Source organism: Haliotis rubra, unplaced genomic scaffold (genome assembly GCF_003918875.1).
Source record: "Haliotis rubra isolate DU_JTF1 unplaced genomic scaffold, ASM391887v1 Scf442, whole genome shotgun sequence".
NCBI classification, from domain to species: Eukaryota; Metazoa; Mollusca; class Gastropoda; order Lepetellida; family Haliotidae; genus Haliotis; species Haliotis rubra.
Window position 1 is genome coordinate 1 of NW_025767127.1, and position 66,407 is coordinate 66,407.

Below are 66,407 nucleotides of genomic sequence, written 5' to 3' on the forward strand. Positions count from 1 at the left end.
ACAAATATATGCTCCATGCTCCTTCATCGCCCTCTAGTTTAACCTACATCTTCTGTTTTCCTCCAAATTGTTCCTAGTCTTACATCGACTTTGAAATTGCAGCAACCTGCCCCATTTCTACACACAGAAATACGCTGACAACTCGACAACACAATCCACTCTTTCAAGATATACTGGCCTTTTAGTCTAAAATAGCAAAACTTTGAATTGACTCCTGACGTGATTTGAACATCGCAACCTTCTGATCTGGAGTCAGACAGCGCTTACTGTTGTAGCCACAGGGTCTGTCTGATAAGGCAGAGGACTATAATGTACTTGAAGCACAAATATATACTCCATGCCTTCATCGCCTCTAGTTTTTTAACACATCTTCTGTTTTCCTCTGAATTGTTCCTAGTCTTACATCGACTTTGAAATTGTAGTAATGTTCTATTTCTTACACACAGAAATACGCTGACAACTCGATAACCACAATCTAACTCTTTTCAAGATATATTTCATTTTTATTCAAAATAGCAAAACTTTGAATTGATCTCGACGTGATTTGAACACGCAACCTTCTGATCTGGAGTCAGACGCGCTACCGTTGCGCCACAGGGCCGTCTGATAAGGCAGAGGGACTATAATGTACTTGAAACACAAATATATACTCCATGCTCTAGATCGCCCTCATTTTTAACACATCTTCTGTTTTCCTCTGAATTGTTCCTAGTCTTACATCGACTTTGAAATTGTAGCAATGTCTCATTTCTTACACACAGAAATACGCTGACAACTCGACAACACAATCCACTCTTTCAAGATATATTTCATTTTTTATTCAAAATAGCAAAACTTTGAATTGACCCCGACGTGATTTGAACACGCAACCTTCTGATCTGGAGTCAGACGCGCTACCGTTGCGCCACAGGGCCGTCTGATAAGGTAGAGGACTATAATGTACTTGAAGCACAAATATATACTCCATGCTCTTCATCGCCCTCATTTTTAACACATCTTCTATTTTCCTCTGAATTGTTCCTAGTCTTACATCGACTTTGAAATTGTAGTAATGTCTCATTTCTTACACACAGAAATACGCTGACAACTCGACAACACAATCCACTCTTTCAAGATATATTTCATTTTGTATTCAAAATAGCAAAACTTTGAATTGACCCCGACGTGATTTGAACACGCAACCTTCTGATCTGGAGTCAGACGCGCTACCGTTGCGCCACAGGGCCGTCTGATAAGGCAGAGGACTCATAATGTACTTGAAGCACAAATATATACTCCATGCTCTTCATCGCCCCTCATTTTTAACACATCTTCTGTTTTCCTCTGAATTGTTCCTAGTCTTACATCGACTTTGAAATTGTAGTAATGTCTCATTTCTTACACACAGAAATACGCTGACAACTCGACAACACAATCCACTCTTTCAAGATATATTTCATTTTTTATTCAAAATAGCAAAACTTTGAATTGACCCTGACGTGATTTGAACACGCAACCTTCTGATCTGGGAGTCAGACGCGCTACCGTTGCGCCACAGGGCCGTCTGATAAGGCAGAGGACTATAATGTACTTGAAGCACAAATATATACTCCATGCTCTTCATCGCCCTCATTTTTAACACATCTTCTGTTTTCCTCTGAATTGTTCCTAGTCTTACATCGACTTTGAAATTGTAGTAATGTCTCATTTCTTACACACAGAAATACGCTGACAACTCGACAACACAATCCACTCTTTCAAGATATATTTTCATTTTTATTCAAAATAGCAAAACTTTGAATTGACCCCGACGTGATTTGAACACGCAACCTTCTGATCTGGAGTCAGACGCGCTACCGTTGCGCCACAGGGCCGTCTGATAAGGCAGAGGACTATAATGTACTTGAAGCACAAATATATAATCCATGCTCTTCATCGCCCTCATTTTTAACACATCTTCTGTTTTCCTCTGAATTGTTCCTAGTCTTACATCGACTTTGAAATTGTAGTAATGTCTCATTTCTTACACACAGAAATACGCTGACAACTCGACAACACAATCCACTCTTTCAAGATATATTTCATTTTTTATTCAAAATAGCAAAACTTTGAATTGACCCCGACGTGATTTGAACACGCAACCTTCTGATCTGGAGTCAGACGCGCTACCGTTGCGCCACAGGGCCGTCTGATAAGGCAGAGGACTATAATGTACTTGAAGCACAAATATATACTCCATGCTCTTCATCGCCCTCATTTTTAACACATCTTCTGTTTTCCTCTGAATTGTTCCTAGTCTTACATCGACTTTGAAATTGTAGTAATGTCTCATTTCTTACACACAGAAATACGCTGACAACTCGACAACACAATCCACTCTTTCAAGATATATTTCATTTTTTATTCAAAATAGCAAAACTTTGAATTGACCCCGACGTGATTTGAACACGCAACCTTCTGATCTGGAGTCAGACGCGCTACCGTTGCGCCACAGGGCCGTCTGATAAGGCAGAGGACTATAATGTACTTGAAGCACAAATATATACTCCATGCTCTTCATCGCCCTCATTTTTAACACATCTTCTGTTTTCCTCTGAATTGTTCCTAGTCTTACATCGACTTTGAAATTGTAGTAATGTCTCATTTCTTACACACAGAAATACGCTGACAACTCGACAACACAATCCACTCTTTCAAGATATATTTCATTTTTTATTCAAAATAGCAAAACTTTGAATTGACCCCGACGTGATTTGAACACGCAACCTTCTGATCTGGAGTCAGACGCTACCGTTGCGCCACAGGGCCGTCTGATAAGGCAGAGGACTATAATGTACTTGAAGCACAAATATATACTCCATGCTCTTCATCGCCCTCATTTTTAACACATCTTCTGTTTTCCTCTGAATTGTTCCTAGTCTTACATCGACTTGGAAATTGTAGTAATGTCTCATTTCTTACACACAGAAATACGCTGACAACTCGACAACACAATCCACTCTTTCAAGATATATTTCATTTTTTATTCAAAATAGCAAAACTTTGAATTGACCCCGACGTGATTTGAACACGCAACCTTCTGATCTGGAGTCAGACGCGCTACCGTTGCGCCACAGGGCCGTCTGATAAGACAGAGGACTGTAATGTACTTGAAGCACAAATATATACTCCATGCTCTTCATCGCCCTCATTTTTAACACATCTTCTGTTTTCCTCTGAATTGTTCCTAGTCTTACATCGACTTGGAAATTGTAGTAATGTCTCATTTCTTACACACAGAAATACGCTGACAACTCGACAACACAATCCACTCTTTCAAGATATATTTCATTTTTATTCAAAATAGCAAAACTTTGAATTGACCCCGACGTGATTTGAACACGCAACCTTCTGATCTGGAGTCAGACGCGCTACCGTTGCGCCACAGGGCCGTCTGATAAGGCAGAGGACTATAATGTACTTGAAGCACAAATATATGCTCCATGCTCTTCATCGCCCTCATTTTTAACACATCTTCTGTTTTCCTCTGAATTGTTCCTAGTCTTACATCGACTTTGAAATTGTAGTAATGTCTCATTTCTTACACACAGAAATACGCTGACAACTCGACAACACAATCCACTCTTTCAAGATATATTTCATTTTTTATTCAAAATAGCAAAACTTTGAATTGACCCCGACGTGATTTGAACACGCAACCTTCTGATCTGGAGTCAGACGCGCTACCGTTGCGCCACAGGGCCGTCTGATAAGGCAGAGGACTATAATGTACTTGAAGCACAAATATATACTCCATGCTCTTCATCGCCCTCATTTTTAACACATCTTCTGTTTTCCTCTGAATTGTTCCTAGTCTTACATCGACTTTGAAATTGTAGTAATGTCTCATTTCTTACACACAGAAATACGCTGACAACTCGACAACACAATCCACTCTTTCAAGATATATTTCATTTTTATTCAAAATAGCAAAACTTTGAATTGACCCCGACGTGATTTGAACACGCAACCTTCTGATCTGGAGTCAGACGCGCTACCGTTGCGCCACAGGGCCGTCTGATAAGGCAGAGAGGACTATAATGTACTTGAAGCACAAATATATACTCCATGCTCTTCATCGCCCTCATTTTTAACACATCTTCTGTTTTCCTCTGAATTGTTCCTAGTCTTACATCGACTTTGAAATTGTAGTAATGTCTCATTTCTTACACACAGAAATACGCTGACAACTCGACAACACAATCCACTCTTTCAAGATATATTTCATTTTTTATTCAAAATAGCAAAACTTTGAATTGACCCCGACGTGATTTGAACACGCAACCTTCTGATCTGGAGTCAGACGCGCTACCGTTGCGCCACAGGGCCGTCTGATAAGGCAGAGGACTATAATGTACTTGAAGCACAAATATATACTCCATGCTCTTCATCGCCCTCATTTTTTAACACATCTTCTGTTTTCCTCTGAATTGTTCCTAGTCTTACATCGACTTTGAAATTGTAGTAATGTCTCATTTCTTACACACAGAAATACGCTGACAACTCGACAACACAATCCACTCTTTCAAGATATATTTCATTTTTATTCAAAATAGCAAAACTTTGAATTGACCCCGACGTGATTTGAACACGCAACCTTCTGATCTGGAGTCAGACGCGCTACCGTTGCGCCACAGGGCCGTCTGATAAGGCAGAGGACTATAATGTACTTGAAGCACAAATATATACTCCATGCTCTTCATCGCCCTCATTTTAACACATCTTCTGTTTTCCTCTGAATTGTTCCTAGTCTTACATCGACTTTGAAATTGTAGTAATGTCTCATTTCTTACACACAGAAATACGCTGACAACTCGACAACACAATCCACTCTTTCAAGATATATTTCATTTTTATTCAAAATAGCAAAACTTTGAATTGACCCCGACGTGATTTGAACACGCAACCTTCTGATCTGGAGTCAGACGCGCTACCGTTGCGCCACAGGGCCGTCTGATAAGGCAGAGGACTATAATGTACTTGAAGCACAAATATATACTCCATGCTCTTCATCGCCCTCATTTTAACACATCTTCTGTTTTCCTCTGAATTGTTCCTAGTCTTACATCGACTTTGAAATTGTAGTAATGTCTCATTTCTTACACACAGATAAACGCTGACAAGTCGACAACACAATCCACTCTTTCAAGATATATTTCATTTTTTTATTCAAAATAGCAAAAACTTTGAATTGACCCCGACGTGATTTGAACACGCAACCTTCTGATCTGGAGTCAGACGCGCTACCGTTGCGCCACAGGGCCGTCTGATAAGGCAGAGGACTATAATGTACTTGAAGCACAAATATATACTCCATGCTCTTCATCGCCCTCATTTTTAACACATCTTCTGTTTTCCTCTGAATTGTTCCTAGTCTTACATCGACTTTGAAATTGTAGTAATGTCTCATTTCTTACACACAGAAATACGCTGACAACTCGACAACACAATCCACTCTTTCAAGATATATTTCATTTTTTATTCAAAATAGCAAAACTTTGAATTGACCCCGACGTGATTTGAACACGCAACCTTCTGATCTGGAGTCAGACGCGCTACCGTTGCGCCACAGGGCCGTCTGATAAGGCAGAGGACTATAATGTACTTGAAGCACAAATATATACTCCATGCTCTTCATCGCCCTCATTTTTAACACATCTTCTGTTTTCCTCTGAATTGTTCCTAGTCTTACATCGACTTTGAAATTGTAGTAATGTCTCATTTCTTACACACAGAAATACGCTGACAACTCGACAACACAATCCACTCTTTCAAGATATATTTCATTTTTATTCAAAATAGCAAAACTTTGAATTGACCCCGACGTGATTTGAACACGCAACCTTCTGATCTGGAGTCAGACGCGCTACCGTTGCGCCACAGGGCCGTCTGATAAGGCAGAGGACTATAATGTACTTGAAGCACAAATATATACTCCATGCTCTTCATCGCCCTCATTTTTAACACATCTTCTGTTTTCCTCTGAATTGTTCCTAGTCTTACATCGACTTTGAAATTGTAGTAATGTCTCATTTCTTACACACAGAAATACGCTGACAACTCGACAACACAATCCACTCTTTCAAGATATATTTCATTTTTATTCAAAATAGCAAAACTTTGAATTGACCCCGACGTGATTTGAACACGCAACCTTCTGATCTGGAGTCAGACGCGCTACCGTTGCGCCACAGGGCCGTCTGATAAGGCAGAGGACTATAATGTACTTGAAGCACAAATATATGCTCCATGCTCTTCATCGCCCTCATTTTTAACACATCTTCTGTTTTCCTCTGAATTGTTCCTAGTCTTACATCGACTTGGAAATTGTAGTAATGTCTCATTTCTTACACACAGAAATACGCTGACAACTCGACAACACAATCCACTCTTTCAAGATATATTTCATTTTTTATTCAAAATAGCAAAACTTTGAATTGACCCCGACGTGATTTGAACACGCAACCTTCTGATCTGGAGTCAGACGCGCTACCGTTGCGCCACAGGGCCGTCTGATAAGGCAGAGGACTATAATGTACTTGAAGCACAAATATATACTCCATGCTCTTCATCGCCCTCATTTTTAACACATCTTCTGTTTTCCTCTGAATTGTTCCTAGTCTTACATCGACTTTGAAATTGTAGTAATGTCTCATTTCTTACACACAGAAATACGCTGACAACTCGACAACACAATCCACTCTTTCAAGATATATTTCATTTTTTATTCAAAATAGCAAAACTTTGAATTGACCCCGACGTGATTTGAACACGCAACCTTCTGATCTGGAGTCAGACGCGCTACCGTTGCGCCACAGGGCCGTCTGATAAGGCAGAGGACTATAATGTACTTGAAGCACAAATATATACTCCATGCTCTTCATCGCCCTCATTTTAACACATCTTCTGTTTTCCTCTGAATTGTTCCTAGTCTTACATCGACTTTGAAATTGTAGTAATGTCTCATTTCTTACACACAGAAATACGCTGACAACTCGACAACACAATCCACTCTTTCAAGATATATTTCATTTTTATTCAAAATAGCAAAACTTTGAATTGACCCCGACGTGATTTGAACACGCAACCTTCTGATCTGGAGTCAGACGCGCTACCGTTGCGCCACAGGGCCGTCTGATAAGGCAGAGGACTATAATGTACTTGAAGCACAAATATATACTCCATGCTCTTCATCGCCCTCATTTTTAACACATCTTCTGTTTTCCTCTGAATTGTTCCTAGTCTTACATCGACTTTGAAATTGTAGTAATGTCTCATTTCTTACACACAGAAATACGCTGACAACTCGACAACACAATCCACTCTTTCAAGATATATTTCATTTTTATTCAAAATAGCAAAACTTTGAATTGACCCCGACGTGATTTGAACACGCAACCTTCTGATCTGGAGTCAGACGCGCTACCGTTGCGCCACAGGGCCGTCTGATAAGGCAGAGGACTATAATGTACTTGAAGCACAAATATATATGCTCCATGCTCTTCATCGCCCTCATTTTTAACACATCTTCTGTTTTCCTCTGAATTGTTCCTAGTCTTACATCGACTTGGAAATTGTAGTAATGTCTCATTTCTTACACACAGAAATACGCTGACAACTCGACAATACAATCCACTCTTTCAAGATATATTTCATTTTTGATTCAAAATAGCAAAACTTTGAATTGACCCGACGTGATTTGAACACGCAACCTTCTGATCTGGAGTCAGACGCGCTACCGTTGCGCCACAGGGCCGTCTGATAAGACAGAGGACTGTAATGTACTTGAAGCACAAATATATACTCCATGCTCTTCATCGCCCTCATTTTTAACACATCTTCTGTTTTCCTCTGAATTGTTCCTAGTCTTACATCGACTTTGAAATTGTAGTAATGTCTCATTTCTTACACACAGAAATACGCTGACAACTCGACAACACAATCCACTCTTTCAAGATATATTTCATTTTTTATTCAAAATAGCAAAACTTTGAATTGACCCCGACGTGATTTGAACACGCAACCTTCTGATCTGGAGTCAGACGCGCTACCGTTGCGCCACAGGGCCGTCTGATAAGGCAGAGGACTATAATGTACTTGAAGCACAAATATATACTCCATGCTCTTCATCGCCCTCATTTTTAACACATCTTCTGTTTTCCTCTGAATTGTTCCTAGTCTTACATCGACTTTGAAATTGTAGTAATGTCTCATTTCTTACACACAGAAATACGCTGACAACTCGACAACACAATCCACTCTTTCAAGATATATTTCATTTTTATTCAAAATAGCAAAACTTTGAATTGACCCCGACGTGATTTGAACACGCAACCTTCTGATCTGGAGTCAGACGCGCTACCGTTGCGCCACAGGGCCGTCTGATAAGGCAGAGGACTATAATGTACTTGAAGCACAAATATATACTCCATGCTCTTCATCGCCCTCATTTTTAACACATCTTCTGTTTTCCTCTGAATTGTTCCTAGTCTTACATCGACTTTGAAATTGTAGTAATGTCTCATTTCTTACACACAGAAATACGCTGACAACTCGACAACACAATCCACTCTTTCAAGATATATTTCATTTTTTATTCAAAATAGCAAAACTTTGAATTGACCCCGACGTGATTTGAACACGCAACCTTCTGATCTGGAGTCAGACGCTACCGTTGCGCCACAGGGCCGTCTGATAAGACAGAGAGGACTATAATGTACTTGAAGCACAAATATATACTCCATGCTCTTCATCGCCCTCATTTTTAACACATCTTCTGTTTTCCTCTGAATTGTTCCTAGTCTTACATCGACTTTGAAATTGTAGTAATGTCTCATTTCTTACACACAGAAATACGCTGACAACTCGACAACACAATCCACTCTTTCAAGATATATTTCATTTTTTATTCAAAATAGCAAAACTTTGAATTGACCCCGACGTGATTTGAACACGCAACCTTCTGATCTGGAGTCAGACGCGCTACCGTTGCGCCACAGGGCCGTCTGATAAGGCAGAGGACTATAATGTACTTGAAGCACAAATATATACTCCATGCTCTTCATCGCCCTCATTTTTAACACATCTTCTGTTTTCCTCTGAATTGTTCCTAGTCTTACATCGACTTTGAAATTGTAGTAATGTCTCATTTCTTACACACAGAAATACGCTGACAACTCGACAACACAATCCACTCTTTCAAGATATATTTCATTTTTATTCAAAATAGCAAAACTTTGAATTGACCCCGACGTGATTTGAACACGCAACCTTCTGATCTGGAGTCAGACGCGCTACCGTTGCGCCACAGGGCCGTCTGATAAGGCAGAGGACTATAATGTACTTGAAGCACAAATATATACTCCATGCTCTTCATCGCCCTCATTTTTAACACATCTTCTGTTTTCCTCTGAATTGTTCCTAGTCTTACATCGACTTTGAAATTGTAGTAATGTCTCATTTCTTACACACAGAAATACGCTGACAACTCGACAACACAATCCACTCTTTCAAGATATATTTCATTTTTATTCAAAATAGCAAAACTTTGAATTGACCCCGACGTGATTTGAACACGCAACCTTCTGATCTGGAGTCAGACGCGCTACCGTTGCGCCACAGGGCCGTCTGATAAGGCAGAGGACTATAATGTACTTGAAGCACAAATATATACTCCATGCTCTTCATCGCCCTCATTTTTAACACATCTTCTGTTTTCCTCTGAATTGTTCCTAGTCTTACATCGACTTTGAAATTGTAGTAATGTCTCATTTCTTACACACAGAAATACGCTGACAACTCGACAACACAATCCACTCTTTCAAGATATATTTCATTTTTATTCAAAATAGCAAAACTTTGAATTGACCCCGACGTGATTTGAACACGCAACCTTCTGATCTGGAGTCAGACGCGCTACCGTTGCGCCACAGGGCCGTCTGATAAGGCAGAGGACTATAATGTACTTGAAGCACAAATATATACTCCATGCTCTTCATCGCCCTCATTTTTTAACACATCTTCTGTTTTCCTCTGAATTGTTCCTAGTCTTACATCGACTTTGAAATTGTAGTAATGTCTCATTTCTTACACACAGAAATACGCTGACAACTCGACAACACAATCCACTCTTTCAAGATATATTTCATTTTTTATTCAAAATAGCAAAACTTTGAATTGACCCCGACGTGATTTGAACACGCAACCTTCTGATCTGGAGTCAGACGCGCTACCGTTGCGCCACAGGGCCGTCTGATAAGGCAGAGGACTATAATGTACTTGAAGCACAAATATATACTCCATGCTCTTCATCGCCCTCATTTTTAACACATCTTCTGTTTTCCTCTGAATTGTTCCTAGTCTTACATCGACTTTGAAATTGTAGTAATGTCTCATTTCTTACACACAGAAATACGCTGACAACTCGACAACACAATCCACTCTTTCAAGATATATTTCATTTTTATTCAAAATAGCAAAACTTTGAATTGACCCCGACGTGATTTGAACACGCAACCTTCTGATCTGGAGTCAGACGCGCTACCGTTGCGCCACAGGGCCGTCTGATAAGGCAGAGGACTATAATGTACTTGAAGCACAAATATATACTCCATGCTCTTCATCGCCCTCATTTTTAACACATCTTCTGTTTTCCTCTGAATTGTTCCTAGTCTTACATCGACTTTGAAATTGTAGTAATGTCTCATTTCTTACACACAGAAATACGCTGACAACTCGACAACACAATCCACTCTTTCAAGATATATTTCATTTTTTATTCAAAATAGCAAAACTTTGAATTGACCCCGACGTGATTTGAACACGCAACCTTCTGATCTGGAGTCAGACGCGCTACCGTTGCGCCACAGGGCCGTCTGATAAGGCAGAGGACTATAATGTACTTGAAGCACAAATATATACTCCATGCTCTTCATCGCCCTCGTTTTTAACACATCTTCTGTTTTCCTCTGAATTGTTCCTAGTCTTACATCGACTTTGAAATTGTAGTAATGTCTCATTTCTTACACACAGAAATACGCTGACAACTCGACAACACAATCCACTCTTTCAAGATATATTTCATTTTTTATTCAAAATAGCAAAACTTTGAATTGACCCCGACGTGATTTGAACACGCAACCTTCTGATCTGGAGTCAGACGCGCTACCGTTGCGCCACAGGGCCGTCTGATAAGGCAGAGGACTATAATGTACTTGAAGCACAAATATATACTCCATGCTCTTCATCGCCCTCGTTTTTTTAACACATCTTCTGTTTTCCTCTGAATTGTTCCTAGTCTTACATCGACTTTGAAATTGTAGTAATGTCTCATTTCTTACACACAGAAATACGCTGACAACTCGACAACACAATCCACTCTTTCAAGATATATTTCATTTTTATTCAAAATAGCAAAACTTTGAATTGACCCCGACGTGATTTGAACACGCAACCTTCTGATCTGGAGTCAGACGCGCTACCGTTGCGCCACAGGGCCGTCTGATAAGGCAGAGGACTATAATGTACTTGAAGCACAAATATATACTCCATGCTCTTCATCGCCCTCATTTTTAACACATCTTCTGTTTTCCTCTGAATTGTTCCTAGTCTTACATCGACTTTGAAATTGTAGTAATGTCTCATTTCTTACACACAGAAATACGCTGACAACTCGACAACACAATCCACTCTTTCAAGATATATTTCATTTTTTATTCAAAATAGCAAAACTTTGAATTGACCCCGACGTGATTTGAACACGCAACCTTCTGATCTGGAGTCAGACGCGCTACCGTTGCGCCACAGGGCCGTCTGATAAGGCAGAGGACTATAATGTACTTGAAGCACAAATATATACTCCATGCTCTTCATCGCCCTCATTTTTAACACATCTTCTGTTTTCCTCTGAATTGTTCCTAGTCTTACATCGACTTTGAAATTGTAGTAATGTCTCATTTCTTACACACAGAAATACGCTGACAACTCGACAACACAATCCACTCTTTCAAGATATATTTCATTTTTATTCAAAATAGCAAAACTTTGAATTGACCCCGACGTGATTTGAACACGCAACCTTCTGATCTGGAGTCAGACGCGCTACCGTTGCGCCACAGGGCCGTCTGATAAGGCAGAGGACTATAATGTACTTGAAGCACAAATATATACTCCATGCTCTTCATCGCCCTCATTTTTAACACATCTTCTGTTTTCCTCTGAATTGTTCCTAGTCTTACATCGACTTTGAAATTGTAGTAATGTCTCATTTCTTACACACAGAAATACGCTGACAACTCGACAACACAATCCACTCTTTCAAGATATATTTCATTTTTTATTCAAAATAGCAAAACTTTGAATTGACCCCGACGTGATTTGAACACGCAACCTTCTGATCTGGAGTCAGACGCGCTACCGTTGCGCCACAGGGCCGTCTGATAAGGGCAGAGGACTATAATGTACTTGAAGCACACAAATATATACTCCATGCTCTTCATCGCCCTCATTTTTTAACACATCTTCTGTTTTCCTCTGAATTGTTCCTAGTCTTACATCGACTTTGAAATTGTAGTAATGTCTCATTTCTTACACACAGAAATACGCTGACAACTCGACAACACAATCCACTCTTTCAAGATATATTTCATTTTTTATTCAAAATAGCAAAACTTTGAATTGACCCCGACGTGATTTGAACACGCAACCTTCTGATCTGGAGTCAGACGCGCTACCGTTGCGCCACAGGGCCGTCTGATAAGGCAGAGGACTATAATGTACTTGAAGCACAAATATATACTCCATGCTCTTCATCGCCCTCATTTTTAACACATCTTCTGTTTTCCTCTGAATTGTTCCTAGTCTTACATCGACTTTGAAATTGTAGTAATGTCTCATTTCTTACACACAGAAATACGCTGACAACTCGACAACACAATCCACTCTTTCAAGATATATTTCATTTTTATTCAAAATAGCAAAACTTTGAATTGACCCCGACGTGATTTGAACACGCAACCTTCTGATCTGGAGTCAGACGCGCTACCGTTGCGCCACAGGGCCGTCTGATAAGGCAGAGGACTATAATGTACTTGAAGCACAAATATATACTCCATGCTCTTCATCGCCCTCATTTTTAACACATCTTCTGTTTTCCTCTGAATTGTTCCTAGTCTTACATCGACTTTGAAATTGTAGTAATGTCTCATTTCTTACACACAGAAATACGCTGACAACTCGACAACACAATCCACTCTTTCAAGATATATTTCATTTTTTATTCAAAATAGCAAAACTTTGAATTGACCCCGACGTGATTTGAACACGCAACCTTCTGATCTGGAGTCAGACGCGCTACCGTTGCGCCACAGGGCCGTCTGATAAGGCAGAGGACTATAATGTACTTGAAGCACAAATATATACTCCATGCTCTTCATCGCCCTCATTTTTAACACATCTTCTGTTTTCCTCTGAATTGTTCCTAGTCTTACATCGACTTTGAAATTGTAGTAATGTCTCATTTCTTACACACAGAAATACGCTGACAACTCGACAACACAATCCACTCTTTCAAGATATATTTCATTTTTATTCAAAATAGCAAAACTTTGAATTGACCCCGACGTGATTTGAACACGCAACCTTCTGATCTGGAGTCAGACGCGCTACCGTTGCGCCACAGGGCCGTCTGATAAGGCAGAGGACTATAATGTACTTGAAGCACAAATATATACTCCATGCTCTTCATCGCCCTCATTTTTAACACATCTTCTGTTTTCCTCTGAATTGTTCCTAGTCTTACATCGACTTTGAAATTGTAGTAATGTCTCATTTCTTACACACAGAAATACGCTGACAACTCGACAACACAATCCACTCTTTCAAGATATATTTCATTTTTTATTCAAAATAGCAAAACTTTGAATTGACCCCGACGTGATTTGAACACGCAACCTTCTGATCTGGAGTCAGACGCGCTACCGTTGCGCCACAGGGCCGTCTGATAAGGCAGAGGACTATAATGTACTTGAAGCACAAATATATACTCCATGCTCTTCATCGCCCTCATTTTTAACACATCTTCTGTTTTCCTCTGAATTGTTCCTAGTCTTACATCGACTTTGAAATTGTAGTAATGTCTCATTTCTTACACACAGAAATACGCTGACAACTCGACAACACAATCCACTCTTTCAAGATATATTTCATTTTTATTCAAAATAGCAAAACTTTGAATTGACCCCGACGTGATTTGAACACGCAACCTTCTGATCTGGAGTCAGACGCGCTACCGTTGCGCCACAGGGCCGTCTGATAAGGCAGAGGACTATAATGTACTTGAAGCACAAATATATACTCCATGCTCTTCATCGCCCTCATTTTTAACACATCTTCTGTTTTCCTCTGAATTGTTCCTAGTCTTACATCGACTTTGAAATTGTAGTAATGTCTCATTTCTTACACACAGAAATACGCTGACAACTCGACAACACAATCCACTCTTTCAAGATATATTTCATTTTTTATTCAAAATAGCAAAACTTTGAATTGACCCCGACGTGATTTGAACACGCAACCTTCTGATCTGGAGTCAGACGCGCTACCGTTGCGCCACAGGGCCGTCTGATAAGGCAGAGGACTATAATGTACTTGAAGCACAAATATATACTCCATGCTCTTCATCGCCCTCATTTTTAACACATCTTCTGTTTTCCTCTGAATTGTTCCTAGTCTTACATCGACTTTGAAATTGTAGTAATGTCTCATTTCTTACACACAGAAATACGCTGACAACTCGACAACACAATCCACTCTTTCAAGATATATTTCATTTTTTATTCAAAATAGCAAAACTTTGAATTGACCCCGACGTGATTTGAACACGCAACCTTCTGATCTGGAGTCAGACGCGCTACCGTTGCGCCACAGGGCCGTCTGATAAGGCAGAGGACTATAATGTACTTGAAGCACAAATATATACTCCATGCTCTTCATCGCCCTCATTTTTTAACACATCTTCTGTTTTCCTCTGAATTGTTCCTAGTCTTACATCGACTTTGAAATTGTAGTAATGTCTCATTTCTTACACACAGAAATACGCTGACAACTCGACAACACAATCCACTCTTTCAAGATATATTTCATTTTTATTCAAAATAGCAAAACTTTGAATTGACCCCGACGTGATTTGAACACGCAACCTTCTGATCTGGAGTCAGACGCGCTACCGTTGCGCCACAGGGCCGTCTGATAAGGCAGAGGACTATAATGTACTTGAAGCACAAATATATACTCCATGCTCTTCATCGCCCTCATTTTTAACACATCTTCTGTTTTCCTCTGAATTGTTCCTAGTCTTACATCGACTTTGAAATTGTAGTAATGTCTCATTTCTTACACACAGAAATACGCTGACAACTCGACAACACAATCCACTCTTTCAAGATATATTTCATTTTTATTCAAAATAGCAAAACTTTGAATTGACCCCGACGTGATTTGAACACGCAACCTTCTGATCTGGAGTCAGACGCGCTACCGTTGCGCCACAGGGCCGTCTGATAAAGGCAGAGGACTATAATGTACTTGAAGCACAAATATATACTCCATGCTCTTCATCGCCCTCATTTTTAACACATCTTCTGTTTTCCTCTGAATTGTTCCTAGTCTTACATCGACTTTGAAATTGTAGTAATGTCTCATTTCTTACACACAGAAATACGCTGACAACTCGACAACACAATCCACTCTTTCAAGATATATTTCATTTTTATTCAAAATAGCAAAACTTTGAATTGACCCCGACGTGATTTGAACACGCAACCTTCTGATCTGGAGTCAGACGCGCTACCGTTGCGCCACAGGGCCGTCTGATAAGGCAGAGGACTATAATGTACTTGAAGCACAAATATATACTCCATGCTCTTCATCGCCCTCATTTTTAACACATCTTCTGTTTTCCTCTGAATTGTTCCTAGTCTTACATCGACTTTGAAATTGTAGTAATGTCTCATTTCTTACACACAGAAATACGCTGACAACTCGACAACACAATCCACTCTTTCAAGATATATTTCATTTTTATTCAAAATAGCAAAACTTTGAATTGACCCCGACGTGATTTGAACACGCAACCTTCTGATCTGGAGTCAGACGCGCTACCGTTGCGCCACAGGGCCGTCTGATAAGGCAGAGGACTATAATGTACTTGAAGCACAAATATATACTCCATGCTCTTCATCGCCCTCGTTTTTAACACATCTTCTGTTTTCCTCTGAATTGTTCCTAGTCTTACATCGACTTTGAAATTGTAGTAATGTCTCATTTCTTACACACAGAAATACGCTGACAACTCGACAACACAATCCACTCTTTCAAGATATATTTCATTTTTTATTCAAAATAGCAAAACTTTGAATTGACCCCGACGTGATTTGAACACGCAACCTTCTGATCTGGAGTCAGACGCGCTACCGTTGCGCCACAGGGCCGTCTGATAAGGCAGAGGACTATAATGTACTTGAAGCACAAATATATACTCCATGCTCTTCATCGCCCTCATTTTTAACACATCTTCTGTTTTCCTCTGAATTGTTCCTAGTCTTACATCGACTTTGAAATTGTAGTAATGTCTCATTTCTTACACACAGAAATACGCTGACAACTCGACAACACAATCCACTCTTTCAAGATATATTTCATTTTTTATTCAAAATAGCAAAACTTTGAATTGACCCCGACGTGATTTGAACACGCAACCTTCTGATCTGGAGTCAGACGCGCTACCGTTGCGCCACAGGGCCGTCTGATAAGGCAGAGGACTATAATGTACTTGAAGCACAAATATATACTCCATGCTCTTCATCGCCCTCATTTTTTAACACATCTTCTGTTTTCCTCTGAATTGTTCCTAGTCTTACATCGACTTTGAAATTGTAGTAATGTCTCATTTCTTACACACAGAAATACGCTGACAACTCGACAACACAATCCACTCTTTCAAGATATATTTCATTTTTTATTCAAAATAGCAAAACTTTGAATTGACCCCGACGTGATTTGAACACGCAACCTTCTGATCTGGAGTCAGACGCGCTACCGTTGCGCCACAGGGCCGTCTGATAAGGCAGAGGACTATAATGTACTTGAAGCACAAATATATACTCCATGCTCTTCATCGCCCTCATTTTTAACACATCTTCTGTTTTCCTCTGAATTGTTCCTAGTCTTACATCGACTTTGAAATTGTAGTAATGTCTCATTTCTTACACACAGAAATACGCTGACAACTCGACAACACAATCCACTCTTTCAAGATATATTTCATTTTTTATTCAAAATAGCAAAACTTTGAATTGACCCCGACGTGATTTGAACACGCAACCTTCTGATCTGGAGTCAGACGCGCTACCGTTGCGCCACAGGGCCGTCTGATAAGGCAGAGGACTATAATGTACTTGAAAGCACAATATATACTCCATGCTCTTCATCGCCCTCATTTTTTAACACATCTTCTGTTTTCCTCTGAATTGTTCCTAGTCTTACATCGACTTTGAAATTGTAGTAATGTCTCATTTCTTACACACAGAAATACGCTGACAACTCGACAACACAATCCACTCTTTCAAGATATATTTCATTTTTTTAATTCAAAATAGCAAAAACTTTGAATTGACCCCGACGTGATTTGAACACGCAACCTTCTGATCTGGAGTCAGACGCGCTACCGTTGCGCCACAGGGCCGTCTGATAAGGCAGAGGACTATAATGTACTTGAAGCACAAATATATACTCCATGCTCTTCATCGCCCTCATTTTTAACACATCTTCTGTTTTCCTCTGAATTGTTCCTAGTCTTACATCGACTTTGAAATTGTAGTAATGTCTCATTTCTTACACACAGAAATACGCTGACAACTCGACAACACAATCCACTCTTTCAAGATATATTTCATTTTTATTCAAAATAGCAAAACTTTGAATTGACCCCGACGTGATTTGAACACGCAACCTTCTGATCTGGAGTCAGACGCGCTACCGTTGCGCCACAGGGCCGTCTGATAAGGCAGAGGACTATAATGTACTTGAAGCACAAATATATACTCCATGCTCTTCATCGCCCTCATTTTTAACACATCTTCTGTTTTCCTCTGAATTGTTCCTAGTCTTACATCGACTTTGAAATTGTAGTAATGTCTCATTTCTTACACACAGAAATACGCTGACAACTCGACAACACAATCCACTCTTTCAAGATATATTTCATTTTTTATTCAAAATAGCAAAACTTTGAATTGACCCCGACGTGATTTGAACACGCAACCTTCTGATCTGGAGTCAGACGCGCTACCGTTGCGCCACAGGGCCGTCTGATAAGGCAGAGGACTATAATGTACTTGAAGCACAAATATATACTCCATGCTCTTCATCGCCCTCATTTTTAACACATCTTCTGTTTTCCTCTGAATTGTTCCTAGTCTTACATCGACTTTGAAATTGTAGTAATGTCTCATTTCTTACACACAGAAATACGCTGACAACTCGACAACACAATCCACTCTTTCAAGATATATTTCATTTTTTATTCAAAATAGCAAAACTTTGAATTGACCCCGACGTGATTTGAACACGCAACCTTCTGATCTGGAGTCAGACGCGCTACCGTTGCGCCACAGGGCCGTCTGATAAGGCAGAGGACTATAATGTACTTGAAGCACAAATATATACTCCATGCTCTTCATCGCCCTCATTTTTAACACATCTTCTGTTTTCCTCTGAATTGTTCCTAGTCTTACATCGACTTTGAAATTGTAGTAATGTCTCATTTCTTACACACAGAAATACGCTGACAACTCGACAACACAATCCACTCTTTCAAGATATATTTCATTTTTATTCAAAATAGCAAAACTTTGAATTGACCCCGACGTGATTTGAACACGCAACCTTCTGATCTGGAGTCAGACGCGCTACCGTTGCGCCACAGGGCCGTCTGATAAGGCAGAGGACTATAATGTACTTGAAGCACAAATATATACTCCATGCTCTCTTCATCGCCCTCATTTTTTAACACATCTTCTGTTTTCCTCTGAATTGTTCCTAGTCTTACATCGACTTTGAAATTGTAGTAATGTCTCATTTCTTACACACAGAAATACGCTGACAACTCGACAACACAATCCACTCTTTCAAGATATATTTCATTTTTTATTCAAAATAGCAAAACTTTGAATTGACCCCGACGTGATTTGAACACGCAACCTTCTGATCTGGAGTCAGACGCGCTACCGTTGCGCCACAGGGCCGTCTGATAAGGCAGAGGACTATAATGTACTTGAAGCACAAATATATACTCCATGCTCTTCATCGCCCTCATTTTTAACACATCTTCTGTTTTCCTCTGAATTGTTCCTAGTCTTACATCGACTTTGAAATTGTAGTAATGTCTCATTTCTTACACACAGAAATACGCTGACAACTCGACAACACAATCCACTCTTTCAAGATATATTTCATTTTTTATTCAAAATAGCAAAACTTTGAATTGACCCCGACGTGATTTGAACACGCAACCTTCTGATCTGGAGTCAGACGCGCTACCGTTGCGCCACAGGGCCGTCTGATAAGGCAGAGGACTATAATGTACTTGAAGCACAAATATATACTCCATGCTCTTCATCGCCCTCATTTTTAACACATCTTCTGTTTTCCTCTGAATTGTTCCTAGTCTTACATCGACTTTGAAATTGTAGTAATGTCTCATTTCTTACACACAGAAATACGCTGACAACTCGACAACACAATCCACTCTTTCAAGATATATTTCATTTTTTATTCAAAATAGCAAAACTTTGAATTGACCCCGACGTGATTTGAACACGCAACCTTCTGATCTGGAGTCAGACGCGCTACCGTTGCGCCACAGGGCCGTCTGATAAGGCAGAGGACTATAATGTACTTGAAGCACAAATATATACTCCATGCTCTTCATCGCCCTCATTTTTAACACATCTTCTGTTTTCCTCTGAATTGTTCCTAGTCTTACATCGACTTTGAAATTGTAGTAATGTCTCATTTCTTACACACAGAAATACGCTGACAACTCGACAACACAATCCACTCTTTCAAGATATATTTCATTTTTTATTCAAAATAGCAAAACTTTGAATTGACCCCGACGTGATTTGAACACGCAACCTTCTGATCTGGAGTCAGACGCGCTACCGTTGCGCCACAGGGCCGTCTGATAAGGCAGAGGACTATAATGTACTTGAAGCACAAATATATACTCCATGCTCTTCATCGCCCTCATTTTTAACACATCTTCTGTTTTCCTCTGAATTGTTCCTAGTCTTACATCGACTTTGAAATTGTAGTAATGTCTCATTTCTTACACACAGAAATACGCTGACAACTCGACAACACAATCCACTCTTTCAAGATATATTTCATTTTTATTCAAAATAGCAAAACTTTGAATTGACCCCGACGTGATTTGAACACGCAACCTTCTGATCTGGAGTCAGACGCGCTACCGTTGCGCCACAGGGCCGTCTGATAAGGCAGAGGACTATAATGTACTTGAAGCACAAATATATACTCCATGCTCTTCATCGCCCTCATTTTAACACATCTTCTGTTTTCCTCTGAATTGTTCCTAGTCTTACATCGACTTTGAAATTGTAGTAATGTCTCATTTCTTACACACAGAAATACGCTGACAACTCGACAACACAATCCACTCTTTCAAGATATATTTCATTTTTATTCAAAATAGCAAAACTTTGAATTGACCCCGACGTGATTTGAACACGCAACCTTCTGATCTGGAGTCAGACGCGCTACCGTTGCGCCACAGGGCCGTCTGATAAGGCAGAGGACTATAATGTACTTGAAGCACAAATATATACTCCATGCTCTTCATCGCCCTCATTTTTAACACATCTTCTGTTTTCCTCTGAATTGTTCCTAGTCTTACATCGACTTTGAAATTGTAGTAATGTCTCATTTCTTACACACAGAAATACGCTGACAACTCGACAACACAATCCACTCTTTCAAGATATATTTCATTTTTTATTCAAAATAGCAAAACTTTGAATTGACCCCGACGTGATTTGAACACGCAACCTTCTGATCTGGAGTCAGACGCGCTACCGTTGCGCCACAGGGCCGTCTGATAAGGCAGAGGACTATAATGTACTTGAAGCACAAATATATACTCCATGCTCTTCATCGCCCTCATTTTAACACATCTTCTGTTTTCCTCTGAATTGTTCCTAGTCTTACATCGACTTTGAAATTGTAGTAATGTCTCATTTCTTACACACAGAAATACGCTGACAACTCGACAACACAATCCACTCTTTCAAGATATATTTCATTTTTATTCAAAATAGCAAAACTTTGAATTGACCCCGACGTGATTTGAACACGCAACCTTCTGATCTGGAGTCAGACGCGCTACCGTTGCGCCACAGGGCCGTCTGATAAGGCAGAGGACTATAATGTACTTGAAGCACAAATATATACTCCATGCTCTTCATCGCCCTCATTTTTAACACATCTTCTGTTTTCCTCTGAATTGTTCCTAGTCTTACATCGACTTTGAAATTGTAGTAATGTCTCATTTCTTACACACAGAAATACGCTGACAACTCGACAACACAATCCACTCTTTCAAGATATATTTCATTTTTATTCAAAATAGCAAAACTTTGAATTGACCCCGACGTGATTTGAACACGCAACCTTCTGATCTGGAGTCAGACGCGCTACCGTTGCGCCACAGGGCCGTCTGATAAGGCAGAGGACTATAATGTACTTGAAGCACAAATATATACTCCATGCTCTTCATCGCCCTCATTTTTAACACATCTTCTGTTTTCCTCTGAATTGTTCCTAGTCTTACATCGACTTTGAAATTGTAGTAATGTCTCATTTCTTACACACAGAAATACGCTGACAACTCGACAACACAATCCACTCTTTCAAGATATATTTCATTTTTTATTCAAAATAGCAAAACTTTGAATTGACCCCGACGTGATTTGAACACGCAACCTTCTGATCTGGAGTCAGACGCGCTACCGTTGCGCCACAGGGCCGTCTGATAAGGCAGAGGACTATAATGTACTTGAAGCACAAATATATACTCCATGCTCTTCATCGCCCTCATTTTTAACACATCTTCTGTTTTCCTCTGAATTGTTCCTAGTCTTACATCGACTTTGAAATTGTAGTAATGTCTCATTTCTTACACACAGAAATACGCTGACAACTCGACAACACAATCCACTCTTTCAAGATATATTTCATTTTTTATTCAAAATAGCAAAACTTTGAATTGACCCCGACGTGATTTGAACACGCAACCTTCTGATCTGGAGTCAGACGCGCTACCGTTGCGCCACAGGGCCGTCTGATAAGGCAGAGGACTATAATGTACTTGAAGCACAAATATATACTCCATGCTCTTCATCGCCCTCATTTTTTAACACATCTTCTGTTTTCCTCTGAATTGTTCCTAGTCTTACATCGACTTTGAAATTGTAGTAATGTCTCATTTCTTACACACAGAAATACGCTGACAACTCGACAACACAATCCACTCTTTCAAGATATATTTCATTTTTTATTCAAAATAGCAAAACTTTGAATTGACCCCGACGTGATTTGAACACGCAACCTTCTGATCTGGAGTCAGACGCGCTACCGTTGCGCCACAGGGCCGTCTGATAAGGCAGAGGACTATAATGTACTTGAAGCACAAATATATACTCCATGCTCTTCATCGCCCTCATTTTTAACACATCTTCTGTTTTCCTCTGAATTGTTCCTAGTCTTACATCGACTTTGAAATTGTAGTAATGTCTCATTTCTTACACACAGAAATACGCTGACAACTCGACAACACAATCCACTCTTTCAAGATATATTTCATTTTTTATTCAAAATAGCAAAACTTTGAATTGACCCCGACGTGATTTGAACACGCAACCTTCTGATCTGGAGTCAGACGCGCTACCGTTGCGCCACAGGGCCGTCTGATAAGGCAGAGGACTATAATGTACTTGAAGCACAAATATATACTCCATGCTCTTCATCGCCCTCATTTTAACACATCTTCTGTTTTCCTCTGAATTGTTCCTAGTCTTACATCGACTTTGAAATTGTAGTAATGTCTCATTTCTTACACACAGAAATACGCTGACAACTCGACAACACAATCCACTCTTTCAAGATATATTTCATTTTTTATTCAAAATAGCAAAACTTTGAATTGACCCCGACGTGATTTGAACACGCAACCTTCTGATCTGGAGTCAGACGCGCTACCGTTGCGCCACAGGGCCGTCTGATAAGGCAGAGGACTATAATGTACTTGAAGCACAAATATATACTCCATGCTCTTCATCGCCCTCATTTTTAACACATCTTCTGTTTTCCTCTGAATTGTTCCTAGTCTTACATCGACTTTGAAATTGTAGTAATGTCTCATTTCTTACACACAGAAATACGCTGACAACTCGACAACACAATCCACTCTTTCAAGATATATTTCATTTTTTATTCAAAATAGCAAAACTTTGAATTGACCCCGACGTGATTTGAACACGCAACCTTCTGATCTGGAGTCAGACGCGCTACCGTTGCGCCACAGGGCCGTCTGATAAGGCAGAGGACTATAATGTACTTGAAGCACAAATATATACTCCATGCTCTTCATCGCCCTCATTTTTAACACATCTTCTGTTTTCCTCTGAATTGTTCCTAGTCTTACATCGACTTTGAAATTGTAGTAATGTCTCATTTCTTACACACAGAAATACGCTGACAACTCGACAACACAATCCACTCTTTCAAGATATATTTCATTTTTATTCAAAATAGCAAAACTTTGAATTGACCCCGACGTGATTTGAACACGCAACCTTCTGATCTGGAGTCAGACGCGCTACCGTTGCGCCACAGGGCCGTCTGATAAGGCAGAGGACTATAATGTACTTGAAGCACAAATATATACTCCATGCTCTTCATCGCCCTCATTTTTAACACATCTTCTGTTTTCCTCTGAATTGTTCCTAGTCTTACATCGACTTTGAAATTGTAGTAATGTCTCATTTCTTACACACAGAAATACGCTGACAACTCGACAACACAATCCACTCTTTCAAGATATATTTCATTTTTTATTCAAAATAGCAAAACTTTGAATTGACCCCGACGTGATTTGAACACGCAACCTTCTGATCTGGAGTCAGACGCGCTACCGTTGCGCCACAGGGCCGTCTGATAAGGCAGAGGACTATAATGTACTTGAAGCACAAATATATACTCCATGCTCTTCATCGCCCTCATTTTTAACACATCTTCTGTTTTCCTCTGAATTGTTCCTAGTCTTACATCGACTTTGAAATTGTAGTAATGTCTCATTTCTTACACACAGAAATACGCTGACAACTCGACAACACAATCCACTCTTTCAAGATATATTTCATTTTTTATTCAAAATAGCAAAACTTTGAATTGACCCCGACGTGATTTGAACACGCAACCTTCTGATCTGGAGTCAGACGCGCTACCGTTGCGCCACAGGGCCGTCTGATAAGGCAGAGGACTATAATGTACTTGAAGCACAAATATATACTCCATGCTCTTCATCGCCCTCATTTTTAACACATCTTCTGTTTTCCTCTGAATTGTTCCTAGTCTTACATCGACTTTGAAATTGTAGTAATGTCTCATTTCTTACACACAGAAATACGCTGACAACTCGACAACACAATCCACTCTTTCAAGATATATTTCATTTTTTATTCAAAATAGCAAAACTTTGAATTGACCCCGACGTGATTTGAACACGCAACCTTCTGATCTGGAGTCAGACGCGCTACCGTTGCGCCACAGGGCCGTCTGATAAGGCAGAGGACTATAATGTACTTGAAGCACAAATATATACTCCATGCTCTTCATCGCCCTCATTTTTAACACATCTTCTGTTTTCCTCTGAATTGTTCCTAGTCTTACATCGACTTTGAAATTGTAGTAATGTCTCATTTCTTACACACAGAAATACGCTGACAACTCGACAACACAATCCACTCTTTCAAGATATATTTCATTTTTATTCAAAATAGCAAAACTTTGAATTGACCCCGACGTGATTTGAACACGCAACCTTCTGATCTGGAGTCAGACGCGCTACCGTTGCGCCACAGGGCCGTCTGATAAGGCAGAGGACTATAATGTACTTGAAGCACAAATATATACTCCATGCTCTTCATCGCCCTCATTTTTAACACATCTTCTGTTTTCCTCTGAATTGTTCCTAGTCTTACATCGACTTTGAAATTGTAGTAATGTCTCATTTCTTACACACAGAAATACGCTGACAACTCGACAACACAATCCACTCTTTCAAGATATATTTCATTTTTTATTCAAAATAGCAAAACTTTGAATTGACCCCGACGTGATTTGAACACGCAACCTTCTGATCTGGAGTCAGACGCGCTACCGTTGCGCCACAGGGCCGTCTGATAAGGCAGAGGACTATAATGTACTTGAAGCACAAATATATACTCCATGCTCTTCATCGCCCTCTCATTTTTTTAACACATCTTCTGTTTTCCTCTGAATTGTTCCTAGTCTTACATCGACTTTGAAATTGTAGTAATGTCTCATTTCTTACACACAGAAATACGCTGACAACTCGACAACACAATCCACTCTTTCAAGATATATTTCATTTTTTATTCAAAATAGCAAAACTTTGAATTGACCCCGACGTGATTTGAACACGCAACCTTCTGATCTGGAGTCAGACGCGCTACCGTTGCGCCACAGGGCCGTCTGATAAGGCAGAGGACTATAATGTACTTGAAGCACAAATATATACTCCATGCTCTTCATCGCCCTCATTTTTAACACATCTTCTGTTTTCCTCTGAATTGTTCCTAGTCTTACATCGACTTTGAAATTGTAGTAATGTCTCATTTCTTACACACAGAAATACGCTGACAACTCGACAACACAATCCACTCTTTCAAGATATATTTCATTTTTATTCAAAATAGCAAAACTTTGAATTGACCCCGACGTGATTTGAACACGCAACCTTCTGATCTGGAGTCAGACGCGCTACCGTTGCGCCACAGGGCCGTCTGATAAGGCAGAGGACTATAATGTACTTGAAGCACAAATATATACTCCATGCTCTTCATCGCCCTCATTTTTAACACATCTTCTGTTTTCCTCTGAATTGTTCCTAGTCTTACATCGACTTTGAAATTGTAGTAATGTCTCATTTCTTACACACAGAAATACGCTGACAACTCGACAACACAATCCACTCTTTCAAGATATATTTCATTTTTTATTCAAAATAGCAAAACTTTGAATTGACCCCGACGTGATTTGAACACGCAACCTTCTGATCTGGAGTCAGACGCGCTACCGTTGCGCCACAGGGCCGTCTGATAAGGCAGAGGACTATAATGTACTTGAAGCACAAATATATACTCCATGCTCTTCATCGCCCTCAGTTTTTAACACATCTTCTGTTTTCCTCTGAATTGTTCCTAGTCTTACATCGACTTTGAAATTGTAGTAATGTCTCATTTCTTACACACAGAAATACGCTGACAACTCGACAACACAATCCACTCTTTCAAGATATATTTCATTTTTATTCAAAATAGCAAAACTTTGAATTGACCCCGACGTGATTTGAACACGCAACCTTCTGATCTGGAGTCAGACGCGCTACCGTTGCGCCACAGGGCCGTCTGATAAGGCAGAGGACTATAATGTACTTGAAGCACAAATATATACTCCATGCTCTTCATCGCCCTCATTTTTAACACATCTTCTGTTTTCCTCTGAATTGTTCCTAGTCTTACATCGACTTTGAAATTGTAGTAATGTCTCATTTCTTACACACAGAAATACGCTGACAACTCGACAACACAATCCACTCTTTCAAGATATATTTCATTTTTTATTCAAAATAGCAAAACTTTGAATTGACCCCGACGTGATTTGAACACGCAACCTTCTGATCTGGAGTCAGACGCGCTACCGTTGCGCCACAGGGCCGTCTGATAAGGCAGAGGACTATAATGTACTTGAAGCACAAATATATACTCCATGCTCTTCATCGCCCTCATTTTTAACACATCTTCTGTTTTCCTCTGAATTGTTCCTAGTCTTACATCGACTTTGAAATTGTAGTAATGTCTCATTTCTTACACACAGAAATACGCTGACAACTCGACAACACAATCCACTCTTTCAAGATATATTTCATTTTTTATTCAAAATAGCAAAACTTTGAATTGACCCCGACGTGATTTGAACACGCAACCTTCTGATCTGGAGTCAGACGCGCTACCGTTGCGCCACAGGGCCGTCTGATAAGGCAGAGGACTATAATGTACTTGAAGCACAAATATATACTCCATGCTCTTCATCGCCCTCATTTTTAACACATCTTCTGTTTTCCTCTGAATTGTTCCTAGTCTTACATCGACTTTGAAATTGTAGTAATGTCTCATTTCTTACACACAGAAATACGCTGACAACTCGACAACACAATCCACTCTTTCAAGATATATTTCATTTTTTATTCAAAATAGCAAAACTTTGAATTGACCCCGACGTGATTTGAACACGCAACCTTCTGATCTGGAGTCAGACGCGCTACCGTTGCGCCACAGGGCCGTCTGATAAGGCAGAGGACTATAATGTACTTGAAGCACAAATATATACTCCATGCTCTTCATCGCCCTCATTTTTAACACATCTTCTGTTTTCCTCTGAATTGTTCCTAGTCTTACATCGACTTTGAAATTGTAGTAATGTCTCATTTCTTACACACAGAAATACGCTGACAACTCGACAACACAATCCACTCTTTCAAGATATATTTCATTTTTATTCAAAATAGCAAAACTTTGAATTGACCCCGACGTGATTTGAACACGCAACCTTCTGATCTGGAGTCAGACGCGCTACCGTTGCGCCACAGGGCCGTCTGATAAGGCAGAGGACTATAATGTACTTGAAGCACAAATATATACTCCATGCTCTTCATCGCCCTCATTTTTAACACATCTTCTGTTTTCCTCTGAATTGTTCCTAGTCTTACATCGACTTTGAAATTGTAGTAATGTCTCATTTCTTACACACAGAAATACGCTGACAACTCGACAACACAATCCACTCTTTCAAGATATATTTCATTTTTTATTCAAAATAGCAAAACTTTGAATTGACCCCGACGTGATTTGAACACGCAACCTTCTGATCTGGAGTCAGACGCGCTACCGTTGCGCCACAGGGCCGTCTGATAAGGCAGAGGACTATAATGTACTTGAAGCACAAATATATACTCCATGCTCTTCATCGCCCTAGTTTTTAACACATCTTCTGTTTTCCTCTGAATTGTTCCTAGTCTTACATCGACTTTGAAATTGTAGTAATGTCTCATTTCTTACACACAGAAATACGCTGACAACTCGACAACACAATCCACTCTTTCAAGATATATTTCATTTTTATTCAAAATAGCAAAACTTTGAATTGACCCCGACGTGATTTGAACACGCAACCTTCTGATCTGGAGTCAGACGCGCTACCGTTGCGCCACAGGGCCGTCTGATAAGGCAGAGGACTATAATGTACTTGAAGCACAAATATATACTCCATGCTCTTCATCGCCCTCATTTTTAACACATCTTCTGTTTTCCTCTGAATTGTTCCTAGTCTTACATCGACTTTGAAATTGTAGTAATGTCTCATTTCTTACACACAGAAATACGCTGACAACTCGACAACACAATCCACTCTTTCAAGATATATTTCATTTTTTATTCAAAATAGCAAAACTTTGAATTGACCCCGACGTGATTTGAACACGCAACCTTCTGATCTGGAGTCAGACGCGCTACCGTTGCGCCACAGGGCCGTCTGATAAGGCAGAGGACTATAATGTACTTGAAGCACAAATATATACTCCATGCTCTTCATCGCCCTCATTTTTAACACATCTTCTGTTTTCCTCTGAATTGTTCCTAGTCTTACATCGACTTTGAAATTGTAGTAATGTCTCATTTCTTACACACAGAAATACGCTGACAACTCGACAACACAATCCACTCTTTCAAGATATATTTCATTTTTATTCAAAATAGCAAAACTTTGAATTGACCCCGACGTGATTTGAACACGCAACCTTCTGATCTGGAGTCAGACGCGCTACCGTTGCGCCACAGGGCCGTCTGATAAGGCAGAGGACTATAATGTACTTGAAGCACAAATATATACTCCATGCTCTTCATCGCCCTCATTTTTTAACACATCTTCTGTTTTCCTCTGAATTGTTCCTAGTCTTACATCGACTTTGAAATTGTAGTAATGTCTCATTTCTTACACACAGAAATACGCTGACAACTCGACAACACAATCCACTCTTTCAAGATATATTTCATTTTTATTCAAAATAGCAAAACTTTGAATTGACCCCGACGTGATTTGAACACGCAACCTTCTGATCTGGAGTCAGACGCGCTACCGTTGCGCCACAGGGCCGTCTGATAAGGCAGAGGACTATAATGTACTTGAAGCACAAATATATACTCCATGCTCTTCATCGCCCTCATTTTTAACACATCTTCTGTTTTCCTCTGAATTGTTCCTAGTCTTACATCGACTTTGAAATTGTAGTAATGTCTCATTTCTTACACACAGAAATACGCTGACAACTCGACAACACAATCCACTCTTTCAAGATATATTTCATTTTTATTCAAAATAGCAAAACTTTGAATTGACCCCGACGTGATTTGAACACGCAACCTTCTGATCTGGAGTCAGACGCGCTACCGTTGCGCCACAGGGCCGTCTGATAAGGCAGAGGACTATAATGTACTTGAAGCACAAATATATACTCCATGCTCTTCATCGCCCTCATTTTTAACACATCTTCTGTTTTCCTCTGAATTGTTCCTAGTCTTACATCGACTTTGAAATTGTAGTAATGTCTCATTTCTTACACACAGAAATACGCTGACAACTCGACAACACAATCCACTCTTTCAAGATATATTTCATTTTTTATTCAAAATAGCAAAACTTTGAATTGACCCCGACGTGATTTGAACACGCAACCTTCTGATCTGGAGTCAGACGCGCTACCGTTGCGCCACAGGGCCGTCTGATAAGGCAGAGGACTATAATGTACTTGAAGCACAAATATATACTCCATGCTCTTCATCGCCCTCATTTTTAACACATCTTCTGTTTTCCTCTGAATTGTTCCTAGTCTTACATCGACTTTGAAATTGTAGTAATGTCTCATTTCTTACACACAGAAATACGCTGACAACTCGACAACACAATCCACTCTTTCAAGATATATTTCATTTTTTATTCAAAATAGCAAAACTTTGAATTGACCCCGACGTGATTTGAACACGCAACCTTCTGATCTGGAGTCAGACGCGCTACCGTTGCGCCACAGGGCCGTCTGATAAGGCAGAGGACTATAATGTACTTGAAGCACAAATATATACTCCATGCTCTTCATCGCCCTCATTTTTAACACATCTTCTGTTTTCCTCTGAATTGTTCCTAGTCTTACATCGACTTTGAAATTGTAGTAATGTCTCATTTCTTACACACAGAAATACGCTGACAACTCGACAACACAATCCACTCTTTCAAGATATATTTCATTTTTTATTCAAAATAGCAAAACTTTGAATTGACCCCGACGTGATTTGAACACGCAACCTTCTGATCTGGAGTCAGACGCGCTACCGTTGCGCCACAGGGCCGTCTGATAAGGCAGAGGACTATAATGTACTTGAAGCACAAATATATACTCCATGCTCTTCATCGCCCTCATTTTTAACACATCTTCTGTTTTCCTCTGAATTGTTCCTAGTCTTACATCGACTTTGAAATTGTAGTAATGTCTCATTTCTTACACAGAAATACGCTGACAACTCGACAACACAATCCACTCTTTCAAGATATATTTCATTTTTATTCAAAATAGCAAAACTTTGAATTGACCCCGACGTGATTTGAACACGCAACCTTCTGATCTGGAGTCAGACGCGCTACCGTTGCGCCACAGGGCCGTCTGATAAGGCAGAGGACTATAATGTACTTGAAGCACAAATATATACTCCATGCTCTTCATCGCCCTCATTTTTAACACATCTTCTGTTTTCCTCTGAATTGTTCCTAGTCTTACATCGACTTTGAAATTGTAGTAATGTCTCATTTCTTACACACAGAAATACGCTGACAACTCGACAACACAATCCACTCTTTCAAGATATATTTCATTTTTTATTCAAAATAGCAAAACTTTGAATTGACCCCGACGTGATTTGAACACGCAACCTTCTGATCTGGAGTCAGACGCGCTACCGTTGCGCCACAGGGCCGTCTGATAAGGCAGAGGACTATAATGTACTTGAAGCACAAATATATACTCCATGCTCTTCATCGCCCTCATTTTTTAACACATCTTCTGTTTTCCTCTGAATTGTTCCTAGTCTTACATCGACTTTGAAATTGTAGTAATGTCTCATTTCTTACACACAGAAATACGCTGACAACTCGACAACACAATCCACTCTTTCAAGATATATTTCATTTTTTATTCAAAATAGCAAAACTTTGAATTGACCCCGACGTGATTTGAACACGCAACCTTCTGATCTGGAGTCAGACGCGCTACCGTTGCGCCACAGGGCCGTCTGATAAGGCAGAGGACTATAATGTACTTGAAGCACAAATATATACTCCATGCTCTTCATCGCCCTCATTTTTAACACATCTTCTGTTTTCCTCTGAATTGTTCCTAGTCTTACATCGACTTTGAAATTGTAGTAATGTCTCATTTCTTACACACAGAAATACGCTGACAACTCGACAACACAATCCACTCTTTCAAGATATATTTCATTTTTTATTCAAAATAGCAAAACTTTGAATTGACCCCGACGTGATTTGAACACGCAACCTTCTGATCTGGAGTCAGACGCGCTACCGTTGCGCCACAGGGCCGTCTGATAAGGCAGAGGACTATAATGTACTTGAAGCACAAATATATACTCCATGCTCTTCATCGCCCTCATTTTTAACACATCTTCTGTTTTCCTCTGAATTGTTCCTAGTCTTACATCGACTTTGAAATTGTAGTAATGTCTCATTTCTTACACACAGAAATACGCTGACAACTCGACAACACAATCCACTCTTTCAAGATATATTTCATTTTTATTCAAAATAGCAAAACTTTGAATTGACCCCGACGTGATTTGAACACGCAACCTTCTGATCTGGAGTCAGACGCGCTACCGTTGCGCCACAGGGCCGTCTGATAAGGCAGAGGACTATAATGTACTTGAAGCACAAATATATACTCCATGCTCTTCATCGCCCTCATTTTTAACACATCTTCTGTTTTCCTCTGAATTGTTCCTAGTCTTACATCGACTTTGAAATTGTAGTAATGTCTCATTTCTTACACACAGAAATACGCTGACAACTCGACAACACAATCCACTCTTTCAAGATATATTTCATTTTTTATTCAAAATAGCAAAACTTTGAATTGACCCCGACGTGATTTGAACACGCAACCTTCTGATCTGGAGTCAGACGCGCTACCGTTGCGCCACAGGGCCGTCTGATAAAGGCAGAGGACTATAATGTACTTGAAGCACAAATATATACTCCATGCTCTTCATCGCCCTCATTTTTAACACATCTTCTGTTTTCCTCTGAATTGTTCCTAGTCTTACATCGACTTTGAAATTGTAGTAATGTCTCATTTCTTACACACAGAAATACGCTGACAACTCGACAACACAATCCACTCTTTCAAGATATATTTCATTTTTTATTCAAAATAGCAAAACTTTGAATTGACCCCGACGTGATTTGAACACGCAACCTTCTGATCTGGAGTCAGACGCGCTACCGTTGCGCCACAGGGCCGTCTGATAAGGCAGAGGACTATAATGTACTTGAAGCACAAATATATACTCCATGCTCTTCATCGCCCTCATTTTTAACACATCTTCTGTTTTCCTCTGAATTGTTCCTAGTCTTACATCGACTTTGAAATTGTAGTAATGTCTCATTTCTTACACACAGAAATACGCTGACAACTCGACAACACAATCCACTCTTTCAAGATATATTTCATTTTTATTCAAAATAGCAAAACTTTGAATTGACCCCGACGTGATTTGAACACGCAACCTTCTGATCTGGAGTCAGACGCGCTACCGTTGCGCCACAGGGCCGTCTGATAAGGCAGAGGACTATAATGTACTTGAAGCACAAATATATACTCCATGCTCTTCATCGCCCTCATTTTTAACACATCTTCTGTTTTCCTCTGAATTGTTCCTAGTCTTACATCGACTTTGAAATTGTAGTAATGTCTCATTTCTTACACACAGAAATACGCTGACAACTCGACAACACAATCCACTCTTTCAAGATATATTTCATTTTTATTCAAAATAGCAAAACTTTGAATTGACCCCGACGTGATTTGAACACGCAACCTTCTGATCTGGAGTCAGACGCGCTACCGTTGCGCCACAGGGCCGTCTGATAAGGCAGAGGACTATAATGTACTTGAAGCACAAATATATACTCCATGCTCTTCATCGCCCTCATTTTTAACACATCTTCTGTTTTCCTCTGAATTGTTCCTAGTCTTACATCGACTTTGAAATTGTAGTAATGTCTCATTTCTTACACACAGAAATACGCTGACAACTCGACAACACAATCCACTCTTTCAAGATATATTTCATTTTTTATTCAAAATAGCAAAACTTTGAATTGACCCCGACGTGATTTGAACACGCAACCTTCTGATCTGGAGTCAGACGCGCTACCGTTGCGCCACAGGGCCGTCTGATAAGGCAGAGGACTATAATGTACTTGAAGCACAAATATATACTCCATGCTCTTCATCGCCCTCATTTTTAACACATCTTCTGTTTTCCTCTGAATTGTTCCTAGTCTTACATCGACTTTGAAATTGTAGTAATGTCTCATTTCTTACACACAGAAATACGCTGACAACTCGACAACACAATCCACTCTTTCAAGATATATTTCATTTTTATTCAAAATAGCAAAACTTTGAATTGACCCCGACGTGATTTGAACACGCAACCTTCTGATCTGGAGTCAGACGCGCTACCGTTGCGCCACAGGGCCGTCTGATAAGGCAGAGGACTATAATGTACTTGAAGCACAAATATATACTCCATGCTCTTCATCGCCCTCATTTTTAACACATCTTCTGTTTTCCTCTGAATTGTTCCTAGTCTTACATCGACTTTGAAATTGTAGTAATGTCTCATTTCTTACACACAGAAATACGCTGACAACTCGACAACACAATCCACTCTTTCAAGATATATTTCATTTTTTATTCAAAATAGCAAAACTTTGAATTGACCCCGACGTGATTTGAACACGCAACCTTCTGATCTGGAGTCAGACGCGCTACCGTTGCGCCACAGGGCCGTCTGATAAGGCAGAGGACTATAATGTACTTGAAGCACAAATATATACTCCATGCTCTTCATCGCCCTCATTTTTAACACATCTTCTGTTTTCCTCTGAATTGTTCCTAGTCTTACATCGACTTTGAAATTGTAGTAATGTCTCATTTCTTACACACAGAAATACGCTGACAACTCGACAACACAATCCACTCTTTCAAGATATATTTCATTTTTATTCAAAATAGCAAAACTTTGAATTGACCCCGACGTGATTTGAACACGCAACCTTCTGATCTGGAGTCAGACGCGCTACCGTTGCGCCACAGGGCCGTCTGATAAGGCAGAGGACTATAATGTACTTGAAGCACAAATATATACTCCATGCTCTTCATCGCCCTCATTTTTAACACATCTTCTGTTTTCCTCTGAATTGTTCCTAGTCTTACATCGACTTTGAAATTGTAGTAATGTCTCATTTTCTTACACAGAAATACGCTGACAACTCGACAACACAATCCACTCTTTCAAGATATATTTCATTTTTATTCAAAATAGCAAAACTTTGAATTGACCCCGACGTGATTTGAACACGCAACCTTCTGATCTGGAGTCAGACGCGCTACCGTTGCGCCACAGGGCCGTCTGATAAGGCAGAGGACTATAATGTACTTGAAGCACAAATATATACTCCATGCTCTTCATCGCCCTCATTTTTAACACATCTTCTGTTTTCCTCTGAATTGTTCCTAGTCTTACATCGACTTTGAAATTGTAGTAATGTCTCATTTCTTACACACAGAAATACGCTGACAACTCGACAACACAATCCACTCTTTCAAGATATATTTCATTTTTTATTCAAAATAGCAAAACTTTGAATTGACCCCGACGTGATTTGAACACGCAACCTTCTGATCTGGAGTCAGACGCGCTACCGTTGCGCCACAGGGCCGTCTGATAAGGCAGAGGACTATAATGTACTTGAAGCACAAATATATACTCCATGCTCTTCATCGCCCTCATTTTTAACACATCTTCTGTTTTCCTCTGAATTGTTCCTAGTCTTACATCGACTTTGAAATTGTAGTAATGTCTCATTTCTTACACACAGAAATACGCTGACAACTCGACAACACAATCCACTCTTTCAAGATATATTTCATTTTTTATTCAAAATAGCAAAACTTTGAATTGACCCCGACGTGATTTGAACACGCAACCTTCTGATCTGGAGTCAGACGCGCTACCGTTGCGCCACAGGGCCGTCTGATAAGGCAGAGGACTATAATGTACTTGAAGCACAAATATATACTCCATGCTCTTCATCGCCCTCATTTTTAACACATCTTCTGTTTTCCTCTGAATTGTTCCTAGTCTTACATCGACTTTGAAATTGTAGTAATGTCTCATTTCTTACACACAGAAATACGCTGACAACTCGACAACACAATCCACTCTTTCAAGATATATTTCATTTTTTATTCAAAATAGCAAAACTTTGAATTGACCCCGACGTGATTTGAACACGCAACCTTCTGATCTGGAGTCAGACGCGCTACCGTTGCGCCACAGGGCCGTCTGATAAGGCAGAGGACTATAATGTACTTGAAGCACAAATATATACTCCATGCTCTTCATCGCCCTCATTTTTAACACATCTTCTGTTTTCCTCTGAATTGTTCCTAGTCTTACATCGACTTTGAAATTGTAGTAATGTCTCATTTCTTACACACAGAAATACGCTGACAACTCGACAACACAATCCACTCTTTCAAGATATATTTCATTTTTATTCAAAATAGCAAAACTTTGAATTGACCCCGACGTGATTTGAACACGCAACCTTCTGATCTGGAGTCAGACGCGCTACCGTTGCGCCACAGGGCCGTCTGATAAGGCAGAGGACTATAATGTACTTGAAGCACAAATATATACTCCATGCTCTTCATCGCCCTCATTTTTAACACATCTTCTGTTTTCCTCTGAATTGTTCCTAGTCTTACATCGACTTTGAAATTGTAGTAATGTCTCATTTCTTACACACAGAAATACGCTGACAACTCGACAACACAATCCACTCTTTCAAGATATATTTCATTTTTTATTCAAAATAGCAAAACTTTGAATTGACCCCGACGTGATTTGAACACGCAACCTTCTGATCTGGAGTCAGACGCGCTACCGTTGCGCCACAGGGCCGTCTGATAAGGCAGAGGACTATAATGTACTTGAAGCACAAATATATACTCCATGCTCTTCATCGCCCTCATTTTTAACACATCTTCTGTTTTCCTCTGAATTGTTCCTAGTCTTACATCGACTTTGAAATTGTAGTAATGTCTCATTTCTTACACACAGAAATACGCTGACAACTCGACAACACAATCCACTCTTTCAAGATATATTTCATTTTTTATTCAAAATAGCAAAACTTTGAATTGACCCCGACGTGATTTGAACACGCAACCTTCTGATCTGGAGTCAGACGCGCTACCGTTGCGCCACAGGGCCGTCTGATAAGGCAGAGGACTATAATGTACTTGAAGCACAAATATATACTCCATGCTCTTCATCGCCCTCATTTTTTAACACATCTTCTGTTTTCCTCTGAATTGTTCCTAGTCTTACATCGACTTTGAAATTGTAGTAATGTCTCATTTCTTACACACAGAAATACGCTGACAACTCGACAACACAATCCACTCTTTCAAGATATATTTCATTTTTTATTCAAAATAGCAAAACTTTGAATTGACCCCGACGTGATTTGAACACGCAACCTTCTGATCTGGAGTCAGACGCGCTACCGTTGCGCCACAGGGCCGTCTGATAAGGCAGAGGACTATAATGTACTTGAAGCACAAATATATACTCCATGCTCTTCATCGCCCTCATTTTTAACACATCTTCTGTTTTTCCTCTGAATTGTTCCTAGTCTTACATCGACTTGGAAATTGTAGTAATGTCTCATTTCTTACACACAGAAATACGCTGACAACTCGACAATACAATCCACTCTTTCAAGATATATTTCATTTTTGATTCAAAATAGCAAAACTTTGAATTGACCCGACGTGATTTGAACACGCAACCTTCTGATCTGGAGTCAGACGCGCTACCGTTGCGCCACAGGGCCGTCTGATAAGGCAGAGGACTATAATGTACTTGAAGCACAAATATATACTCCATGCTCTTCATCGCCCTCATTTTTAACACATCTTCTGTTTTCCTCTGAATTGTTCCTAGTCTTACATCGACTTTGAAATTGTAGTAATGTCTCATTTCTTACACACAGAAATACGCTGACAACTCGACAACACAATCCACTCTTTCAAGATATATTTCATTTTTTATTCAAAATAGCAAAACTTTGAATTGACCCCGACGTGATTTGAACACGCAACCTTCTGATCTGGAGTCAGACGCGCTACCGTTGCGCCACAGGGCCGTCTGATAAGGCAGAGGACTATAATGTACTTGAAGCACAAATATATACTCCATGCTCTTCATCGCCCTCATTTTTAACACATCTTCTGTTTTCCTCTGAATTGTTCCTAGTCTTACATCGACTTTGAAATTGTAGTAATGTCTCATTTCTTACACACAGAAATACGCTGACAACTCGACAACACAATCCACTCTTTCAAGATATATTTCATTTTTTTATTCAAAATAGCAAAAACTTTGAATTGACCCCGACGTGATTTGAACACGCAACCTTCTGATCTGGAGTCAGACGCGCTACCGTTGCGCCACAGGGCCGTCTGATAAGGCAGAGGACTATAATGTACTTGAAGCACAAATATATACTCCATGCTCTTCATCGCCCTCATTTTTAACACATCTTCTGTTTTCCTCTGAATTGTTCCTAGTCTTACATCGACTTTGAAATTGTAGTAATGTCTCATTTCTTACACACAGAAATACGCTGACAACTCGACAACACAATCCACTCTTTCAAGATATATTTCATTTTTATTCAAAATAGCAAAACTTTGAATTGACCCCGACGTGATTTGAACACGCAACCTTCTGATCTGGAGTCAGACGCGCTACCGTTGCGCCACAGGGCCGTCTGATAAGGCAGAGGACTATAATGTACTTGAAGCACAAATATATACTCCATGCTCTTCATCGCCCTCATTTTTAACACATCTTCTGTTTTCCTCTGAATTGTTCCTAGTCTTACATCGACTTTGAAATTGTAGTAATGTCTCATTTCTTACACACAGAAATACGCTGACAACTCGACAACACAATCCACTCTTTCAAGATATATTTCATTTTTTATTCAAAATAGCAAAACTTTGAATTGACCCCGACGTGATTTGAACACGCAACCTTCTGATCTGGAGTCAGACGCGCTACCGTTGCGCCACAGGGCCGTCTGATAAGGCAGAGGACTATAATGTACTTGAAGCACAAATATATACTCCATGCTCTTCATCGCCCTCATTTTTAACACATCTTCTGTTTTCCTCTGAATTGTTCCTAGTCTTACATCGACTTTGAAATTGTAGTAATGTCTCATTTCTTACACACAGAAATACGCTGACAACTCGACAACACAATCCACTCTTTCAAGATATATTTCATTTTTTATTCAAAATAGCAAAACTTTGAATTGACCCCGACGTGATTTGAACACGCAACCTTCTGATCTGGAGTCAGACGCGCTACCGTTGCGCCACAGGGCCGTCTGATAAGGCAGAGGACTATAATGTACTTGAAGCACAAATATATACTCCATGCTCTTCATCGCCCTCATTTTTAACACATCTTCTGTTTTCCTCTGAATTGTTCCTAGTCTTACATCGACTTTGAAATTGTAGTAATGTCTCATTTCTTACACACAGAAATACGCTGACAACTCGACAACACAATCCACTCTTTCAAGATATATTTCATTTTTATTCAAAATAGCAAAACTTTGAATTGACCCCGACGTGATTTGAACACGCAACCTTCTGATCTGGAGTCAGACGCGCTACCGTTGCGCCACAGGGCCGTCTGATAAGGCAGAGGACTATAATGTACTTGAAGCACAAATATATACTCCATGCTCTTCATCGCCCCTCATTTTTAACACATCTTCTGTTTTCCTCTGAATTGTTCCTAGTCTTACATCGACTTTGAAATTGTAGTAATGTCTCATTTCTTACACACAGAAATACGCTGACAACTCGACAACACAATCCACTCTTTCAAGATATATTTCATTTTTATTCAAAATAGCAAAACTTTGAATTGACCCCGACGTGATTTGAACACGCAACCTTCTGATCTGGAGTCAGACGCGCTACCGTTGCGCCACAGGGCCGTCTGATAAGGCAGAGGACTATAATGTACTTGAAGCACAAATATATACTCCATGCTCTTCATCGCCCTCATTTTTAACACATCTTCTGTTTTCCTCTGAATTGTTCCTAGTCTTACATCGACTTTGAAATTGTAGTAATGTCTCATTTCTTACACACAGAAATACGCTGACAACTCGACAACACAATCCACTCTTTCAAGATATATTTCATTTTTTATTCAAAATAGCAAAACTTTGAATTGACCCCGACGTGATTTGAACACGCAACCTTCTGATCTGGAGTCAGACGCGCTACCGTTGCGCCACAGGGCCGTCTGATAAGGCAGAGGACTATAATGTACTTGAAGCACAAATATATACTCCATGCTCTTCATCGCCCTCATTTTTAACACATCTTCTGTTTTCCTCTGAATTGTTCCTAGTCTTACATCGACTTTGAAATTGTAGTAATGTCTCGTTTCTTACACACAGAAATACGCTGACAACTCGACAACACAATCCACTCTTTCAAGATATATTTCATTTTTTATTCAAAATAGCAAAACTTTGAATTGACCCCGACGTGATTTGAACACGCAACCTTCTGATCTGGAGTCAGACGCGCTACCGTTGCGCCACAGGGCCGTCTGATAAGGCAGAGGACTATAATGTACTTGAAGCACAAATATATACTCCATGCTCTTCATCGCCCTCATTTTTAACACATCTTCTGTTTTCCTCTGAATTGTTCCTAGTCTTACATCGACTTTGAAATTGTAGTAATGTCTCGTTTCTTACACACAGAAATACGCTGACAACTCGACAACACAATCCACTCTTTCAAGATATATTTCATTTTTTTATTCAAAATAGCAAAACTTTGAATTGACCCCGACGTGATTTGAACACGCAACCTTCTGATCTGGAGTCAGACGCGCTACCGTTGCGCCACAGGGCCGTCTGATAAGGCAGAGGACTATAATGTACTTGAAGCACAAATATATACTCCATGCTCTTCATCGCCCTCATTTTTAACACATCTTCTGTTTTCCTCTGAATTGTTCCTAGTCTTACATCGACTTTGAAATTGTAGTAATGTCTCATTTCTTACACACAGAAATACGCTGACAACTCGACAACACAATCCACTCTTTCAAGATATATTTCATTTTTATTCAAAATAGCAAAACTTTGAATTGACCCCGACGTGATTTGAACACGCAACCTTCTGATCTGGAGTCAGACGCGCTACCGTTGCGCCACAGGGCCGTCTGATAAGGCAGAGGACTATAATGTACTTGAAGCACAAATATATACTCCATGCTCTTCATCGCCCTCATTTTTAACACATCTTCTGTTTTCCTCCGAATTGTACCTAGTCTTACATCGACTTTGAAATTGTAGTAATGTCTCATTTCTTACACACAGAAATACGCTGACAACTCGACAACACAATCCACTCTTTCAAGAAATATTTCATTTTTATTCAAAATAGCAAAACTTTGAATTGACCCCGACGTGATTTGAACACGCAACCTTCTGATCTGGAGTCAGACGCGCTACCGTTGCGCCACAGGGCCGTCTGATAAGGCAGAGGACTATAATGTACTTGAAGCACAAATATATGCTCCATGCTCTTCATCGCCCTCATTTTTAACACATCTTCTGTTTTCCTCTGAATTGTTCCTAGTCTTACATCGACTTTGAAATTGTAGTAATATCTCATTTCTTACACACAGAAATACGCTGACCACTCATCAACACAATCCACTCTTTCAAGATATATTTCATTTTTTATTCAAAATAGCAAAACTTTGAATTGACCCCGACGTGATTTGAACACGCAACCTTCTGATCTGGAGTCAGACGCGCTACCGGTTTTTTTATTAGCATTTATTCACAATGTCTAATGATTACAGGTGCAGATAGTGCTGACACCACCACCCAAATAAAAAAGAGTTATCACAGAGTTTACGTGGCAGCGACTAACAGTTCAGTTCTAAAGGCAGGACAGATTTTCAATAGTATTTTTTACAGTTTTATGACAATATGCAAATATGACTATACAGCACATTTTAAGTGAAACCTGTTTGGCTCCTTAGAAATATATACTTACCGATGAAAAGCACCCTAATCTATCGGATCGTTGAGAACAACCTCATTTCCGTCCAACTCCATGTTTGTTTCGGTCATAATGTATTTTTTAATAAAGATGTGTGATTGATTTACTTTCGAATATTTAAACAGTAAAAATCTAAAATGGCGCTTTATTATAGACTTGTATAATGCCCTCACATCAAATGAGATGGTGTTGTGACTTTTCATTATAACTTTCCTTCTAAATACAGACAGACGATATATTGACAATACAATATCTATGAATGGTTTACATGATAATTTCTTTTCTGGTAGGAATCCGAACAATAACCAGAGTGACAGCTGTCCAAAGGTAAATTCTGAATCATGACACGTCTGTCAACATTTCAATTACTAGTGATTGCAAGGAAGATAACTCTTTGCAATAGATGAACAGATGTAAAATGTCTTCTGTTTCACTTAGACACTGGGCAAACATCTGTGTTTGACAGTCCAAGAGTTTTTCATATGTAAAGACAATATTATGAGCTACAGTTGCGCCACAGGGCCGTCTGATAAAGCAGAGGACAAATGTATGTTCCATGCTCTACATCACCTTTTCACACAACACCTTCTGTTTCCCATACCCACGTTCCGTCTGTAATCCGTGGCATGACGTACGCACAGTTTAGTTTGAATTCTTCCACAACATTCAGAGGCTAGAGAATGATCAACCGTTCTTCAGTTTTCAATATCAGGTGTGTTAGCTTCATGTGTTAAAATAAGTTCATTGTGCAAAAAGTACGCGATAAGTGACATCACATTTCATGCAAAGTGCTTTGCTACCATGTTCATTGAACATTATGCTTAGAGATCATAGTCGTATTTTATCCAAATTTAGATGCGGTATTTTACCCTTGTTCATTGAAACCGGCAGATATGACAAGCCACCTGTTCCTCTTTTACAAAGACATTGTAAATATGGTTATTATAAATGATAATGATTGCCATATGCATATAGTTGAAGGGGGAATTTCTTTTTTAATGAAATGTTATTTTTATGAGGATTTACGTTTTATCCTATTTGAAGCTGTAACCATCTATTTTATAACTTTATATGATACCAACAAGTTTAGTTCTTATGAAAGAAAAAGCCGCAAAACATTTTAGCCTCTTCACTTCTTAAATAAATATGTTAAGACGGGAAATGTCCTTGACATGATTTATGTACATCTTATATTTATATCTTTATTACCGCATGTATGTTGTTAGTGTCTCATAAGCCAGTTTGTGGCTCGACGCACGGTTTCTACTGTTGTATCATGTATTGTGTGTACAAATATACTACTTTCTTTATAAGGTAATTTCACAAATAACGTTTATTTTATGTGGTTTTATGTAATACACAATTGTTTCCGTTAGTAACTTAGTATGATATACATTTCATGCGAAATGCCTTGCTACACGGTTATTTAGGGTTGTTTTTAAAATAACGTTTATTTTATGCAATTCTATGTTATGCAGTTACTTTTTTCCGGTAGTATATGAGGGTGTGATATGATTGTCTTTGTTGGTACTAATGACCATTCGTGATGATGCAATTTCAAAAATTCTTGTATTTCTTAGATTTGACAAAGAACCTGTGTTCCATCATTCATTAATACCTTCCATTTATGTAATCAGTCTTAGTTGTTGGTGCTTCCTTCATTTTCATTACTGACAGCCTTGAAAGCAACACTCTTGCTTGACAACGGGAAAAGAAGCTATACCGAAACGTCGCATCATAATAAATAAAGAAGTTATTATCCATAAAGTATTATACTTTTCTATTATCCATCATTTCTATCAATGCCAATCAAACAGAGTAGCTTAAATTAAGTACAGCAATGTTTGTCATAAATCCAAGAATAAACCGGCACATCTAATTTATCAAAGTTGATTGTCGATCAGGCACACATCGCTAATAGCATATTCGTTATGGCCACATCGTGTAATAAACATGCCATAACCAAAGAAGTTTGAGACAGAAAAACAGACACAATTTCTCAGATTTGTATTTTATATTAAAAGTTGTAATTTCAACTTTTTTCATAAATATTTGACATGGTGACAAAAAATATATATATACAGAAGTCAGAGGGCACGTCTCGTTTCTTATTTACATACTTTGTGTACCCCGGACAAATACAACGCAAATCACAAAAGGCCACGTGTCCTTGAAATCACTTTAGCTGCATTCCTCGCTGACAGTCACATACAGACACTAGCACAACAGTCGTACTGCACAACACAGAGTGAATGTTCTTTTGCACATAACCTCCGTAAATAAAATCTCATATTGCAGACTACGGGTGTAAAACGGATGAGTCGCATTGTCTATAAATCTCCTTTGTTCTCGTTATAAAGTCAATTTCTTTCTCACAAACTAATAGTCATTTTCACATTTGGTCACAGGAAGTGGTGAATGCGCATGTGCCATAGAGACCGGAACTTGTACGTGACTAGAGAGAACGGATGAGGTTGGTGAATGGTGTTCTGGCTTCGTTTCATACATGGAATGTGATGGTACGAGAAGCTGATGCTGTGACGTCACAGGGGGGAGGTTGGGCATCGTGGGGGAGACCTGAGAGTACTGTTGGGGGATACCGGACATCTCGGAGGGGGAGTCAGGGGAGAGCTTGTCAGTGCTGTCCTTCTTCTTGTTCTGTTTCCTTTCCTTGGCCCGACGGTTCTGGAACCAGATCTTGACTTGTCTCTCGGACAGTTGGAGTTGGTTGGCGAGCTCGGCTTTACGGCGTATGGTGATGTAACGGCTGTAGTGGAACTCTTTCTCCAGTTCCAGACGCTGGTGATCGCTGTACACAACTCGGTACTTGTCTTTGGTGCGTGTCTTACCTACAATATAGAATATGAATATAAGAACAAACATAAAATCCAATAGACACGACAGCATAAAAACGAGGAATCAGGAAATTTGTGTAATAAATTTTGTGGCGTCTTGGAAAGTTCATTGGCAGGGCCCAGCTCAGCAAATGTTTGTTCTGAGCGTTGTCCCACTTAAGCGTTATATTGCCGCCACGCGAACACACCACAGATTTCTCTTTGACAGGGCAGAGTAGTTCTGACTTTTGTACACAGGGCTAGATTAGATTTGTAATTGTAGTTGTAGTCCAATATCGATTTCAGCGGGCTATCACCAACCATCCGGTGCAGCGTACACGGCATTCCACGGTAATCCACCCCTACACCATCACCCGGAGACCGGGGGTCATGCTTTCATTTGACACATCGCACACAGAAGCCTCTCGCTTGATCTCAGGATGAAAGAACAGGCAACTAACGATTAGGGTTAAATCTTCACAGAAAACGGCGCCGCGTTTACACCTCTAGTGTCCGATTGAGCACACATTTTTTACATAAAAATACGAAAAATAACTATCTGATGGAAAGCAAATCAGTTGACATCCTATGTCAAGCAACAGAACATGTTCAAACCACTGTTGGTCTTTCAAGCTTCTTCTATAACACTATGCTTCGTGCTTCTACCGCCATTCTTACCCTATAAATCTTTACGTAGAAATCTTGTTGGTAATCGTATCACCGGATGGTTTTTTAATAGATTCACGCTTGAAACATGTGTCATTGCATCTTGACTCTATCATAGAACGCGGGTGTGAGATTTGCAAATAACCACTTCGCCCGAAGTTCACCCTACCCTTGTAGATAAGAACCATGTCCCTCTCCGGGGTGGTTGGGGTATTACTATGTTGAAGCGGGTATACCCAACATGGTCCGCGTGACAAAGCTTTCTAGATATAGTGTATTTCGCCAAGATCTTCTGGTACAAGTATGACACGTGTAAGTCTTACAAATTGATGAATAGTTGCTATGGCTTGCAGAAAGAGTTGGCGAGGTTCTGCTATCTCACAGAGTTGATACTGACGATGAGTAGCCATGATAGTTCACGGATCATGGGGTGTGATCTTGATGGATTAATCCTGATTAGCGTAAACGTTGATCAGCTCAAAGATTAAATGGATTAAAGCAAGATTTGGCGTTAATTAACTAAGAATTGGCAATGACGATGTCTGGGAAGAGATTAGGACAATAAACAAAGAATGGATAAATTTAAAATGAAAACAAAACGGTAATGATTGTTTAGTCCCAGACAGTCTGACTACAGCTAATCAAGTTTCTGGCTCAAATCCATACCGTTATGACTTGAAGGGGTTGGGGGGTTTTAAAATGTGACGAATCATTCTACGAATGAATAAGCGGATATTCCTATTTCATGTACCGAGTTACCATTATCAGTCAGAAATATTTCCCCATTTCTTTCCATACTCCCACCATAAGGCATACCCGGCAATGTCATCAGAACGCAGATTGCTCACACAACCTCGCCGTATCGTTTGATGTCTCCATAAGTTTTGTCCAGTTCAACACATTAGCATCACACTGTGAAACTTTTAGAAATTCAATTATACCCTGACAAGCTTGTAAATTTTCTGGGTGTTATATGTATAATGAAAACGAGCTTCTAATGACGGTGAGAGGGGAACTCCTAGAGCGAAAATCAACATTCCGTGAATGTTTGCGGTATTCTTTAAAGCTGCACGAAGACTTAGCAAACAATGGAAAAGTCACGATGCAAGATTCCTTATTGTAACTGATTAAAGTTTACACTGTACATACATACTACGCAGAGGACTAGCATTTGGACAATCAGGTACCCGCCCACTCCACCCCTAATGAGGTTCAAATGACTCCAGCGTTACGAGTTGGCAATGCATCGCTACCTTTACCTACGTTAACAAAGACAGCAAAGTCACAGATCGATACGCCCGGGTGAGGTCACTCCACAGGACGCGGTCACTTCAAAGATTACGATCACCTAGTTCTTTAACCCTTTGACCCATCAATAAAATATTACTTAAACAGTGTACTTAAAAACACATTGGCAAATTATCGTGAGAAATCGGGATTTGGTCCGAAAAATGAGGTAATGTTTGCAGTAGATATGGACAAAGCTGATAGTGGTTAAAGATATAGATCTTGTTCACCTTCACAAAATAAACAATTGCATGTTATGTAAATAAAAGCTGGGTTATGATTATTTCTTTCCTTATTAATAAGTTAATATTTATTTAAATATTTCCTAGTCGGTACGGTTTTCTTAATTTCAGACAAACTACTAAAATATAACAATTTGTGACGAAATATACACATATAAGTGTCAGATTGGTGGTGGGTGACAGAATAGTTGGGGGTAATTAGCACACCTGTGTCAGGTGAAAATGAGGCGCAGAGGGGCAGTAAACAGGAAGGTGTATGATAGGAAACATTGCGGTGTGCGCAAGAGATTCCCTCGACACGCTTCATTGAGGGGATTAGTGTTATTGAGAGAGAAAGGTGCCCTAAGCAAGATGATATGGAATTGTAAAAATATTGTTGTTTATTTCTGAAAGGCGTGTTGATCCCGATTGTAAAGTGATTAAGAAGCCCCTGATGATGGAGACAGACACTAACTACACTGTCGCGACTCCCTGATTAACGGGATTAACCTTCTTCAACCATGATTGGATTAACAAAAATGTTATTTTGCTACACTTTATTTTTGTGGATAGTTCATTTGCGTTTTTCATTTTGCCCAAATTTTCGATTTTGAAATTCAAAATAGCGGTAGCATAAAAAAAAAGTTATGAAAGATTGTTCTTATATAAGTAAGTGGTATGTGTTCAATACTTGACAGCACTGTAAAGCATCAAGTATAATAAAATATATTATCTACGATTAGCCAGTTTTCAAAATAAGGTGAACAAGATTCTGTTCATTCAGTATTTTAGTATAGCATTATTATTATAACCTATTCTGCCTGGATCTCAGGTGTGGGTTCACTTTCTCAATAAAATTTGAACATAAATACTTACCAGGAGCCGGGGCTTGTTGTGAACATTTCATCCATTCGAAGGGAGCTCGGAGCTGCTTGGCATTGTTGCCACCCCCGGGACTGAGGCTTGCTGTGGTGCCGGGTGGTGAACATGAATCCTGTGGGTGAGGGTTGTCAAGGACTGTAAGGTGTGGACTGTCCGCCTGTGTGACGACTGGTTGGGGGTATCCCGTCTCGTGGGTACGGTAGGAGAAGTTGTAGGGTCCCTGTTGAAGGGTGGCGGTCGTGGTTGTGGGGACAGTGTAGGCCTGACCCCAGTCGTCCATCCCTCCATGTGCAGGACGGGGTGCGCTGCCGTACATCCACGACTGTTGAAGAGCGCTAGGGTCGGTCATAGCGTACTGTCCATATTCCTGACCGTACCCTCCCTGGGTAGGGTACCCAAAACTTGGGTAGCTGTATGTGTTTGGCGAGGGTCTGGAAGCGAACATCGCGGCACTATTCTCGTGACACAGGGCCATTCTGGTCTGAACAGTCTCAGCTTTGGGGTTATGATGTACGGGAGCTGACCCGACAAAATATCAACAAGTCACTTGTGAAAGCTCCAAGAAACTGACGATACGGAAATATTTTTCCAGGTTTTCCTTGTGTCGGGAGATACAAGATTAAAATCTGATATATCAAATATCGACTTGCGTGTTCAACCTGTCACTGATAAATCCTTGTTGTATCGAATGTAAGTACAGACTGATGGTCCGACCCGCTATTTACATGCTGGATATGGGTGCAAGCTCCGCCCCGATTGCTGCATAAGCCCCGCCTCCTGGCGTTATCGACCAATCAACGCGCGGCGACAGCTGGCTGGCCAGGCCGACAGTATGTCTGAGGTAGGTGTTTATTTCAGTGGGCAAGAGTGTGAACGTGCTGTGGCAGCCACTGACACCAGTTTCCGTGATGTACTGTCAATATTTTAGGCTATCTCCGTCCGAGACGTGTACCTCGGCTACATTTTTACAACCCTAGACAGTCGTGTTGATTGACATCCGATGACAGGTTGTGATTTTTAGCAATCGACATAACATTCCCGGATACATCACCATCATTTTTATCTAAAAATGAAATTATGAATTTTGAAATAAATAAAACTTCAAAAGAAAACAAAAAGAGAAGCTTTATATTATATTTAGCATATAAAACCTAGACAACCAATGAATCTGCGCTAAGCGCAAACAGAAAAAGCATTATATTTTCATGTTTAATAAAGCACAGTAGATCAAAATACGAAATGAATTAAACGCTGATGGACTGAACCCACTGTCTAAATACTCCTCTACCTGTAACCTGGAGGTTACACGAGATTCAACAGACACTACATAATTGCAATATATTTCATGCTGCATAAGAACCAATTTACCTCTTATTCCACATTGAACACAGTCAACAAAGATCCAATTCAATATCTCCGTGTATATTATTTATCATTTTTATGGTTTCCAGTTTTGAAATAGTATGCAGCTGAGAGAAATCGGATGGTCCTATTAATATTATTATCAGTTTGTCTACATCGACAGATATGTTTGTAAGTAGAGCCATTCAGATGAATATCATGTTCAATGATCGTTCATACTGATTTATATACATTTTGTTTAACCTAAAATCATGGATTCCGACAGTTCAATATTAATACAAAGTTTACACATAATTAACCATCCTCTGATCTAAACAAGACTCTTTTTCTCATTTCAATAAAACATCCACGCGTGCACAGTAGTAAACAGTTAATTTATAATAGTCAAACTCATCTCAGCTCTTCGGTTAGCTCGTAAATAGTGTAACCTTTAGATTTAATTATTTCTACGAAGCGATTAATTTCACCTCATGAACCCTGCAAGCTGAAGTAAATAAATTTGTCTATAACACGGGGTCCATATACTATAATCTCTTGTGTACAGCGTCGGGCTGGAATAAACCCCCATAAAATTGTCGCTTCATTTCGTTATAGTACCTTCGGACAATGATGAACGGGGCTGTGGTGTAAATTTCCAATAAAGGTCGATTCGTTGTGTCGAGTGGGAAATTTATATATGTTTTTACTTCACCCTGTCTCGATATGATACATCGGGGAATATATTTCAGAAGAATTTTGATTGCAGAAATCTTCAAATTAATGTGAACGAAATGGAGCACTGAATTTAAAAAAAATATATTTCCCGGTTCCAATCACTTGTTATTGCTTGGGGACGTTGTAAATCTACCTTTACATAAACCCAAGAAAAAGCTAAAGGATCATGAACACTCCTGTCGATAAGACGCACAGGTGCACAGTTTAATTTTCTGTTAACGTCGGCCACCATCAGAGACTATATATACTTCTTTTCAAAAGTTTAGACTCAATGAATACACTCACTATATGTTTTGTGTATATGTACATATGGTTACATCGAAGATTGATTTCTCCACTAACTTGGGGGAACCAACTGCAAACTTTATGCAGATGAACTGCACGAGGATCTTTCATCAAATTGCTGAGAAACATGTGCAAATATCGTGCATGTGAACAGCTGCGTTGTGGTGTAAAGATTTGTTACGAATTCGCTGATTTTCATCATTTACCAAGCTCATGTCAATACTCTTTTCAACGTTACGAATTTGTTTTACAATACATCAGTTCATGTATAAACAGTACCTATAAACAGTATGGAATATTTTGCAAACTTTAGTTTATAACAGTTGCCTGAAGTAAGTGGCTACATTTACACTAGTGAGTCTAAACTTTTCATGAGAAGTATACGTATACTTAAATATTGAAATATTAATTCATAGCCTCTTGTCACGTTAGCAGATCAGTGCATTTTTAGTTTGTTGTGCTTTCCTACATATTAAGCACTGTGTGTAGATGCACGGTTTGAGAGCCTTGACTTGTTAATTGTATGACTGAAGATATATTTCTTAACGTATTTCATCACTGATCCTAACTATACATAATACAATACTTTACATAAATATCTGGGCGTTTTTATGAGCTCCCTCAAAGTCATTATTTCGCTTATTAATACAATTTTAACGCAGAATGCACAGGTAAAACATTGTAAACTGGAGACAGAGAATGCAAAACGATCTCTTTTCAAATTTGTATGTATCGAGCGGCTCTTATCCATGGGGTAGAGAAATACCAAACAAGCAAATCGGTGCAAAAGAAAGTAATACACTTGAAAACTAAACGTTACTAGGTTACAGCTGACGGAATGCTGCACACATTATTCCCAAAACAACTGTGATCTCCTTATGGAATACAAAATCGAACAACCATTTCTTACTTATTTAATTTTAAGCCACCATCAAACATGCTTGCATACTTTCTTTAACCTTTCAGTATATGACAGCAATCGCTGAAAGAATCGAACACTGAAACTATTAACAAAGGAGCCTGTCCGACAGCCGTAGTGAATTTATCTCTGTACCTAGTTTGAAAGATAATTTCTTTACATCATAGTTCTCTGTCGTTGATTGTATGTGGGTTTTCTGAGCTAATATTTGACCATAAACCTTTATCAAATTCTCATTTGCGTACAAGTATTTGGAGAATAATCGGCAGAATCTCTCTGTGGCCCCCCTGTGCTGGTTTTATGGTGGGTTACACCACTCAAGGAGATGTGAGACGGGGTTGGAGAATGCCTTGTGTAGTATTGCCGAAAACTTCAGAAATACATTTTTGTATTGTGGTGTCACGATTCGGACGCTTTACATTAATAGACTAGACTAGGACACTACACAACACTAATAACACAAATACCATTTTGAAAATACGACAAAACATATTGTTATTAAAATTTAAAAAAATTGAATTAAAAATTATTATTGTTTTTAAAAATAGGACAGAATAATAGTGAAATCTTCCCCTTATCCCCGTCATACTATTTCTGTCTATTAATTGTGATTAAACATGTAAATTGTAATAAAACTATAAGTTGTTGTGTCTTCGTTTGTAATTTACAGAGTATCTACGAAATAATAATAATAATAATAATAATTGATTTATAGAGCGCCTATTTCCAAAAGATATTGCTCAATGGCGCTAATATGCGAACATATGCTAAAAATGCGAACATATTTAGGTACATTCATTAATACGATATGTAATTTAGTCATTTTCTCAAAACACAGGATCAGCATCTGAGTTGCTATTGTGATTTTCCTTGTAACGTCTGTGTTGTACAGTCCCACAGTCCCGCTATTAATGTTTATATCTCATGAAATAGAATAATCTTTATGTAATAATATTTAAGCTGATCAAACAATTGTTTTCAATGACGAATCGCATGACTTATTGGCTCATCAACTTCTGAAATGCCGCTCAAACAATCAAATGTTTTCACCACAATAAACATACAATATGCATATCATCTTCATATTTTATCAACGTTTTTAGGAGACCTTTCGGTGTGATATAATTTTGAACATAATATTGTCAAATGCTTCTGCTTGTCCATAAATATTTTGCCAGATTATTCGATGCCATTCCTCAGTGTATATTACCATTTCACCTTTGATACAACAAGCTATTGAACAATAGATTTTACAGTACATAATATTGGCAATTATACCAAACGAATCAATGTTTCCTTTTTTAAGAGATGAAATCAGATATTAAGCTATATATTTATGCTTTAATTTCTGAATAAAGGAGTTAACGGATTTTCTCTCTCTCTCTCTCTCTCTCTCTCTCTCTCTCTCTCTCTCTCTCTCTCTCTCTCTCTCTCTCTCTCTCTCTCTCTCTCTCTCTCTCTCTCTCTCTCTCTCTTCTTTTATTGAAAATAATTAATATTTAATACAGAGTGGATACTTTTTCATGAAAATCACACACTCATGTTTAAGCAGTTTCATGGTATCCTATAAACATATGTGCTCTATTTTTTAGAATTGCAACGTCTTGTATTACAAGCGTCAGTCTTATGGTGGACATATCTACAGCTATGATAGACTCATGTGATATTCAGTCCCTACCCGTCATCTATTCAGTCACACAAATACCCATATCGTAGTGTGAAATTCAAATCACTTGTGAGTTACAAGTATCTAGTTAAAGGAACAGACCTATCACAGATACATCTGTAAGTGCCTGTAGTGCATTATATTAGAGGCGTGTAACAGTGTCCCTATCAAAGGTCGGATCAGCGGGCGGCCATCCCATTCCGCGACTCCACCGTACGCGATAAATATATCAGTAACTACAGTTAGCACCGACTTTGAAGTTCAACTGTAGGTGATTAGACAAGTGGACATGATAATGTTCCATATAACTGGACACATGGACACTGAAACTAAGCTGTATCTAGGCCCACGTTGACACATGTATCCCCGCGAATCTGGCGTTGGGGATTCTTGCATCATGATTCCGACCGGCATTCGCTCGCCCCCCTCCCCTCCGTCACTGATCCTGACTTCCATTTCCTTCTTTACGTAGTTAATAAAATGAGTCACGGTCAGACCACAGCAGATCAAACGGCCTGATAAAGATATATGTCATCTTTATAACATATTACCAAACAGGCACGTGTGCTTTAGATTTGCACGCGCCTTTCATAGATAGAGATCTGAACGACAAAGAGGATTGTTCATAAGAACGGCTGCCGAAACCCCCCTCGACTTACTGACATATATTGCTGTTTATGTTGGGGATGTCAGTGTCACCAAACGGATATGTCCAAAGTATGGATTTCAACTAATTAATGGTCATTGTTTTCTGTCTGATTAATTAATTCAGTATCAATCACATCTAGAACAATGACACTACAAAAATGTCCCGAATAAGGTGTCAATTTTAAATTATACCGACTAAACATCGAATTTACTTTTTGTTGTTTTCCTATCTTTACTAGTCAGTAGGATCATGAATTGCGGTTATTTCATATAAACACAAGCATATGTGTAAACAGGTTTTCATTAAAGCAATTCATTGTCAACTCTATGTTAGAAATATTTTGTCTTAGTTTTACATGGGCAATATTGTAGCCAAATCTATGTTTCGTTTCTGAACACTCCCAGCTCTACAAGCCATGTATGTTAAGTGGCCGTGGTATAAAGTATATACAAGTCCACTATGTACATGTGGGCATAACAAGATCAACATACTTGGATCAACTACTGTAGATTATATAGATCTATATTCACAGCTAGTATCATCATTGTACAATTGTCGTACAATTTACAACGTGATCCACAGCACGGGACATGAATGAGCGCTATAAAGGGACTATATTGTATAAATATACATATATACTACATCAAATACATGCCTCCTATTTCAGCCACCAGAGCGTGATTTATTTCCGCGTGGGTTAAATGAGGTATTGCCGCACGTATTTGCTCAGTGTTTAAGTCTCTTTAACCCCTGCACACACATCTCACTATGTCTACTGAAGATCTGTTGAAATAGTAGATGTGAAATTAATAAGAATCTTAAAAAACAATAAGGAACAATAACGAAAAATTAAACATCAGGTTTCTTTTCAAATAAAAATTACCAAATGTCCAACATGCGATTGTGATAAGATGCAATTTTAGCGTTTCATAACTTTTATTTAAACTGCAAATATTAAAAGAGAAATATTAGTGAAGTTTGCCATTAAATATTGCTGTACATATACCTACAGCTGTCATGTTTAACCATGCACACGTAACTGTTCTTATTCTATTAAAACCAACAATCGTTATATTCTACACGGTGTGATCTCCAGAATCTCAACAAATATCCCACGCATGGAGTCCTTTCCATAGAAAGTCCCATGCATACTTGGAATATCACATTTCAGCAGGAATGACATTGGAATATTATTTAGAAAATACATTTTGAAAACATTGGTTTGAGAATATTCAAATTGAATTTTACTTCTTCGAATAAAAATATGTATAAACTTAATTAAGGGCAAATGAAAGCTTACACTAAACATTGCATTTAACCAACAAAATTAGTAACGAAACTTTTCTAGGCTGAAAACACTGCAAAAACAAATTTCAAAGCATAGCTATGATATTCGTTTCAATCGAAAAAATATTTTTTTCTTGTTTCAATTTTAGCCACAATCAAATACGTGTGTATAGTATCTTTTGCTGGTATTTGGGGCAGAATTCTTAGCATGAAACTCTTGCTAAAGGTATTACAGATTAATAAATGCAGAACCTGCTGCTACAGTAAATGTTCCTGATAAATTACCGAAATATGAAGCCACGGTAAATTAGAAACCTATTATGACTTTGCGTGTGAATTATTTTCTCCCAAGCTAACCTCGCTTCCTTCCAGCGCGGCAGAAGGTGAGCTGATATGCCCAGTTCTATGTAAATACAGGAGGCTAGATTTATTGGCTCCGCGACCTATTTCCAACTTTATAGCCCTGTCAGTCTAATATTAAATGTGACAAGCCTCTACTCACAACATCGGAATAAACAGTAACATTTTCCAAGTAAATGAAATATGGCATTTATTGGGTCCTAGTCCTGTTTGCAATCCGACCCTCTAAGTCTGAGGTAATTTCATTCGCACTAAACACTGGATCGTGTGTAATATTCGGTTAAAAAGAAGTAAGGAAGAAATCTCTCATCTCAATGTAAACCTTTATAGCAGTAGTAGTAAGTTTTCATAGAGTGTCGAGAAATTAAAAGAAATCGTATACAGACGCATTATTCTGCAATCAGAACATTCTAAGAGATTGGATCTGAGCTTTGTTTCAACCATGTTGCAGGCAATATCATTATTTATTGATAATATATTTATTTTCAGTATGTATATAAGATGCTAAAACCTTTATGTTAACACTATGATCTAAAAATACATTGACAATGTTTTTTGTTCAAAATTATTCAAAAGATTAACATGGTAACTTATAGAAATAAATTCAGTCAATATCGTCATTTTCACTCCTAACCCTTTCCTTCTCATAATATTCTTAAACCTATCACGTTACGTTCCTAAACCACGATAGTGTATAAGTCCTGTTCGCGTTGTATTGAAAAACATATATCAAAGCTGTCTTATGTCTACTAAATTATTTACCGTTAGGCTATCAGCACCAGTACTTTAAACGGATTAAATAAAATACATTTAATTATCTTGTAACTGAATATAAGACTTCAAACTCATATGTCGAACACTATGATTTAAAAAAGTATAATACGATTTTTTATGTTTAAAATTATTCCAAATTTTAACACTAACAATAATACTATCCTATAAAAAATCTCTGCTTTTCCACGGATGAGAAGTAAATTCATTTTGGTATTCTCCTTAATGTATTCAACCTTGAGGCATGAGTCATCCCACATAGTAATCATCATCAGCTGACTAATATGTCCAGTTTCAAAGAACGCCGCCCTGATCTAAGTGTTCAATGTTTCAATTGTCTTGCAAAGCTTTTTCTACAAATCACAAGCACCGATACATATATAATTATGAACATATCGAGGGCATAAGCAACGGGCGGTATGTAACCCCACAGACAATGTTTCTAAAATACCATTTGAACCACGTGACTGCGTGTCCCTGCCCTCGAGCGCGGGGAGGGTTGTGCGAGGGACAGGTCATTGGTAACGAGGCATGACTGAACAGCACAAGATGAGCGCTCTTACTTCTTAAACGCCGTGTTAGTATGTGGAGGAGGGGTATTGTGAGGGGCAACTGGTGACGATGTGTTAATGCGAGATGGCATTGTCTCCATATTACGCTACTTACATCAATTACAGGCCGGGTGATACGGGTGTGATATGGGTATAATTAACATATTTAAAAAGAACAGTCAGTAAAACACAATTCAACGGTTAAGAGATTGCTATAGTCAGATGCTGATCAGAGCCAGAATTTCAAATTCAACTGCAGGACAAAATAAGGGGAATAATGACAGTGATTCTTGTAGAACATAATTTTCGGGTATATGAAAACGGAACTGACTAAAAATTCCCAACAGAATCAAAAGTGTGAAAACTTAATGTCCAAAACACAACTATGCTGGTCGTATCAAATAAACCACCATCAAATGACTACTTCAGATTTGCTTCATTTTTCAACAAGCATCTATGTGTACTTTCTTTTGTCCAGGTGTGTATTTGAAGTGTGTAAACTCATGAGAAGGTCAGTGATGAACGTCGATATCGCTAACCTGGCATTGTATTAATTGTGACCATACTGGTGATGAGATACACAGTATTTTATCTGTTTAAATGTGGGATTAAGTTGTAAAGATGAAGGAAAACCAAGTTCTATGGATAGTGGGATTTCCACACCGTAGGCTTCCTACCGCCATCAGCATCGACTATATAGTGGGTCACCCACTTGCTTCCAGATTCACTTATAGAGAATTACTTATTTTATAACAGATTATTGTTTATACATCGTATGTTTACTTCTGTTATGCTTTAACTATTTTGGTAATCAATAATATTCGACTTCTTTCACCATCATCATCATGGTGCAAATCTCTCCCGCGTTGTACGTGTTTCAACACTAAAGTATACTTGCATAATATGAAGAAGGAAGGTTAATCGATGTTATCAGTTGATTTTTAAAAGCCGTTGAGGTCATATACCATGCTTTGTTTACTTCCCTGTCGGTATGTAAACAGTTTTGTCGGTATGTAAACAGGTTCACGACCAAGATATATTAATTTCACGTGCACCTTCCCATCCTGCGATGTACAAACACTAGGTATTTCTATAGTCTCTTTGTCTCAACTTTTAGATATCTACTTAATTCCACTCACAATTTTATATCTACAACACAAACAATAACCCAACCTATCGTCGCCGAGGCTGTTTAGGAATATGCAAGGCGGTGACAAATGCTTCAAGTATTAAACCCTACAGCTTCGTTGGTTATTTATACTGCTAACATTCTATAGTGATGGAACGGTGACAAAATGCTTCAAGTATTAAATCCTACAGCTTCATTTGTTATTTATACTGCTAACATTCTATAGTGATGGAACGTTGACAAATGCTTCAAGTCTTAAACCTTACAGCTTCGTTTGTTATTAATACTGCTAACATTCTATAGTGACGGAACGGTGACAAAATGCAGCAATTATTAAATCCTACAGCTTCATTTGTTATTAATACTGCTAACATTTTATAGTGATGGAACGTTGACAAAATGCAGCAAGTATTAAATCCTACAGCTTCATTTGTTATTAATAATGCTAAACATTCTATAGTGAGGGAAATGTTTTTATAATTATGATACAATTAAAGATATATCACATGTAATATAAATTAAGTATAAAATGAAAACTTCATGAAAACAACATTTTTTTCTGAAGTAATATTTCAAAATCATTAGTGTTGATTACTTTTATTGCACTTCAACCTATCATACCGGTGTGAACTTGTGTGCAGGTTAGTAAACTGGATGACAGCCCGAAGACGATAGTCATATAACCATTGCAGTCCTACAATAAAACGATCGCATGAATATAAAACCATTGGGTAATTTGCAGCATGGGGAACTACTATGGGATTTATAACATCTATAAATGAAGTGAATTTGGGGCGATGAGAATGTAAGTCAATCATTACTTTGAAAGACAACAAGTAGGATGTACACGGTGCCAGAGAACTTTCCTATTCAGGTAAGACTATGTGTTATCTTGGATACATTCGAAATTCAACCTACGCATTTTGTGAAGTATTCATATTCTCAAGAACCTCAGTATCATTGTTTGCTGGGATCACAGGTCAAAGTCAAGTTCTATTGTTACTGCATACGTCTACCGTTAGGTTAGGATATCACAATCCGACATTTATGTCCTGGTGATCAGAGGAGCAAGATATTATGAATATGCTCTGTCGGGATCCGATGACTATTATTTGGACTACTTTTTGAGATCCGACATCGTAATCATCGTATCATCTTCTCATTGGGCTCAGAGGAGCAAGATATACCAAGATATATGCTCTGTACCCATCGGGAGTCTCGTGAAATTTACTTCAGTCAATTATTTGGTCTAAATATTCTTTACTCATTCACGCATAGGAACATGTGTTCGTCTTGTCTTCGCCATTATTTAATTCATTTAAATGATGGAATGTCAAACTTCTTTGTCACGAAGAAGTAAAGAATTCTTTTCGTACGTAACATATCTTGTGTGTTCTATTATCGAGCGAAATTCAGTTGTATACTTCATAACATATAGTGAGTGCTTTAAGTGAAAAGATTGTTATGGCCCAGACTCGATTGTTTGCATTATTTGCTGTCTGGCAGCTGTAATATTGCTGGGTGAAGTGTTAAACAACAAAGAAATATCTCCCTGCATGGTATTTCTGTGTATTTACTTATTTGTCACGACATCAACTCCTCCATTATGGAGGTGATATGCCAGTGGCTCATCGCCATCAACCTTCCTGGTTGGATAGCAAGGATACCACGGGATCACAAGATATTCTGGCAAATGGAGCACAGTGTGAAATGGAATATTGGTTCCGCGATAGCCATTTTCAATACTCATATAATATTCTTCGACGGGGAATGGTGATTGTGTGTCTTAATAATTTGTTCCAAAAACGAACTGGGAACAGAATAGTTTCTGACTTTACATGCACAAATTTGTCGGCTTTCTATGATGCAGGAAAACATGTTTTGTAAAAAAATACATCTATGTGTCTAAATTGTTAGTTTTCCTTTCACTGAAAAACTCTCCACTTCCACCCCTCCCCGCCAGGCTATATCAAAATGTAAATTGTTTTAACCAAAAAGTATGCGGGGTTTTTTCATTTAAAGTTGTTGATAGAGTTAACAAGTTTACTCTGGATTCGTAGGGAATTTGTCTGACACACATTTGATTTAAATCCACGAAACTCATCAAAATACTTTCGCCGCGTCGTTTTCCGTGTTTTTCTCTAAGTGACCGATCCTGACAACACCCTCCCCCGGCGGCCACCAGGCGGCAGATATAGGGGGGCCAGGGAACAGGTAGAAGGGGTCGGGATTTATAACAGGTGTCTCTTGAACTTCTCCAACCATCACCGCCGACAGATTTACAGCGTCTACTTGACCACGACATCGACGTGTGTGGACATGGTGCTGATAACACGAGAGGATAGAGAGACAGGGAGAGGAAGGAGAGAAAGTGGGTTACAAGCATGAAGGATAGTGAGTAGTTGGGTTACATGTGCATGAAGGATAGTGAGTAGTTGGGTTACATGTGCATGAAGGATAGAGAGTAGGATAGAGCACGGCTTGAAAGAGATGCTGATTATATGGCGCATGGGAGTGCATGTGGAGAGAGAGTGCATGTCAGAGTGAGGTGAAATTGGGTTTTAACGTCGTGCTGGAGAATATTTCTCTCATATGACGACGTGCATGCGTGTGTATGTTTATGTGCGGCTGCTTGTACTAGCCCAGACTAAAGCTGGTTTTATAGTGTTAGCCCACTGAGATACCATGCCGCAGTGAAGCATGAATACCCCACTCAGGCACATGACTCCGAGCCGACCAGTCCTTGTTGTACCAATTAATGCCGAGCGCCGGGCAGGGACCAACAAGTACCATATTTTAACGTCTTTTGGTATGACGCGGTCGGGGATCGAACCCGCGACCTTCCGCTCTCCGACGCTCTAGTGTTAGGACTAGAGCGTCGGGAGCGACGGAGACAGAGAGAGAGAGTACTTAGGTCAGAGAGTAACACAGAGCTTCGAAGTCGAAGTGGAGGGAGAGCAGACGCACACACATACATACGCACGTACATACATACGCACGCACGCACGCATACACACATACACACACACACACATGCATACATACGTACGTACATACATTGCGAATTAATACTGTTTTCTAACACTTCTTGATATTTTTATCAGCTATATCGACGTCTACGTAAATTCATAATTATCATGATTAAACACACACGTGTGTGATTATCTCCGATATTAATCACCCCTGAAGGTCCGGGTTAGATTGAACCTTCAGTAACCCATGCTTGTCGTAAGAGCCGAGTAACGGGATTGGGTGGTCAGGCTCGCTGGCTTGGTTGACACATGTCATCGGTTCCCAATTGCGCAGATCGATGCTCATGCTGTTGATCACTGGACTGTCTGGTCCAGACTGGATTATTTACAGACCGCCGCCATATAGATGGAATATTGCTGAGTGCCGCGTAAAATTGAACTCACTCACTCCGATATTAATCTCTGTGTAATGTATCTGGTTTTGAAAGTTGAGTTAAGTTTCAAAAGTTGGCAGATGGACAAACAAAGCGTGTTATGAAGTTCTGAACAGCTTGGAAGTAAACATGAAAAAATATAGAAAGAAACCAACTGGTCTTTGTTTCAATATCCGCCAACAACGTGGAGTAGCCGGATGTAGAGAAGATGTCGCCACCAGGTGGCTCCACGTGGGATGAAATTAACATGATCAGTGGTCTAACTCAGCGAAACTCGTCATACGCACCACGAGGTGACGAAGCATCTGTTGATAATTTGAAACCCGAGCACGGAGCGTGTTTACACCAGGTAACGGACGCAACATGCACATCTCCTGGGGACATGTCTGTGCATAAGCGGGGAAAGCTGTCTCGGAGAAGAAAAATTATCTCAACGAAACACGCGCTCGACTGAAATTCGTCGATGTTGTTTGAAGTCATTTGCGTGCCACATACGTGGTTTACCCATCAACATGTTATAGGTGTGTGGGCATTAAGTCAAATGGAAGCTCGTGCGTACAGTTGACTGACAACCCTAGAAACGTTTCTCATAGTAATTCTGGCCATGTGTGACCTATATCAAATGATTTTCTCCACAAAGCCATTTAAAAATAAAATAGAAAATAATGTAATAATACTTTCTAATCTGGGATTTGGAAAGGTGGGCCTATAGATCAACTCGATCAGGGTTCGATCCTCTCTTGAGTAGGATATATTGAGCCCATTTGGTCCCGAGCCTATTACTAACAGCGGTGTTAAATTATACACATGTACATGGCCACATTGTAAATCGCCATCTTTTAAAATGACTTGGTTCAGTATCCTGCTTTCAAGTATTTTATTTGTATATACAACATCCGATGTATAGTTTCTCCATTCCAAACTCTGGACATTCAGTCTCTCACCCGCAGTAGGCCTACCCTGGAATATGAAACCTGAATCTATCAACATGTATCGACTGTAGGCCAACGGACACTGTACGGTGCTGCCAAGCCTGATGTCGTGCAGAGGGCGGGGATGTGTCGGGACGGGGGTCATAAACAGCAGTTCGCGAACGTATCCTCATCTTCTGTGAAGTAGCCCCTTTTCCAAATTCCTCCCATCCATATATCTCCTCGCAGCACTTAGAAGTGCAAGGAGGCAGTGACACCGCGTGACGTAACGTGACGTGACTACACAAGTGTCTACAATGGCGAGGTCTGGTAGATGTATCCTAGAAGGCACTGCACGTGCTTCCCATTCTCCATCTCTCTGTACTTCCAATTGCTTTGTTGCAGCGTTTAACGAGAAACACACATTCAACTTCCAAAGAAAATGTCGCAAGTCTAACCCTGTATCATCACCGGTTACGTGATAAACTCTTATTCATCTAAGCGGTTTGGTACATTTATTATGTTTATAGTTCAAACACTGACCCGATTTATCATCCTTCATCAACAGTTGAGGTTACAATGTAGTTGTTTCAAGGTGTTTATTTACAAATCACTGGTAACATCTTGCTGAGACACGTATACACCACACCTCTATCTTATTTACAAAAAGGATCGGGAATATTACATGAATATTACACAGCAGTGACATATAAATTGTTAATTGTTGTGTTTTCATGCTGGTCAGAAGCTGATGATTCGTTTTGTAAGAGGCCCGTAAATATGCGTGAGTGTTTTATTTAGGGGTTCATGTAACTGGAGCCCATTTGAGATTTTCAACCGGGTAGGTTCCAACTCCAAAAGCAAAAGTGCCCTTTCACTGATCCACATCGAATACAGTATGTATCCCACTTTTGATTATGAAGCCTCTTTGCGTCATATAAGGTAAACAGCTTTATGTTATTCGTTGTACTGCTTCTCCTCTACATCCCAAGATTTGAAACACAACGCCTGAAGATGACTAGTCCCAATCACAGGTTCCCAGTCATACACCCACAGGTTAGCAGGCCAACACACTCAATTTATCGGCCCTTCACCATATTACAAGTTACCATCCCCACACCCTCTGGATACCAGCCCCAAACTCCCGTGTTCCCAGTCGAACACCCACAGGCTACCAGGCCAACACACTCAAGTTACCGGCCACTCACAAACGCGTTACCATCGCCACATCCCCAGGTTACCAGCTCCACATCCCCAGGTTACCTGCCCCCCAATCCCGGGTTACCAGCTCCACATCCCCAGGTTACCTGCCCCAAATCCCGGGTAACCAGCTCCACATCCCCAGGTTACCTGCCCCCAATCCCGGGTTACCAGCTCCACATCCCCAGGTTACCTGCCCCCAATCCCGGGTTACCAGCTCCACATCCCCAGGTTACCTGCCCCCAAATCCCGGGTAATCAGCTCCACATCCCCAGGTTACCTGCCCCCAATCCCGGGTTACCAGCTCCACATCCCCAGGTTACCTGCCCCCAATCCCGGGTTACCAGCTCCACATCCCCAGGTTACCTGCCCCAATCCCGGGTTACCAGCTCCACATCCCAGGTTACCTGCCCCAAATCCCGAAGGGTAATCAGCTCCACATCCCCAGGTTACCTGCCCCAAAATCCCAGGTTACCATCTCCACATCCCAGGTTACCTGCCCCAATCCCGGGTTACCAGCTCCACATCCCAGGTTACCTGCCCCCAAATCCCGGGTAATCAGCTCCACATCCCCAGGTTACCTGCCCCCAAATCCCGGGTTACCAGCTCCACATCCCCAGGTTACCTGCCCCAAATCCCGGGTTACCAGCTCCACATCCCCAGGTTACCTGCCCCAAATCCCGGGTTACCAGCTCCACATCCCAGGTTACCTGCCCCAAATCCCGGGTAATCAGCCCACATCCCAGGTTACCTGCCCCCAAATCCCAGGTTACCAGCTCCACATCCCCAGGTTACCTGCCCCCCCGGGTAATCAGCTCCACATCCCAGGTTACCTGCCCCAAATCCCGGGTTACCAGCTCCACATCCCAGGTTATGCCCCCAAATCCCGGGTTACCAGCTCCACATCCCCAGGTTACCTGCCCCAATCCCGGGTTACCAGCTCCACATCCCCAGGTTACCTAGCCCCCAATCCCGGGTTACCAGCTCCACATCCCCAGGTTACCTGCCCCCAATCCCGGGTTACCAGCTCCACATCCCCAGGTTACCTGCCCCCAAATCCCGGGTTACCAGCTCCACATCCCCAGGTTACCTGCCCCCAATCCCGGGTTACCAGCTCCACATCCCCAGGTTACCTGCCCCCAATCCCGGGTTACCAGCTCCACATCCCCAGGTTACCTGCCCCAATCCCGGGTTACCAGCTCCACATCCCCAGGTTACCTGCCCCCAATCCCGGGTTACCAGCTCCACATCCCCAGGTTACCTGCCCCCAATCCCGGGTTACCAGCTCCACATCCCCAGGTTACCTGCCCCCAATCCCGGGTTACCAGCTCCACATCCCCAGGTTACCTGCCCCAAATCCGGGTAATCAGCATCCCAGGTTGCCTGCCCCAAAATCCCCAGGTTACCCATCTCCCACATCCCCAGGTTACCTGCCCCCAATCCCGGGTTACCAGCTCCACATCCCAGGTTACCTGCCCCCAAATCCCGGGTTACCAGCTCCACATCCCCAGGTTACCTGCCCCAAATCCCGGGTTACCAGCTCCACATCCCCAGGTTACCTGCCCCCAAATCCCGGCATCCCCAGGTTACCTGCCCCAAATCCTGGGTTACCAGCTCCACATCCCCAGGTTACCTGCCCCCAAATCCCGGGTTACCAGCTCCACATCCCCAGGTTACCTGCCCCCAATCCCAGGTTACCAGCTCCACATCCCCAGGTTACCTGCCCCCAATCCCTGGTTACCAGCTCCACATCCCCAGGTTACCTGCCCCAAATCCCGGGTTACCAGCTCCACATCCCCAGGTTACCTGCCCCCAAATCCCGGGTTACCAGCTCCACATCCCTAGGTTACCTGCCCCCCAATCCCGGGTTACCAGCTCCACATCCCCAGGTTACCTGCCCCCAAATCCCGGGTTATCAGCTCCACATCCCCAGGTTACCTGCCCACAAATCCCGGGTTACCAGCTCCACATCCCCAGGTTACCTGCCCACAAATCCCGGGTTACCAGCTCCACATCCCCAGGTTACCTGCCCACAAATCCCGGGTTACCAGCTCCACATCCCCAGGTTACCGGCCTAACACACAATGGTAACCGACCCCGCACATCCACGTTATCAGCCCCACGCCTCCAAGTTACCAGCCCCACATAACCAGGTTACCATCACCAAACCCCCAGATTACCAGCCCCATACACAAAGGAGACCGACCCCACCCTCGGGTTCCCAGCCCCACATCCCCAGGTTCCCAGGCCCGAATCTCCTTGACTGCAACACCGTGTGGTACAACCAAGATGTCAAACACTCACGAGAGGCAATAAATGTGGAGAGCTGTAAAACACGGGCTTGTAGTCATTACCGCGTGCTCATATCATTCCCAGACAGGTGACATGTATATCGACATCTACATGACAGGTGCTTCACGTGCAGCACGAGGTGAGACACGGCGGGCACCGGCTGGATCTGCAGCCGCCTCATAGCGCTTATCTCACTGTTCGTTTAACAAAAATTAATTCTCAAATGTGATTCTCAAATATAATTACATATCCACATCATTTTAACACTAGGATTCAAAGTATAACAGAACCGCATTATAAAAACATACAATATGTTTAAATGAACATACAAATGCATATACAAACCAGGATACACCATAGCGAAAAAGCCACCGACTTTATATACATATGTTTATCATATTTTGCTTCGCATAAATTCACACAATATAAAAATGTACAGTAGTTTACTAAGAAGTTCATGCACCTAAACGTTATGATCCTTATAATAAACAAGGTGACATCCATAAAACCTCTCTGCCTTATTTTCATACAGTATTTTAGGAGTATTTTTATTATTGCTTTTAAATTCATAATATTGACATGTGAATTTTACACGTAGGTATGAGATGATTTTTTTTTTAATAACCGGATGAATTCATTCACATTCATTAAAGTAGCAAGTGGAAAGTTACATATTGTTGAAAGTCTATAAACATTAGTTGCATAAACAATATAAACTATATATACCTAAAACCTGAATAGCACTAAGCCTGTTCAAATACATTTCCGATGCAAATATTATGATAACGGTGAAAGTAGAGCAATAAATCGGATAAATCCATGAAAAACATAATCATGCATATCAATATACATTCTATCATTTGATATAATTAAATGATACCTTCCTAATTGTATTATGTCTTCCAAAATCATACATTCAGTGTAATTGTGAAGCATTCAGTGAAGATGGAGTGAATCAATAAATTAATGGATCTGACATGTTATACTCGTCCAAAATACAGTGGAGATCCATGCTAAAAA

General features: G+C 39.9%; 3 protein-coding genes and 72 non-coding genes across 75 annotated transcripts; 1 reads left to right on the forward strand and 74 right to left on the reverse strand.

The window, feature by feature from the left end:
- Nucleotides 1-842: 842 nt before the first annotated feature.
- Nucleotides 843-914, reverse strand: Trnaw-cca. Its single transcript has one exon. It is a non-coding gene; the product is annotated as a tRNA-Trp (tRNA).
- A 240-nt stretch (nucleotides 915-1,154) lies between these two features.
- Nucleotides 1,155-1,226, reverse strand: Trnaw-cca. The gene has a single exon. It is a non-coding gene; the product is annotated as a tRNA-Trp (tRNA).
- Nucleotides 1,227-1,468: 242 nt separating this feature from the next.
- Nucleotides 1,469-1,541, reverse strand: Trnag-ccc. Its single transcript has one exon. It is a non-coding gene; the product is annotated as a tRNA-Gly (tRNA).
- A 240-nt stretch (nucleotides 1,542-1,781) lies between these two features.
- On the reverse strand, nucleotides 1,782-1,853 carry Trnaw-cca. Its single transcript has one exon. It is a non-coding gene; the product is annotated as a tRNA-Trp (tRNA).
- A 240-nt stretch (nucleotides 1,854-2,093) lies between these two features.
- Nucleotides 2,094-2,165, reverse strand: Trnaw-cca. Its single transcript has one exon. It is a non-coding gene; the product is annotated as a tRNA-Trp (tRNA).
- A 240-nt stretch (nucleotides 2,166-2,405) lies between these two features.
- Trnaw-cca lies at nucleotides 2,406-2,477 on the reverse strand. The gene has a single exon. It is a non-coding gene; the product is annotated as a tRNA-Trp (tRNA).
- Nucleotides 2,478-3,027: 550 nt separating this feature from the next.
- Nucleotides 3,028-3,099, reverse strand: Trnaw-cca. Its single transcript has one exon. It is a non-coding gene; the product is annotated as a tRNA-Trp (tRNA).
- Nucleotides 3,100-3,338: 239 nt separating this feature from the next.
- On the reverse strand, nucleotides 3,339-3,410 carry Trnaw-cca. Its single transcript has one exon. It is a non-coding gene; the product is annotated as a tRNA-Trp (tRNA).
- A 240-nt stretch (nucleotides 3,411-3,650) lies between these two features.
- Nucleotides 3,651-3,722, reverse strand: Trnaw-cca. Its single transcript has one exon. It is a non-coding gene; the product is annotated as a tRNA-Trp (tRNA).
- Nucleotides 3,723-3,961: 239 nt separating this feature from the next.
- Nucleotides 3,962-4,033, reverse strand: Trnaw-cca. Its single transcript has one exon. It is a non-coding gene; the product is annotated as a tRNA-Trp (tRNA).
- Nucleotides 4,034-4,275: 242 nt separating this feature from the next.
- Nucleotides 4,276-4,347, reverse strand: Trnaw-cca. Its single transcript has one exon. It is a non-coding gene; the product is annotated as a tRNA-Trp (tRNA).
- Nucleotides 4,348-4,587: 240 nt separating this feature from the next.
- Trnaw-cca lies at nucleotides 4,588-4,659 on the reverse strand. Its single transcript has one exon. It is a non-coding gene; the product is annotated as a tRNA-Trp (tRNA).
- A 238-nt stretch (nucleotides 4,660-4,897) lies between these two features.
- Trnaw-cca lies at nucleotides 4,898-4,969 on the reverse strand. The gene has a single exon. It is a non-coding gene; the product is annotated as a tRNA-Trp (tRNA).
- A 241-nt stretch (nucleotides 4,970-5,210) lies between these two features.
- On the reverse strand, nucleotides 5,211-5,282 carry Trnaw-cca. Its single transcript has one exon. It is a non-coding gene; the product is annotated as a tRNA-Trp (tRNA).
- Nucleotides 5,283-5,522: 240 nt separating this feature from the next.
- On the reverse strand, nucleotides 5,523-5,594 carry Trnaw-cca. The gene has a single exon. It is a non-coding gene; the product is annotated as a tRNA-Trp (tRNA).
- Nucleotides 5,595-5,833: 239 nt separating this feature from the next.
- Trnaw-cca lies at nucleotides 5,834-5,905 on the reverse strand. Its single transcript has one exon. It is a non-coding gene; the product is annotated as a tRNA-Trp (tRNA).
- Nucleotides 5,906-6,144: 239 nt separating this feature from the next.
- Nucleotides 6,145-6,216, reverse strand: Trnaw-cca. The gene has a single exon. It is a non-coding gene; the product is annotated as a tRNA-Trp (tRNA).
- Nucleotides 6,217-6,456: 240 nt separating this feature from the next.
- Nucleotides 6,457-6,528, reverse strand: Trnaw-cca. The gene has a single exon. It is a non-coding gene; the product is annotated as a tRNA-Trp (tRNA).
- A 240-nt stretch (nucleotides 6,529-6,768) lies between these two features.
- Trnaw-cca lies at nucleotides 6,769-6,840 on the reverse strand. Its single transcript has one exon. It is a non-coding gene; the product is annotated as a tRNA-Trp (tRNA).
- Nucleotides 6,841-7,078: 238 nt separating this feature from the next.
- On the reverse strand, nucleotides 7,079-7,150 carry Trnaw-cca. The gene has a single exon. It is a non-coding gene; the product is annotated as a tRNA-Trp (tRNA).
- Nucleotides 7,151-7,389: 239 nt separating this feature from the next.
- Nucleotides 7,390-7,461, reverse strand: Trnaw-cca. The gene has a single exon. It is a non-coding gene; the product is annotated as a tRNA-Trp (tRNA).
- A 553-nt stretch (nucleotides 7,462-8,014) lies between these two features.
- Nucleotides 8,015-8,086, reverse strand: Trnaw-cca. The gene has a single exon. It is a non-coding gene; the product is annotated as a tRNA-Trp (tRNA).
- Nucleotides 8,087-8,325: 239 nt separating this feature from the next.
- Trnaw-cca lies at nucleotides 8,326-8,397 on the reverse strand. The gene has a single exon. It is a non-coding gene; the product is annotated as a tRNA-Trp (tRNA).
- Nucleotides 8,398-8,949: 552 nt separating this feature from the next.
- Nucleotides 8,950-9,021, reverse strand: Trnaw-cca. Its single transcript has one exon. It is a non-coding gene; the product is annotated as a tRNA-Trp (tRNA).
- Nucleotides 9,022-9,260: 239 nt separating this feature from the next.
- Trnaw-cca lies at nucleotides 9,261-9,332 on the reverse strand. Its single transcript has one exon. It is a non-coding gene; the product is annotated as a tRNA-Trp (tRNA).
- Nucleotides 9,333-9,571: 239 nt separating this feature from the next.
- Nucleotides 9,572-9,643, reverse strand: Trnaw-cca. Its single transcript has one exon. It is a non-coding gene; the product is annotated as a tRNA-Trp (tRNA).
- A 239-nt stretch (nucleotides 9,644-9,882) lies between these two features.
- Trnaw-cca lies at nucleotides 9,883-9,954 on the reverse strand. Its single transcript has one exon. It is a non-coding gene; the product is annotated as a tRNA-Trp (tRNA).
- Nucleotides 9,955-10,195: 241 nt separating this feature from the next.
- Trnaw-cca lies at nucleotides 10,196-10,267 on the reverse strand. The gene has a single exon. It is a non-coding gene; the product is annotated as a tRNA-Trp (tRNA).
- Nucleotides 10,268-10,506: 239 nt separating this feature from the next.
- Nucleotides 10,507-10,578, reverse strand: Trnaw-cca. The gene has a single exon. It is a non-coding gene; the product is annotated as a tRNA-Trp (tRNA).
- A 240-nt stretch (nucleotides 10,579-10,818) lies between these two features.
- On the reverse strand, nucleotides 10,819-10,890 carry Trnaw-cca. Its single transcript has one exon. It is a non-coding gene; the product is annotated as a tRNA-Trp (tRNA).
- A 240-nt stretch (nucleotides 10,891-11,130) lies between these two features.
- On the reverse strand, nucleotides 11,131-11,202 carry Trnaw-cca. The gene has a single exon. It is a non-coding gene; the product is annotated as a tRNA-Trp (tRNA).
- Nucleotides 11,203-11,443: 241 nt separating this feature from the next.
- Nucleotides 11,444-11,515, reverse strand: Trnaw-cca. The gene has a single exon. It is a non-coding gene; the product is annotated as a tRNA-Trp (tRNA).
- A 240-nt stretch (nucleotides 11,516-11,755) lies between these two features.
- Nucleotides 11,756-11,827, reverse strand: Trnaw-cca. The gene has a single exon. It is a non-coding gene; the product is annotated as a tRNA-Trp (tRNA).
- Nucleotides 11,828-12,066: 239 nt separating this feature from the next.
- Nucleotides 12,067-12,138, reverse strand: Trnaw-cca. Its single transcript has one exon. It is a non-coding gene; the product is annotated as a tRNA-Trp (tRNA).
- A 240-nt stretch (nucleotides 12,139-12,378) lies between these two features.
- On the reverse strand, nucleotides 12,379-12,450 carry Trnaw-cca. The gene has a single exon. It is a non-coding gene; the product is annotated as a tRNA-Trp (tRNA).
- A 244-nt stretch (nucleotides 12,451-12,694) lies between these two features.
- Nucleotides 12,695-12,766, reverse strand: Trnaw-cca. The gene has a single exon. It is a non-coding gene; the product is annotated as a tRNA-Trp (tRNA).
- A 239-nt stretch (nucleotides 12,767-13,005) lies between these two features.
- Trnaw-cca lies at nucleotides 13,006-13,077 on the reverse strand. The gene has a single exon. It is a non-coding gene; the product is annotated as a tRNA-Trp (tRNA).
- A 240-nt stretch (nucleotides 13,078-13,317) lies between these two features.
- Trnaw-cca lies at nucleotides 13,318-13,389 on the reverse strand. The gene has a single exon. It is a non-coding gene; the product is annotated as a tRNA-Trp (tRNA).
- A 239-nt stretch (nucleotides 13,390-13,628) lies between these two features.
- Trnaw-cca lies at nucleotides 13,629-13,700 on the reverse strand. Its single transcript has one exon. It is a non-coding gene; the product is annotated as a tRNA-Trp (tRNA).
- Nucleotides 13,701-13,940: 240 nt separating this feature from the next.
- Nucleotides 13,941-14,012, reverse strand: Trnaw-cca. The gene has a single exon. It is a non-coding gene; the product is annotated as a tRNA-Trp (tRNA).
- Nucleotides 14,013-14,251: 239 nt separating this feature from the next.
- On the reverse strand, nucleotides 14,252-14,323 carry Trnaw-cca. Its single transcript has one exon. It is a non-coding gene; the product is annotated as a tRNA-Trp (tRNA).
- A 240-nt stretch (nucleotides 14,324-14,563) lies between these two features.
- On the reverse strand, nucleotides 14,564-14,635 carry Trnaw-cca. The gene has a single exon. It is a non-coding gene; the product is annotated as a tRNA-Trp (tRNA).
- Nucleotides 14,636-14,875: 240 nt separating this feature from the next.
- On the reverse strand, nucleotides 14,876-14,947 carry Trnaw-cca. The gene has a single exon. It is a non-coding gene; the product is annotated as a tRNA-Trp (tRNA).
- Nucleotides 14,948-15,187: 240 nt separating this feature from the next.
- On the reverse strand, nucleotides 15,188-15,259 carry Trnaw-cca. The gene has a single exon. It is a non-coding gene; the product is annotated as a tRNA-Trp (tRNA).
- A 239-nt stretch (nucleotides 15,260-15,498) lies between these two features.
- Trnaw-cca lies at nucleotides 15,499-15,570 on the reverse strand. The gene has a single exon. It is a non-coding gene; the product is annotated as a tRNA-Trp (tRNA).
- A 240-nt stretch (nucleotides 15,571-15,810) lies between these two features.
- Nucleotides 15,811-15,882, reverse strand: Trnaw-cca. Its single transcript has one exon. It is a non-coding gene; the product is annotated as a tRNA-Trp (tRNA).
- A 239-nt stretch (nucleotides 15,883-16,121) lies between these two features.
- Trnaw-cca lies at nucleotides 16,122-16,193 on the reverse strand. Its single transcript has one exon. It is a non-coding gene; the product is annotated as a tRNA-Trp (tRNA).
- A 240-nt stretch (nucleotides 16,194-16,433) lies between these two features.
- On the reverse strand, nucleotides 16,434-16,505 carry Trnaw-cca. Its single transcript has one exon. It is a non-coding gene; the product is annotated as a tRNA-Trp (tRNA).
- Nucleotides 16,506-16,745: 240 nt separating this feature from the next.
- On the reverse strand, nucleotides 16,746-16,817 carry Trnaw-cca. Its single transcript has one exon. It is a non-coding gene; the product is annotated as a tRNA-Trp (tRNA).
- A 241-nt stretch (nucleotides 16,818-17,058) lies between these two features.
- On the reverse strand, nucleotides 17,059-17,130 carry Trnaw-cca. The gene has a single exon. It is a non-coding gene; the product is annotated as a tRNA-Trp (tRNA).
- A 240-nt stretch (nucleotides 17,131-17,370) lies between these two features.
- Trnaw-cca lies at nucleotides 17,371-17,442 on the reverse strand. Its single transcript has one exon. It is a non-coding gene; the product is annotated as a tRNA-Trp (tRNA).
- A 244-nt stretch (nucleotides 17,443-17,686) lies between these two features.
- On the reverse strand, nucleotides 17,687-17,758 carry Trnaw-cca. The gene has a single exon. It is a non-coding gene; the product is annotated as a tRNA-Trp (tRNA).
- Nucleotides 17,759-17,997: 239 nt separating this feature from the next.
- Nucleotides 17,998-18,069, reverse strand: Trnaw-cca. The gene has a single exon. It is a non-coding gene; the product is annotated as a tRNA-Trp (tRNA).
- Nucleotides 18,070-18,309: 240 nt separating this feature from the next.
- Nucleotides 18,310-18,381, reverse strand: Trnaw-cca. Its single transcript has one exon. It is a non-coding gene; the product is annotated as a tRNA-Trp (tRNA).
- A 240-nt stretch (nucleotides 18,382-18,621) lies between these two features.
- Nucleotides 18,622-18,693, reverse strand: Trnaw-cca. The gene has a single exon. It is a non-coding gene; the product is annotated as a tRNA-Trp (tRNA).
- A 239-nt stretch (nucleotides 18,694-18,932) lies between these two features.
- On the reverse strand, nucleotides 18,933-19,004 carry Trnaw-cca. Its single transcript has one exon. It is a non-coding gene; the product is annotated as a tRNA-Trp (tRNA).
- A 243-nt stretch (nucleotides 19,005-19,247) lies between these two features.
- Nucleotides 19,248-19,319, reverse strand: Trnaw-cca. The gene has a single exon. It is a non-coding gene; the product is annotated as a tRNA-Trp (tRNA).
- Nucleotides 19,320-19,559: 240 nt separating this feature from the next.
- Nucleotides 19,560-19,631, reverse strand: Trnaw-cca. The gene has a single exon. It is a non-coding gene; the product is annotated as a tRNA-Trp (tRNA).
- Nucleotides 19,632-19,871: 240 nt separating this feature from the next.
- Trnaw-cca lies at nucleotides 19,872-19,943 on the reverse strand. Its single transcript has one exon. It is a non-coding gene; the product is annotated as a tRNA-Trp (tRNA).
- A 240-nt stretch (nucleotides 19,944-20,183) lies between these two features.
- Nucleotides 20,184-20,255, reverse strand: Trnaw-cca. The gene has a single exon. It is a non-coding gene; the product is annotated as a tRNA-Trp (tRNA).
- Nucleotides 20,256-20,494: 239 nt separating this feature from the next.
- On the reverse strand, nucleotides 20,495-20,566 carry Trnaw-cca. Its single transcript has one exon. It is a non-coding gene; the product is annotated as a tRNA-Trp (tRNA).
- Nucleotides 20,567-20,804: 238 nt separating this feature from the next.
- On the reverse strand, nucleotides 20,805-20,876 carry Trnaw-cca. Its single transcript has one exon. It is a non-coding gene; the product is annotated as a tRNA-Trp (tRNA).
- Nucleotides 20,877-21,116: 240 nt separating this feature from the next.
- Trnaw-cca lies at nucleotides 21,117-21,188 on the reverse strand. Its single transcript has one exon. It is a non-coding gene; the product is annotated as a tRNA-Trp (tRNA).
- Nucleotides 21,189-21,426: 238 nt separating this feature from the next.
- Trnaw-cca lies at nucleotides 21,427-21,498 on the reverse strand. The gene has a single exon. It is a non-coding gene; the product is annotated as a tRNA-Trp (tRNA).
- Nucleotides 21,499-21,737: 239 nt separating this feature from the next.
- Nucleotides 21,738-21,809, reverse strand: Trnaw-cca. Its single transcript has one exon. It is a non-coding gene; the product is annotated as a tRNA-Trp (tRNA).
- Nucleotides 21,810-22,049: 240 nt separating this feature from the next.
- Nucleotides 22,050-22,121, reverse strand: Trnaw-cca. The gene has a single exon. It is a non-coding gene; the product is annotated as a tRNA-Trp (tRNA).
- Nucleotides 22,122-22,361: 240 nt separating this feature from the next.
- Trnaw-cca lies at nucleotides 22,362-22,433 on the reverse strand. The gene has a single exon. It is a non-coding gene; the product is annotated as a tRNA-Trp (tRNA).
- A 241-nt stretch (nucleotides 22,434-22,674) lies between these two features.
- Trnaw-cca lies at nucleotides 22,675-22,746 on the reverse strand. The gene has a single exon. It is a non-coding gene; the product is annotated as a tRNA-Trp (tRNA).
- Nucleotides 22,747-22,986: 240 nt separating this feature from the next.
- Trnaw-cca lies at nucleotides 22,987-23,058 on the reverse strand. Its single transcript has one exon. It is a non-coding gene; the product is annotated as a tRNA-Trp (tRNA).
- A 239-nt stretch (nucleotides 23,059-23,297) lies between these two features.
- On the reverse strand, nucleotides 23,298-23,369 carry Trnaw-cca. Its single transcript has one exon. It is a non-coding gene; the product is annotated as a tRNA-Trp (tRNA).
- Nucleotides 23,370-23,609: 240 nt separating this feature from the next.
- Trnaw-cca lies at nucleotides 23,610-23,681 on the reverse strand. The gene has a single exon. It is a non-coding gene; the product is annotated as a tRNA-Trp (tRNA).
- Nucleotides 23,682-23,920: 239 nt separating this feature from the next.
- Nucleotides 23,921-23,992, reverse strand: Trnaw-cca. The gene has a single exon. It is a non-coding gene; the product is annotated as a tRNA-Trp (tRNA).
- Nucleotides 23,993-43,990: 19,998 nt separating this feature from the next.
- LOC124289484 (homeobox protein CHOX-CAD-like) lies at nucleotides 43,991-48,574 on the reverse strand. The gene is made up of 2 exons (XM_046726114.1): nucleotides 47,880-48,574; nucleotides 43,991-44,844 (listed from the first exon to the last, which is right to left on the reverse strand). The coding sequence occupies exons 1-2, from the start codon at nucleotides 48,358-48,360 to the stop codon at nucleotides 44,375-44,377; spliced, it is 951 nt and encodes a 316-aa protein (XP_046582070.1). The 5' UTR covers nucleotides 48,361-48,574; the 3' UTR covers nucleotides 43,991-44,374.
- Nucleotides 48,575-63,392: 14,818 nt separating this feature from the next.
- On the reverse strand, nucleotides 63,393-63,836 carry LOC124289463 (keratin-associated protein 6-3-like). Its single transcript, XM_046726079.1, has 2 exons — nucleotides 63,764-63,836; nucleotides 63,393-63,529 (listed from the first exon to the last, which is right to left on the reverse strand). Exons 1-2 carry the CDS (start codon nucleotides 63,834-63,836, stop codon nucleotides 63,393-63,395), a joined length of 210 nt encoding a protein of 69 aa, XP_046582035.1.
- Nucleotides 63,837-63,968: 132 nt separating this feature from the next.
- LOC124289464 (DNA-directed RNA polymerase II subunit RPB1-like) lies at nucleotides 63,969-65,173 on the forward strand. Its single transcript, XM_046726080.1, has 2 exons — nucleotides 63,969-64,007; nucleotides 64,094-65,173. Exons 1-2 carry the CDS (start codon nucleotides 63,969-63,971, stop codon nucleotides 65,171-65,173), a joined length of 1,119 nt encoding a protein of 372 aa, XP_046582036.1.
- Nucleotides 65,174-66,407: the final 1,234 nt, after the last annotated feature.

Excerpts from the sequence above, each read along its gene's own strand:
- LOC124289484 (XM_046726114.1), bottom strand. The coding sequence starts at position 48,360 with ATGGCCCTGTGTCACGAGAATAGTGCCGCGATGTTCGCTTCCAGACCC. Across the intron at positions 44,845-47,879 it reads ACAACAAGCCCCGGCTCCTG|GTAAGACACGCACCAAAGAC; the intron begins GTAAGTATTTAT and ends TCTATATTGTAG.
- LOC124289463 (XM_046726079.1), bottom strand. The coding sequence starts at position 63,836 with ATGTGGGCTGATTACCCGGGATTTGGGGCAGGTAACCTGGGATGTGGA. Across the intron at positions 63,530-63,763 it reads TAACCCGGGATTTGGGGCAG|CTGATTACCCTTCGGGATTT; the intron begins GTAACCTGGGGA and ends GGGGATGTGGAG.
- LOC124289464 (XM_046726080.1), top strand. The coding sequence starts at position 63,969 with ATGCCCCCAAATCCCGGGTTACCAGCTCCACATCCCCAG. Across the intron at positions 64,008-64,093 it reads TACCAGCTCCACATCCCCAG|GTTACCTGCCCCCAATCCCG; the intron begins GTTACCTGCCCC and ends CCACATCCCCAG.